The following is a 72089-nucleotide window of genomic DNA, read 5'->3' as shown; positions in this document are numbered from 1 at the left end:
CTTGAAAGCCGAGTTCTCCAACTGCTGAGCTACAGGACTCCTAAATGTAAACAACCTTGAAGTCCATGATGCTCTCTTTATTCTGCAATTGTTGGGTTAATCATGCCACAAAAAAACACAGTACAAATCAGTGTTCAGCAGCAAGATTTAGAAGGGAATTGTCAGGAGCACAGCTACTATTACATAGAATTACATAGAATATACAGCACAGAAACAGGCCATTTGGCCCAACTAATCTATGCCAGCGTTTATGCTCCACATGAGTCTTCTCCTGCCCTTCCTCAACTAAGCCTGTCGGCATAACCTTCTATTCCTTTCTCCCTCATGTACTTATCTAGCTTCCCCTTAAATGCATCTACACTATTCTCCTCAACCTCTCCTTATGGTAGTAAGTTCCACGTTCCCACCATTTCTTCTGACTTCCCTATTTGATTGATGGCCCCTGGTTTTGGTCTCCCTCACAAGTGGAAACATCTTCTCTATGTCTACCCTATCAAAACCTTTCACAATTTTAAAGACCTTTATTAGGTCATCTTTCATCCTTCCCTTTCCAAGAGAAATTACTCGAAGCTTGTTCCCTTTCCTGAGAGGTATAACCTCGCAGTTCCTGTATCATCCTTGTAAATGACTGAGATCATCAAGAGAAGAGACTTTCAGCAATATTTTTTTATGGATGTTCATGGGGCATTACTGTGCAAAGTGGCTGCTGTGCTCACCTTGAAAAAATATACAGTCACTACATTTTACAGTAAAATCCCATGAAGTTCTTTGCGATGTGAGAGGCATCACATATATCAAATCCAAGGAATATTATTACTATGTTGATTACACCATTGTCATACAAAGATAGTTGGTGTAAATTGATTGGACTGGCTCTACATTCCACGACATAAGAACTTTAATTTTTTTTAAGTCAGTAAATTATTATTCTACAATCTTACTGATTTCAGAAATCCACACTTATTAGGGCGAAACCTTAGGCAAGTTTTTTTATTCCACACACCACGCCTCTGATTACCTAGCAGTAAGTAGGAACCCGGTGTCAGTTGATTGGCGGTTCACTTTTCCAGCGATAATCCTTCCCCCCCAAAAAAACAATTTGGTCACTCAATCCATGATTGTTTGTAGGACGCTGCTGTGAGCAATTAGCTGCCGCATTTCACCCACAAAAATGTACAGTCACATTCGCTTTACAGTATATTCTGAAGCGCTTTGAGACGTCACAAAGACGTGATAAGGCACTATATCAAATGCAAGGATTATGATTATTATTCTTGGGAACAATATCGGCTGTTATCTGCATCACAACCCCAGGCTAATGCGATCAAGAATGGGAGGTATAATTTCAGTTTAGTGATCCACGTTGCTCTACCGCTTCACTACCAGCATTATAAGCATGATAAAATAAACAGATAAACAGAAACTGCATTAGAACTATATGAATGTGCCCTGTGCATTATAGGATCACTCAATCTTATATTGCTGTGATGGTGAATCACTGACAATTGTAAATGATCCACAAAAATATACATGAGCGGCATTTTGTAAGCATATAATCAGGTTTTCAAAATATGTTTTATTCATTATTTAATTTTCAGCTTGGGTAACTTTAAAATTCAGGTATGGTATATGGCAATTCAAATATTATTACTTGTTATGCAGAATCCTGCAGTCATGAGGTGCAATAGAAGCAGATATCACGTTCACAGCTTCTTAGATTGACTGAGCCCAAAATGATAGGTTTTACTTAAACTACAGGAATAATGAAGACTCTGATCCACACAAACATTTGCGTTGAAAGCTGTCCAACATATCTCGATGTAAATGAGCCCCTTTGGAAACAGCCCTTTTGGAGGTTGACATCTCAACAGTTGATATGCATATTTGTTTTTGTACCACATATGTGGTTAGAGAGGCAATCATTTATTTATTTCTCTCCTCAGCTTTCATTACTTTCCAAGCCACCACACGGACCATACTGCATCTTACCACACAGGCCATACCAGCTTACTCTAACTCAACAACAACAACAACAACAACACGATTCCATTTATAAAGCGCCTTTCACGTCAGGAGGACGTCCCAAGGCGCTGCACAGTTGGGTCATGACCCGAGCATTGGGGAAATGGTCAGGGTGAGGGGAGGGAAGGGAGGGAGCGAGGAGGGGGAAATGGTCAGGGTGAGGGAAGGGAGGGAGCGAGGAGGGGGAAGAGAGTCGAGAAGGGAGCTGAAGGCTCGGTCAAAGAGAAAGGTTTTGAGACCGGCCTTGAAGGCCTTGAACTCAGTGCTCAAGTTCTACATTCTCACTCTTGTCTGTGTGAAGTAGTTCCTCCTAAATTTTCTTTTACATCCCCTAGTCGCTATCTTATACTCGTCTCCTCTGGTTACAAACTCCCTAACACCCTATTTATGTTAACCTTCCTGAACCCTTTTATAATTTGGAACACCTCTATTAGGTTCCCTGTCTAACTTACCTAGCGAAGAAAAGCCTAACCTATCTAGTCTATCCTGACAGCAGTAACCTGAACCCCCTGGTACATCCCAGTAATCCTATGCTGTGCTCTTTCCATTGCTATATCTGACTGGATTCACCAATAAGCTTAATGGACATCAGCAAAATGGAATGATCTACTTCTGACTGGCATTCATCTAATGAATTGAACACAATTACAAGATCACGAGGGAGGTTTAGATGGAAAAGGTTCTTCAGTCAATTCAATCTCATTCTTCCAGAATTATCCTCCTACCATGTTCTTATTTCAGAGTCAAGCTGTTTCTTAAATGAGAAGGGTATCTTCGCTTCTACAAGCCCCTTGATAACCAAGACCCTCCTCTTCGCCCACTCTCCTACCCTCCCTGCCCTCCACCCTCCCTGATCCCAACCCCCTTGTTCGGGTCCAAATCCCTGACTGTCCAGTGCCTTGGGATGTCCTTCTGACGTAAAAGGCGCTATATAAAAGTAATTTTGTATTGTATTCCGACTATAATCTCCCTCTCTTTAAAGAAATACTTCCCGGGGTCAGTCGTAATGTTGCCCTTCATAACCCTGAATCCGTGCCTTAGTGTATCTGAATATAAATAACTCAATTTTGGCTGATGTACAAAAGATTGTACAATACATATTTGCACAAGAGGATATAATAAGAAGCTAATTTTGTGCACATTTACAAAGTATGGGTGAAAAAAAACACCTTCGGTGTGGATTTTCAGCTTGGCAGTGAGGTTGCTGCATTGTTTTCTAGATACAGTATTTCACTTTGTGGTAGCAATTGCTAGCTGGTAAATCAGTGTTCCTGCTCCCAGTAACAACATACTAGAAAAGGGGTAGAACAAAGTAATTATAGACAATAAGTAGTGTGCTGGGTTTCTTTTTCTAAATGTAGCTGTAATTGGAAGCCCTTTGCTCCACATACCACACCATCATTGTTTACTCAACATTATTGTCCTACCTTGGGATAAAGCTCTCTAGCTGTTGTATCCTTAGGGTTGAAGGGCTCCACCCACTGTATTTGCCATGGGAGAGTGAGAGGGAAAATCAAACAAAAGAAATCATTTGTTGCAGCCCAGCACTGATGAACTACAACTGGTCTGGCAGTACATTTTGGAACATTTATTCCTACAAGCCTTTTTCACTAATTTATTAGATTACAGTAAATCTTCTATGTTAAGCAATCCAACAATGCCAGAAACTTATAAATCTTAGAAATAAAATGACAGACTATAACAGTAATCATGAGCATCTCAGTGCTCGGATTCTACTTCTGTGACTTATGTAAATGAAAGTTGTTGTTTGTTGTAGTGTAAAGTGGTCTTTATTGTAGGTATGCTTTGGCAATAACCCTGCTGGTGCCCATTGAGTGAAAAATCCAGGACACAGCAAAATGTATTTGTTGACAGGTGAGCAGTACATTTTTTCCCAGCATGTATCTGTGCTTCACCCTTGATTGAACTGCCAACTGAGACTGAGAAATAGAATCAGTTGGGCAAGTTTTACCCTCCCAGTCATTTTATGTGTAGTAACTGATACGTAATAAAATCTTGTGCAGTAATTTAAACTCTATCTCTACTCGCTGGGCGCAGATTGATATTTTATGAGCATGCAACCAGACTCCTCCCATACCCAGTCATCACTAAGGTCTCATTCCCAGATAATTTTCCAAGAGCTCCAGTTGTGTCCTGTGTTGACGTGACAGTGCCTATAATTAAGGACTATACTACTGAAATCGTTTTTACTTCATATAATTCTTTAGAAGAAATCTGTCAAAAGCAGAAACGTGTTTGTTTAGAGATTGAGTTTTTGTCTGGATAAAACATTTAGTGGATTGGGAAAATTCCTTTCGAAGGTCAAGGTGACAATGCAGGCCATCAAGATCAATCAATTTACTAATAACCACCCACAAAACACACAGCGACTTTATACTGCATCCTATGAAATGCTTTGAGAAGTCCTCCTGAAGTGAAAGCCACTGTACCAATTGCAAGGATTATTATTATTATTTTAAATGTAGACTCACCCTTGAGGGAGAATACTTTCATATATTTAATATATGCCTAGACAAGAGGGCACAGGTTAAAAGTTGAGAAAGGCAACTTTAGTATAGACAGAAGGGAAGGACATGAGGGAGTATTTATTTCTTTATACAAGGGGTAAGTAAGAGCTGGAAAGAGTTATCACTCAGCAAGGGTGAAAGACGCCTGGAAGGTCGACTATTTAAGAAACAACTTGGCTCAGCCAGTAACACTTTCTTGTGAGTCAGAAGGTTGAGGGTTCAAGACCCACATTAGGAATTTGAGCTCACACAGTGAGCAATGCAATGTAATGCGGGGGGAGCACTGCATTGAACAGAAGCTGTCTTTGGATGAAATGTTTAAACAAGGTCCGTGTTCAGGTCGATGTTGAAAATCCTGTGGCACAATTTTTTAAAAAAATGAAATTTTCTCCTGGTATTATATAATAATAATAATAATCCTTGCATTTGATATAGCGCTTTTCACGTCAGGAGGACGTCCCAAAGTGCTTCACAGAACACACTGTAAAGTGAATTGACTGTATATTTGTGGGCGAACGCGGCAGCCAATTGCGCACAGCAATGTCCCACAAACAGTCGTAGATTGAAAATGACCAATTTATTATTGTTTTTGGTTTTGGAGGGATTATTATTGGGCGTGTGGAGTAAGGAAACTTGCCCAAGGTTTCGCCCTGACTGGAATTGAACTCAGGTCTCTCGCTTGCAAAGCGAGTGCTCTAACCACTGAGCTACAGGACTTCTGGCTGATACTCCCCCAGATTAAAAAAAATCATAAACTTCAAACTAGTTTGGGGAAAATTGCTGTGCACAAATCGGCTGCCGCATTCGCCTACAACTATATAGTCACTAAATTTTACAGAAATCTTTCTAAAGTACTTGGAGATGTTTTAATGTGATAAAGTACTAAATCAATTCCAAGGATTATTATAAATATCACTTCAATCGAAGAGGTTTAGAAACAGTCCAAGGATAAAACTGGCATGTGGTGAAGGTTTATCCGGAATCTAGTGGATTTACTACTTACTTCATTGTTTCTGCCAACATTTTAGTTGATGTAATAATTGCGGCAATTTTAACCCAACAGGTGGCATATTTGTGCAGCATAATAATAAAACACAATATTATCAGTGACAATATACGGTACTCTCCTGGGAGCCAAAGATCAGTGAGTGTCACATGTGAGTTATGTTTTTCATAAAAAGCAGATACATTTTACAGTAAGTAGGGGAAGAAGTGAAAGAAATACAACACATGAGGAACATGTTCAGATTACTGAAGCTGTTCCTTCCTATCAGGGAATACGTGCTCCAAATAAGGCTCTGTGTGGTATAAAACCTGCCTTTTTGCTTTATTCAGAATCAAGTCAGGTAAAAAGAAAAATGAACTTTTTTTAACCTATTATCTCCAAAAGGAGTTAGGTCATGCTAAGATTTGGTTCCATAGACACTCACAGCCACCTTCTGAAGGCAATAAGGCCACGCTAAGGTAGGGCTCCACAAACACTCACAGACTCCTGATATCTTCCCCAAGTAGCTACTCGTTGTGTGTTAACCTGAGTACTGAATATTCTTCGGACAACCACAAGGAGAAACATGAAAACTCCGCCCAATAATATCCTCACCTGCTAACCCTGTAGGAAGAACTACTGCACACAAATACATAAAAGGAAAGGCTCCAGACTGATTGTCCCCTTTGCTAACTCAGAAAACAAAACCTTTCAAAATAGGAACAGAAACACAGTTTTGCTGTGGCTGTCCAATCAGAGCCATCACTTTCCAGATTTTAAATAACTTGAATGTTTAAAACCATCCCACTGGACTCATTTCAAAATCATATTAATGTTATAATGACAGGGTGGGTGTTCTAGAAGGATGAGATCAGCTGGGCCGAAGGACCTTCTTCATCCAAACAAATCTTGTATCCAGTACTGAATGTGGCATTTCACACCAGGATTGGAAAAAGATTTGTAATCACACTCTCCCCTCCTGTCCAGTCAATGCACAGCTTAAACAAGGAGGGGAAAATAATACAAACAATTCCAGAGATAAAGGTTTATAAACTTAAGATAAAATACACAATTGGAAGAAATTTCACACGATTTCCACAATATAGACATCCGGAAAATCCAACAAAATATCAGAGGAAAGTAAAGGTGGTTTGAGGCTAGTACAGTTGACAGGGGCACACTGGATTAAAGTCAAATGTCGTGTTTTAATTGAAGGAGCAATTTTCTGCTGATGCAGAGATTCCAGGAGCACTTTTTGTACAATTGTACTTTTTGCAATTTCAGACATGCCCTGCATTTCAACCACAAAATTCACTTTACATTATATTCTGTGAAGTGCTTTGAGACGTCTTAAAGATGTGATAAGACACTATATCAAATGCCATAATTATTATTGTTATATTTTTACAGATTGTATCCTCTTTCATAAGGTACCATAAGGTATAGAAACATATGAACAGGATAGTAAATATTTACACTTCAAATGTAGCTTTTTGCTTTAGGTTTTGTCTGTCCAGTAAGCCAATAACTGAAGGGAACCATACTTAAAATTGTGACCAAATAATAACAAATATAATAATACTTGCATTTGTTATAGCGCTTTTCACATCTTCGAGATGTCTCAAAGCGCTTCACAGAATATACTGTAAAGTGAATTGACCGTATATTTGTGGGCAAAATGCAGCAGCCAATTGCACACAGCAGTGTCCCACAAACAGTCATGGATTGAAGTGACCAATGTATTACTGTTTTTTTTCTTGAGGGATTATTATTAGGTGTGTGGAGTAAGGAAACTTGCCCAAGGTTTTGCCCTGCCGGGTATCGAACCCAGGTCTCTCGCTTGAGAGGCGAGTGCTCTAACCACTGAGCCACAGTACTCCAAAATGTTAGGCATCACAGCTCTCCTTTATGACATTGACAATAAATCAAAAAAAAGGGGAAGTGTTAGGATGATGTCTTTTGCACAGAATTGGACATCTATTTGAAAAATACACAAACAAATAAAAGAAATGGTGAAAGAATCAGGGAAGTGGGTCTGTGCTGATTCTGAAAATTTCCCAGAGTCAGCAGACACCATGGACTGAATGGTCCTCCTTCTGTGGTGTAAAATTCTAGGATACCTTTCTCCCTTTATCCTCCGATGCAGAATGTCGACCACTAGTCCAGAACTTTTTTGCGTAGAAGTGATTTAGCAGTAAATTGTAATTAGTGCTTAAAATAAAGCAGCAAATATGAAAAGGCATAGAAGTGTTTACTGCTGAAATAGGTACAGCTTCACATCAACCAAATGACCTTTGATCAAATTAAAAAATGTGAGCCACCGAGTCTCGAAAATAAACAGTAGCTTTTTGTAAATGAAAATCACAAGTCCTCTCTCTTCAATCAAACAAAAAAAATCAAACCATCAGTCCAGTTGCCCCAGATTTTTATGTGCACACAAAAGACAGTATATATTTCCGTAATGCTTTTATTCCAGCAATTTGATGTTGTGGACAGTATTGATCACAATGCTTGTATCACACTCCTTCCTGTTATTTTGATGTTGAGGTCACAATGAAAGACTCAACACACAAAATGTTAAGCCATCACAGCTCTCCTTTATGACATTGACAATAAATCAAATTTTGTACCACTGATTTGCATCCAATGATTGACAGATGTCTGGGAGTTGGAGCTAAAATGCACCCCAATCTCAAGATTTAGGCAAGGTTAATAAAGCACTCAATGTACGTTCTCACGAGATGAAAAGTCATTCACAAATGCTATGAAATACAAATAGCTTGACCAGCTGACTCAAGCTCACAACTCAGGGTGTATTGGCCTACAAAATCCACGGTCACTACACTTTAAAGTAAATCCTGTGAAGTGCTTTGAGATGTCCTCCTGACATGAAGGACGCTATATCAAGTGTAAGAATTATTATTATAAATCCCCAGCTTCCAAGATGGCTGGTGCTACAGTTGAAACAAATACACAGTGCATACATCAGTTGTTACAGTCTGGAATGCACTGCCTGAAAGAGTGATGGAAACAGATTCAATAACAACTTTCAAAAGGGAATTGAATAGGTACTTGAAAAGGAAAAACTTGCAAGGACATGGGGAAAGAGCAGGGGAGTGGGACTGATCGGGTAGCTCTTCCAAAGCTGGCAGAGGCACGATGGGCCAAATGGTCTCCTTCTATTCTGTGATATTCTATGTTTCTATGGCGATATTCTTGGAGTCAAATCTCAATTAGTTCTTAGTCATTTGAGCATAATTTATATTACTACCAGAGAAAACAAAACAAAAAAATATGAATGAGTTATTTCAAGGCACAGGCATCAGAAATACAGAGCAGAGAAGCCCAATGAGTGGTTGGAAAACAGTGCAGCCAGAAAGAGAAAACACCTTCCAATAAAAAAGTGATTGAAAAGCAGGGTCAACGTTGACAGAGTGTGAAAAACAACAAAACAATTTTCCAGTGAATGTGTGATCGTAGCTTAAGTAACAGAAAAAGCACAACAAAAAGACACCCCCATGATCGAATGGTTGCAAAGCGCTGTTACCCGATAGAAATTCCTACTAAAAAAAGTGACTGGGTAGAAAACCACAAAATAAATTAACGATTGTCAACTTTTATTTTGGTCAGCTATAGGTGGAAACCATCACCCCACTTAAGAGTCTCCAAACTACTGAGAGTTACACATATGTATGGATTCCATTCTTCTAACATTTGTGACGGTGGTGACGTCATGACCGGGGAGACCTGCCCCTTTAAATGGGTTCTGTGGGATTCCAGCAAGCAGTCTAGATGAGAATGCATGTATGGATCAGGGGCTAACAATTTGGGGGTTTTACTAATGCGGTACTGTTCTGCGAGTTGTTATTGATATGTTGGATTGCTGTGTTTGCTCCCGTTGTATGTCTTGGATTTTTGTGTTCTTTCTATAATAATAATCCTTGAATTTGATATAGCGCTTTTCAAGTCTTCTCGACATCTCAAAGCGCTTCACAGAATAGACTGTATGCAAGGTGACCTAAGGTTGCTAGGTTATAATGAAGAGTAGCACATTGGAAGGCACCTTGAAAGTGCCAGCATTTTATGAGTTACCACTCGGCTTTGGGGTGTTGTAAAAAATATAGCTGTGTATTTAACTTAGTTAATATAACCGGAATACTAGCATTGTCCTCCCAACTCGAGAAGCCCCAACTCTGATCATTGAAGCATTGGGTATCAAATACCAAGCTCCATGACATAGTAGTAATAGTCCTTGCATTTAATATAGTGCATTAACATGTCGTTGAGTTGTCACAAAGCGCTTCACAGAATATACTGTAAAATTAATTGACTGTATATTTTGTGGGCGAAACCCACATTCTTCTGGTTTACAATGTGTACTTTCTCCCTAGAGGAGTGATCGACAACAACACTATGCTTACCTAAGAGTATAGGCACTCTTGTGCTAAGAGCTAACTCAAGAGCTAACTCTTGGAGACCTAGAGCATGGATTGCATAACTCCTGGAGTTTAACTAGCTAAAACCACCAAAGTACTATTGCAAACAATGTAAAGCTTCCTGCAGCATATAACTAGGACTGTGTAACCTGGTTTGCATTATGGCTTTGGTTTGCAGGGTTATTAGGTGCTGAGTGGGAATAATCCTTGCTCCCAGTGTGTGGTCTGCTCCCCCAAGTTCCGGTAATGAGACAGGTTAGCTGTTCTGCCATCAATAGTGCCCTGGAGCACTGAGGATCTGTCTGACTCAAAAGACGGGTCAAAGAGGGTTCATGGAATTCAATGTAAGGCCAAGGTCATAGAGAGAGAGCAATCAATAAGTAAATCATTGTGAGGCAGGATCTTTATAAAGAGGGCAAGCCTTCCCCCCCAAAAAATGAGTGAGTGGACGATATGGTCAATACAGACAAAGTCTGTTTTGTGGAGTCCTGTAGCTCAGTGGTTAGAGCACTCGCTTTGCAAGTGAGAGACCTGAGTTCATTTCCAGGCACAGGGCGAAACCTTGGGCAAGTTTCCTTACTCCACACGCCTAATAATAATCCCTCGAAAAAAACAAAACAATAATAAATTGGTCATTTTCAATCTACGACTGTTTGTGGGACATTGCTGTGCGCAATTGGCTGCCGCGTTCGCCCACAAATATACAGTCAATTCACTTTACAGTGTGTTCTGTGAAGCGCTTTGGGACGTCCTCCTGACGTAAAAAGCGCTATATCAAATGCAAGGATTATTATTATTATTATTATTATTAAAGAGAAGGGAGAAGGAATGCTCCCAACCCCAAAAATGGAATGATTACAAAGAGAGAGAGGAGGAAATCTACTGAGTGAGTCATTGCAAGGGATAGTAAAGACATATCGACCACACATATACAGTACACGCATGCATTTTCATTACACACACACACACATATTCAGTACACACATGTATACAGTACACACATGTATACAGTACACACGCACATATACACGCACACCTGTAGCTCAGTGGTGAGAGCACTCACTTTGCAAGCGAGAGACCTGGGTTCGATTCCCGGCGGGGTGAAACCTTGGGCAAGTTTCCTTACTCCACATGCCTGAAAACAATCCCTCAAAAAAAATAATAATAAATTGGTCATTTCAATCGACGACTGTTTGCGGGACACTGCTGTGCTCAATTGGCCGCCGCGTTTCGCCCACAAAATATACAGCAGATTCTGTGAAGCCTTTGAGACGTCGAGAAGACGTGAAAAGCGCTATATCAAATGCAAGGATTATTATTATTATTATACAGTGCATTCACATATACAGTGCACATATATATACAGTGCACACACACACATATACAGTGCACACACATACACAGTGCACACACACATACACAGTGCACACACATATACAGTGCACACACACATAGTGCACATACACAGTGCACACACACATACACAGTGCACACAGACTGCACAGAGAGAGAGCCTCAGCTCAGTGACTTGAAGTCAGGTTCAATCACAGGCTCCTGCAGCGGCGCATGCGCGGCCAGAGGCGAGCGGAGGAGCGAGGCGGCCGTGGCGGCGCGCGCGGTGCACCCTGGGAGCTCTGCCCGTCCGCGTCCGCTTTTTTTTTTCGTCTCGCGACTCAGACCGATGCGACCTGAGGCGGGCGGACGGTTGGTCAGTCAGCGCGAGAGGAAGCCTCGTCACCTCGCGGCCCGGCCCGGCCCAGCCCGCACCCCAGCCCCAGGCTGTCCCCGGCACACGCCGCTCGTCAGGCCCGAGCCGGACTCGCTCGCTCGCTCCAACTTTTGGTGTAAGAGTCGCGGGTTGTGATATAAAGCGTCTCCTCCTCTACTCCCCCCCTCCCCCTCCCTGCCTTCCCAACCTCCCCCCCCCCCCACCCCGCGCCATGTCCGGAGAAAGGAGCAGGCGATCGCTGGCCTTCCGCACGGCCCCCGCCCCGCCGCCGCCACCACCTCCGCCACCCGCGCTCTCGCCTAACTGCGACCCCGAGGCTTCGCCCCCGGCCTCCGCGTCGGTCACCTGTGACCAGCCGGCCTCCGCTCCTTCCTCGGCGGAGGCCGGCGGGGCGGAGGCCGCGGTAGAGGCCTCGCGCTCGGCCTCGGTGGGGACGGACCAGGACTGGGTGGAGACGGTGGTGGTGGACGACGACTACCCGGAGGAGGTGTCGGTGCGGGTGGTGGACGGCGGCTCCATCAGCAGCAACGAGTCGGAGGAGGAGGAAGAAGAGCAGGAGGAGGAGGAGGAAACGGCGGCCGCGGAGGTGGTGGAGGAGGTCGGGGAAGGGGAGCGGGACGAGGAGTTCGAGGGCAGCGACGGGGGCTGCGGCGGCATGAGGCTGGGGTCAGGTCTGACCCTCCTGGGTCGGCCCCAGTCCTACCTACTGCCTCAGCGCCGCACTTTCCAGAGGTCGTGGCTGCAGGAGTTCCCGTGGCTTCAGTACGACCAGGAGACGGGCCTCATGTACTGCTCGTGGTGCCTGCGGGGCGAGGGGGGCGACCTCCACCACAACAACCGCAACAAGTTCGTGAAGGGAAGCCGCAATTACAGGAGGACCACTTTACTGCGGCACCACCTCTACACCGAGCACCGGGACAACGACCCCTCGCCCCCCTGCATTGAGGTGAGGTGGCGTCTGATGTGTGGGATGAGGGGTGGGGAGCGCCCGTCCGTCCTCAGCTCTGCGGTGGTGGTGGGGGGTTGGGAGGAAAGAGTAGCCATGCTTCTTTCTCTCTGCTTTCTTGTCTCCCATTTACTTGCAGACCGCGAAGCCCTGATTGCATTAGTGTCGGCAGGCAACTGGAGGGTTCGCTAAGACGTTATGTTTTTGATCTGGGTGATTTCCCCCGCTTCTCTCTTAATCCAGTTACACAGTAGATTGAATTCAGTTTGGATCTATTGATCGAAACGGAATTTGATCTTGTACCCTGTTTACATGGCACCGTGTCCCTGGATCAGAACATAACACCAGGGTATCAGATTACTGACCAATACAAGCTCTGTGCTTTGGCGCGGGGGGGGGGGGGGGGGAAAGAGGAAGAGAAAACGGCTGGATGTCTTAAATCAGATCTTGCACATCAGTGGGTTTCAACTTCCTTTGTGGTTTGTTTATAAAATGTTGAGATTCCTTCCGGGTGGGAGCATCTCAACAGACTATTTGCACATTGTATTTGGTTTTATTTGCTTTTTGATAGTATTTTTTACCGGTTGGGCTGTGAATATAGTTTCCCGATTTACGTCTGTAAATCCAACACTGGATCATTTTGAATTATAATAATAATAATCCTTGCATTTGATATGCCGCTCATTGAGACGTCTCAAAGTGCTTCACAGGATATACTGCAAAGTAATTGACTGTATTTTGTGGGTGATGTGGGGCAGCCAATTGTGCACAGCAGTGTCTCACAAACAGTCGTGGATTGAGTGAACAATTTTTTAAATTTTTTTTGAAGGGATTGGAAGGGAGTTTTACTCCTGTCAGGTTAAGATGTTGCAGGATATCCTCACACAATATTAAGTAATTAACTATATCAAGCTAAGCTAAAACAGAATTAACCATAGCGTTTTGAGTAAAAGTAAGATACTTATGACATTTAATATGAATTTGATAGGATTGAAACTTGAATTTTGGTTGCTGAATAAAAATTACAGGTTCTGAAGTTTCAGTAGTTTTATAATATTCATAGTTGGGTAGGTTTACATCATGATGCTTCAATTTCAGAGCAGTTTTGTGACATGGGTACTGAATTGAAAATTGCAAAAAAAAATTATTGATTTGACCAGTAGTTTGAAGACTGTTTTCACACTAAAAGTGACTAAACATGTAGGTTTTGGTATGATTTTGGACATTGCTAATTTCTTGTGGATCTTTGCTGTGACAAAACATGGAAGTGCGCATCTTTCAGATTCATCTCAATTTGTTTACATCAGCTTGATTCGAAAGTGAAATGAGAAGGATAGAAATTTCAATGTAATGAATATTTTAGTTTTTAAAGAAAGTTAATTACAGCGCTTTTTAATTTAGATTTGGATATGCTAAACTAGCTTATTCCTATCTTGAGTAATAATTGACAAGAATTTCCAAAATTTGAGTTTGCACTCGTCTGAAATCTCAAATTATGGCATCCAGATCTTCTAATTAATTTGCCTACTGTGTATTGAAGGTTTTTTTTGTTTTAAATATTATTTTCTAAAGTGTTTGTTCAAACTAAGGCTTGAATTGTAGTTGGTAGTCAGTTGACTTTTTAAAAGTAAAATGAACCTTTGATTTAATGCTCATGATTACTAATGGAGAAATTGCATAGTAATACAACAACAACAACAAGATTCCATTTATAAAGCGCCTTTCACGTCAGGAGGACGTCCCAAGGCGCTGCACAGTTGGGTCATGACCCGAGCAGGGGGGAAATGGTCAGGGTGAGGGGAGGGGAGGGAGCGAGGAGGGGGAAATGGTCAGGGTGAGGGGAGGGGAGGGAGCGAGGAGGGGAGAAATGGTCAGGGTGAGGGGAGGGATGGGAGGGAGCGAGAAGGGGGAAGAGAGTCGAGAGGGGAGCTGAAGGCTCGGTCAAAGAGAAATAATAATAATAATAATCCTTGCATTTGATATAGTGCGTTTCACATCATTTAGACGTCTCAAAGCACTTCACAGAATATACTGTAAAATGAATTGACTGCATATTTGTGAGCGAAACGCGGCAGTCAATTGCGCACAGAAGTGTCCCACAAACAGTTGTGGATTGAAGTGACCAATTTATTTTTTTTTTTTATCTTGAGGGATATAATCAGCCCCGTTGAGTAAGGAACCTTGCCCAAGGTTCACCCTGCCAGGAATCAAACCCAGGTCTCTCTCTTTACGAAGCGTCTCTTGCTATATTATGTCTTTTTATGACTTGCAGAGGCAGCATTATAGAGATGTTCTGCTGTAATTTGAAAAGACACAGCTGCCTTGTGAAAGGTATTGTACAGTCCAGAAGAACAGTTTGTCTCAAATTACTGTAATTGCATCTGTCCCAGATGAACCCACTGTCACTCAATTGCTCGTGTATATGGTCCTTTTTTCTGCTCAATTCCTTTTCTTTTCCACACACACGTGTTCGTTTTTGTAGTAATGCAGATAAGGGATAGTTACTCTAGGATTTCATTGTAAATTGTTACTGTCAGATGCATAGTAGTCAGTCCTGTACGCTATCTGGATCTATTTCATGGTGACGTTTGTCAAGTTGGGATACGAAACAGGACTATGATGCATATAGAATAACAGATTGCTTGGAGTAGATTATAAGATTCTAACAGAATCAATAAACCTTAAGCATGAAATATCTTAATGTCACTTGAACCCTAAGATTTTATGAATGTCTCTTAACCATGTGTTATAATTTATGTTACTGTTTTGGTGGTGTGCAAAGGTTGCTGTTTTCTTCCCTGAATATCGGATGTTATGTTTACATCATGAAAGGGGAAAGGTGCTATTGCAAGCCTTGTGAGAAAAATACTTCAATGTGAGAATGAATGAGTGCTAAAGAATATATTTGCATTTCAATGAATTGAATGTATTGTCACCTGAGAATAGTTGATGAGTATTGCTGACTGAAGATTTTTTCCTTTTCAATCTTAAACTGAGATGTTTGATATTTTAATACAAGAATGCAGGAAAAATCTCTCAGTCCTTATTAAAGAAATAAATTGCATTTACATAGCTTATTCAAGACCATCTCAAGACCCTCAACTTTTACTGTGCTTTTGATCACCTTCCTTCCCCGCCTGCCCTCCCCAATCCCGATCCCCACTTCTGGTCCGAAACACTGACTGACCAGCGCCTTGGGGCGTCCTCCTACGTGAAAGGTGCTTTGCAAATGTAATTTTTTTTTTACGTCAGAAGGTTTATAATAATGAATCTTACATTTGGTGTAGTTTCATGTCGGGAGGATGTACCCTAAAGTGGAGTGACTGTTTCGTGGGTGAATGCAGCAGACAATTTGCGCGCAGCAGTGTTTCACAAACAGCCATAAAGTGAGAGACCAATTTTATTTAATAATAAAAATGATCCTTGCATTTGATATAGTGCTTTTCACATATTTTAGATGTCTCACAGTCCTTCACAGAATACACTGTATAGTGAATTGACTGTATTTTTGTGGGCGAAACTCAGCAGCCAATTGTGCATAGCAGTGTCCCACAAACAGTGGTGGATTGATTGACCAAATTTTTTTTTTAAACAATTTGGGGGATTGTTGGATAGGGCACCTGTAGAAACTCCCATACCCTTTTAGTTGACCAAAGAAAGTTTTTGGTGGGTTTTCTTATCGCATTTTGATTCCGTAGAATGATGATGCCAAGTAAATGTTCTGTTTTGAAAATGTCAGTGGAGTAGGGTCTTGTACCTGGCTCAGTGATGGCACTCTTGCCTCTGAGTCAGATGGTTGTGGGTTCCAGCTGCATTTCGGGACTTGGAATCACATTGTCTAAGATGACACTCCAATGCAGTGCTGGGGTGTCTTACATTGTCAGAGGTGCCATTCTTCGTTTGAGATGTTAAACCGAGGTCCCGTCTGCCTGTTCAGGTGGACGTTAAAGATCCCATGGCACTTTGGAGTCCTGTAGATCAGGGTTAAAGCGTTTGCCTTGCAAGCGAGACACCTGGGTTCAATTCCAGGCAGGCGAAACCTTGGGCAAGTTTCCTTACTCCACACGCCTAATAATCCTCCAAAGCAAACAATAATAAATTGGTCATTTTTAATCCACGACTGTTTGTGGCACATTGCTGTGCGCAACTGGCTCCTGGAGCATTTTGCTCACAAGATAATCAGTTAAATCCATTTAACGGTATATCCTGCGAAGCGCTTTGAGACATTTTGAAGACCTGATAAGGCACTATGTCAAATTCAACGATTATAATCCCTCCAAACTCATCATTGTAGCACAGCCTCCTGACACTGAGGCTGCAATGCTAGGCTCAAGAATACAGCAACTTATCCTTACAACATTTATCAGCAGCTCAAATTTCTGAGATGCTAATTTAATGATCTTGGCTAAAATAACTTTCACAGTCTGAATTTTAAAATTGAAAGATGGTAATATTTAAATTCTGTTTTGTTTCTTGCTTTTCTGTTTTCTTGTAAATACTATTTCTGTTGTGCTATCTTGTCTTCCACCTATTTGTCTTCAGCGAATGTTCCTTTCTTCGTTTATTCTTTCTGTATTTTATTTCTTAATTTGTACTCCAAATTCCATATGTGTGCCAAAGCATTTTTAAAATTGTCTTGCTTACATGCATTCAGTCTGAATTAATGGAAAATGGTATAAATTGTCGTTAGCTGTTTTTCTAAACTTTCTATTTGAGTCCAGAGACTTATGCCAATAATTGTTTTATTCAGAAAAAAATAGATAAGGCTGAACTGATCTGGAAGAGTCAATGTGAGTTTCTGAAATTGTCATGTCATGTTTGACCTAATAGAATTTGGACACAACTTCAGAGCTAGTAGATGGCGGGGGGCTATATTGATATCATTTGCATAAATTTTCAGAAAGGATTTGATGGAAATTTGCTAAAATTAATACACATCTATTTGGAGACAACTTAGTGATAAGGGTACAGAACTGTTTGGGAGGTAGCAGGCAGATGAAAGGAAAGTCTCTGATGGCAGGCAATGACGAGAGTTGTCCTCTAGGTATCTTTGCTGGAGCCCAAGTGTCTCTAGTAATAACCTGGATTTAGATGTAAAAGGGAATGTATCCAAATTCAGAGTTGACACTAACCATGAAAGTATATTTTGTGTGTTTTTTAAAAAGCGAACAGGGGTTCTAGGCAGGTAAAACAAGTACAGTATATGGAACAATGACAGTGAGTTCAAAATAACAAATCAAATGGCTAACGGGATGTTGTCTGGAGTATAATGGTAAGGAAGTTACTAAAGGTACAGTATACTTGTTTTGGAGTATTGTGTTCAGTTTTGGGTGCCCTTTCATAGGAAGGATACACTAGCCTTTCTTTGAGGAAATCCAGCAATGATTCACCAAACCTAGAGTGAAGGGACTCGTCTGCGATGAGAAGCTGAATGCATTTTGGCTGAATTCCATAGAGCTGAAGAGGAAAGGGGTCGAGTGTGTTGACATCCTCCTAACATGAAAGTTGATTATATAAATTGTATATTTATAATTTGACTGAAGTGTTAAAGTAATACACGTAATAGGAATTGACCAGGTAGGTGTGGGGGTGCACTTCCCTCAGGCATACAAGGCAACCTAATCCTAAAATTAGAGCTAAATGGGTTACAAAACAAACATATATATTCACACAAAGATTTTTGAAAATGTGGATTACACAACCTCAGAAATCTATAATGTGTAATTGGATCAGATTTTTTTTTACAAAAATGAATATTTGGAAAGAGAATTAAGAGATGGGGTTAAAAATAAAATTTGCATATCCTTGAATTTGATATAGTGGCTATGGCAAAATATCTCGAGCAGTTCAGTTTTCTGTGAAGTATGGTGGCCATGTATTCGAAGGTAGCTGCCTGGAACTAAAGCAATACAAGCGCCATGTGCCAAAACCCATTCCTGTTTGTATGAAAATTGTGATAAGCTTTAAATGTAGGATGGTGTATTTCTTTTTGCTTTAATCTTGATACGTGATATCTGACTTGCTGATGGTGTTCATTTGATCCAGTCCCTTAAGAATAAGATTTATTTTTAGATGGGCTTTATACACATCACATAATCACATCACTGAAGACTGGGTGCATTGTCTGTTTAGGACAATTACATATCACATGTAATATTTAAAAATGTCCTTTTACATTACTTCTCTTGGATTTTAAGTGTTTCACTGATGTAGACTTCAAAATTAAAGGCAGCTAAATTTGGGAGCTAAATTCTCGCAGCTAAGAAGTACTGCCTCTCACAATTCTGGGAGAGCTAAGTTTAGCTCCTGCTCAGATGTAACTCAAATATGTTGCCATGCTTATTTACTCTCAACACTAATTTCCACTGTTTCATTAACACCCATCTTCCGATGGGAGATCCCATTTTTGAATATCTGAAATCTAAGATTATTGCCCTCAGATTCAAGAAAAGAAGAAAATAATTCAGCTCTAATTATTACTAAAATTTTCTGAACATTTAGCTTATTTTGCCACTCAGTGCTTTTTGTAGCAATACATAAGCACTTTATATCAGGCAGACGTACAAAGAGCTCATAGTTTATTAAAGCTTAGTTTATCTGTTTTAGTAATTGATTTAACTGCACTGGCTTGCTACATGTCCCCTACCCTGCTCGCTCCACCTTTAGGATCAGGCTTTCTGCCCCTTTCCTCTGGGACTCAATTCCTGAGTCCCCTTGACTCTCCAAGATCAGTCTCAAAACCTTCCTCTTTCACCGTGCCTTCAGTCATCACCCTTGCCTCCACCTTTCTTGATTGCAAAGCCCAGCTTGGGTGTAAACTCTTGACAGTCCAGCACCTTGGGATATCCTTCTGACGTGAAAGACACTACATAGTAAAACTTACGAATTGTATCAGTTGGGACCGTAATATTTAGAAACTTGTATAAAGTTCAAGTTACAGGCAAACTGTCGTCTAAAATCCAATTAAATCGATCTACACTGCACATGTGTAATTCAATGCAGCTGGTAAGGGCATTTGCTGTACTTTGTCACTGCAGCCGGTAAGCATGCATGCAGTGACAAGTCAAGACTACATTTTCCGGCAAGCATTGCATTCTCATTGAATTGCAAGCAATGAAGTTCTTCTGCGTACATGGTGACGGATCAGGTCATCATTTAATGCAATTCAATGCAGCCGGTGAGTGTGAGAGCAATGGAAGATAGGGGAGTGGCGTTACGAGTTAAGAGATGATTTATTTATAAAATAAGACTAGTGCAAAGAAATCTGAATGGTTTTGATAGGAAACTGATTGGAACTTGGGTGCATGTATGATTTGGAGGATTATTCGATTAATAAAGATACGATTTATGAGTTTTACTATATAAATACAATTTGTTGTATTTTGTTGGCACCAACTATTGGGGTCTGCTGGTAGACAATATGTTATCTTATAAAATTTATGTTGTGATGATATAGTTGGTGGTATTTGAGTTGGGGTTTATTAAATGGATCAGTATTAATGCATGATGGTTAACAGTGACAAATATGCCGACTGAAATGTTGTACTAGAGAACTATGAAACTGAGGTTAAATTAAAATAATTTGTTAATTATTGTGTCTAGTTTTCTATGTCTTTTGTGAATAACATCCTTACCATAGCTAGAAACGTTCAGTTAATCAGAAGCATTGCCTGCTTCCTGCATAGTCGATCTCTAATTGATCAAAAATTCTATAAAAGTAATGTTTGTTAGTAGGTATATATGGTGTCCAGTTTTCTCCACCTCTAAGGCAGTTGGCAGTACTGCTGCATGAACAGCCACCAGAAGGCATGTCAGAGTGACTTGTCTTCACTGATCTTCCCATTTTTATTTTCCTTCTCCGGTGTGGCAGCCCCTGGCATCCATGTGAATGTGTTGACTGCAATTGGAGAACTCACTCCTTGGATGAATATTGGCTATTAGCTGGCCACTTTGGTGCATTGCTGCTATGGCATTCCTTAGAGCTTTTTAGCTAACATTTTGCTTTGTTCGTGTGCCACTCATCTTCTGATGACATAGTTTGTGGACCTTCATTGAAGATAATCCAGAAGCTGGTGTGAAGCCTCTGCTGGGCTGGCTGCTAAAGAGTTGTTGGGGGGAGGGGAGAGGGATGAGAGAGAACAGTCTGCTGTTTTTCTTCCCACTATGTAAAATGATTGGCTGGATATGCTTGGCACCTTTTGCCGCTGCATGCCTGAGATTGCGATCTTCTGTTTTTGGTTTCAGAATTGTCCATTAAAATAAATAGGATCTGTAGTTGTAAAGAAGTGCAATGAGGTTGCCCACTCTCCAGCTGAAGGTAGGACCATATATGGTCAGCAGTTGGGAAGAAGCAATGGTCTGTGTTTTTAACCCATTACTACCACTGTCCTTTTGTTCCTTTTCGTTCCATAGCTTGTTCCTTTTCGTTCCATATTTGCAGTGTCTGGCATCCTATTGGCACAAGGCAAATAAATGGTGTAATCAGCAGCAGTATAGACAACTGTATGGTATAGCAAATTTCACTAAAGTTAACTGCTGGGTAAATTCATACACTAGGTTAGAATGTTTGAATATCTTTTACAATGAGCCCAGTTATTTGTTGAATTTAATAGGGTTAGCATCTTATCATGTCATTGAAGCATCTCAAAGCACTTCACAGGATTTACTGTAAGGTGGTTTGACTGTTTTGTGGACGAAACGTGGCAGTCAATTGCGCAAAGCAATGTCCCACAAACAGTCATGGAATGAGTGACCAATTTTACTTGGGGCGGATTGTTGGCCAGGACACCGGGGGAAACTTCCTTCTCTTTTCGAATTGTGCCATGAGACCTTTAACATCCACCTGAACAGGTAGATGGGACCTTGGTTTAACGTCTCATTCAAAGAATGGAACCTCCAATAATTCAACACAACCCCAGCATTGCATTGGGAGTGGCACCTTAGACTATGTGATTCCAAGTCCTGATGTGGGGCTTGAACCCACAACCTTTTGACTCAGGTGAGTGTGTTACCACTGAGCCACACTAACAGAACATAATGCACCTTATCTGGGGACAGCCTCAAATGATTCTTTAGTTCTGAAGAAACACTTCAATATTAAGGTTTACCGAACACTGGGCTCACAAAGGCTCATTTTCATATTTCATAAGTTTCTTTGAGGTTGGTGAAGGAAATTGCAAATGGATTTTAACCATCAGGGACCCTATCCAGTATTTTGTGCTAATTTACTGCTGTAACAGCTTAGTGCTCATTTTTACAATCTTATTTAATTAGGCAAATAAAAGTAATTAACGTTATCACACAAATCCATGTTTTGTATTTTGAAGTAGATTGGAGATTTAGCCTTAGGCTATGTGTAATCTGAAAATAACTGCTCAATGGGTTAATTGTTGGGGGCACTTTCTGCAGTGGCTATAAATAAAACGCACAGCTTCTATATCATTGGAGAGGCCGCCTGATTGAAGGCACTGTAGTCTACCCACCACCCAGATAGAAATTCTTGGTGACAGGAAGTTCTACTTGCAGATGCCTGCTGGCTTTTAAAGCGAGCTGGCCAGCATTCTGTCACCATTTTGGATTTTTATTAAGTGAACCTTTGGGTCCACTCTCCAACTGGTTATAAAACTGCCTAGGTTATAATGGAGTTTAACTGTATTGGTTTGAGAACTGGTCACTTGGTGCCTGCACTAAATTGGCTCTTTAATCACAAGAACAGTTGATCTCTTTGACTGCCTGTTCTTGAGATGCATCAATTAGTACTTTATACCCAGTGATATTGCTCTGGTTGTGTCCCACTGATGTGCCTATTGAGATAGTCTTAACGTGAGGAGAGTATCTTTGAACCCTTTTGTTTCAAATTCATAAATGGTACTGATTGCCACTAAGTATCACAGCTAAACCAGACACAGGATATACTTTCAAATCACTGCATTTGAAAAAAAAGTCTTTGTGGCCATCTGCTTCTTTTAAATTGAGTTATTACTTATCAATTTGAATCTGTTTTGTTTGCATCAGATCATGAACAGACTATTTGAAAAGCAAATTTACATCCGCTCTGATCCCTATCACTCATTGTTCCTGCAAATATCTAAAATTTACAAATACCCACTTTTGACTATTATGGTTATAGAACAACAGCACAAAAAAATGGAAGTTATTGGTCAAATTCTCAATTTGAATTTTTTACCTTAGTGAAGGCCAGGTCTGTTCTGTCTCATCTGCATTCAAGTGACTGAGTGAAGAAGCATGAGAGCAAAATACTTGTTTATCACGAAAGACGGTTGATAGCTGCAGAATTGAAAAAAATTGGACTTTACCTCAAACAAAAAATACATTAATTATTAGGAGCCATCCACATTATTTTTAGAAGAGTCCAAGGGGTGGGATTAACACTGGTTATTCTAAGCATTATATAATCATTGCATTGGGGAGTGATCTAGAAAGGTTCTTTGTACTCTTGTGAAATAGATGACAATCTACACTATTTACAAACAAAGGTTAATACAATGTCCTCCACCAAAACTGAGCATTACATTAATCTATGAACAAGAATCACCACTGTAACTTCAGTTTTGGGTGTTTGTGCTAAACTCTGTCCGGTTGATTCTCTACAAGGTGTGTCTACGCATACATGTGTGTGTAACTCACAAACTCTGAATTCTTGTTTCTCAGCCAGATGTTATAACTGTGAATTGAACAATCTATGTACATTCAATAAAACCTATGAGAGATGTCATCTAGCAACAGGGAGTAAGACAATGAGCCTATAAACATTTGGGTACATTGCCTTCTGACCTTTCAGTGTCCATTCTTCATCTGAAATAAGAGAGGGGAAAAAAGCATACTGCTCATCTAAATAGATGGGTATTTAAAATGTATCCTCTTCAATTAAAGCATTTGGTTCACTTATAGTACTGTTGAGCTTCAATTAAATACAGGGTAGGCAGGCCTTTGATTTAGACGGGAGTAAGATTACCTTGCAAGAAAAAACGGGATGATACCACAGGAAGTCGGTGGGAAATTGCAACCCCAGCAATATAGCAATATTGTGGTCATATCATTTAAATTTGCTTCATTTGAATCAAATGCAAGGATCAAATGATATAATCCAACCCTGTAATTTGGATAGATCAAAATACCAATGTCCTAGCCTGACTAAAATTCAGTATTTTATTTGTTCTGATTTTAAACCAGGAATATAAAGAGAATTGAGAGTCAAAATACTCTTTATTTATATTTGGGAATTATCTGTTCTATTTTGGATGTATTATGCTCACTCTCAGGTGCAAAATTGATGGCATTCCTGCCAAACTGTCATCTTACTATATTTGTCGACAGTACAGTGTATTCAAAAAATGTGGCTTGTTGGGTATAAAGTTCAAATTGAAATGTAGTTGCCGCATTGATGAAGGATTTAATCCACTGCTAAATAGGTTTGATCTAATGAATGTGCTAGATTAAATTGCAATTTGATTTAGTAGACTGTTATTCCAACCTTGCTAGAGGTACACATAACACGATAATAATAATAATCCTTGCATTTGATATAGCGTTTTTCACGTCAGGAGGACGTTCCAAAGCGCTTCACAGAACACTGTAAAGTGAATTGACTGTATATTTGTGGGCAAATGCGGCAGCCAATTGCGCACAGCAATGTCCCACAAACAGTCGTAGATTGAAAATGACCAATTTATTATTGTTTTTGGAGGGATTATTATTAGGCTCTGTGTGGAGTAAGGAAACTTGCCCAAGGTTTCGCCCTCTGCCTGGAATTGAACTCGGGTCTCTCGCTTACAAAGCGAGTGCTCTAACCACTGAGCTACAGGACTCCACGATGCGGGTCAAATGATATGAAGAAAAATAATTTAAACTTCTAAAAAGTTATTAAGGCCATAAACTGTTTCATTTTGTCATTGGCCTTTTGTATCAATATGGTCATATCACCTTCAAAGCCCTCCACAGCCCTGCTCCTCCCTACCTCTGTGAGCTCATAACCCCCTACCAACCTGTCCCCTCCGTCCGCTCAGTGGGCTCCGACCTGCTTCACGTCCCCCGCCTTGCCCGTCTCGCCAATGGTGTGCGGGCAGGCCTTCAGCCTCTCTGCCCCCCCCCTTCCTCTGTTCCATCCCCTCCCTTTCCTCCCAAGATTCGTCTCAAGACCCTCCTCCTTCGACCGTGCCTTCAGTCACCCTCCACCCCTCTTGATCCCAACCACCAGCTCGGTTGCAGATCCTAGACAATCCAGTGCCTCGGGATGTCCTCCTGATGTGAAAGGCGCTATACAAATGTAATTTATTGTTGTTTATCAGTGTATAATGAGATATTTACAAACTTGCTAACCCATAAATCCATTCTTTTGTGGACTTGATAAATCTATGTGATGAAACGCCGTAATAAAATAAAGTACTTTCACAGAAATAGAAATGGAAAATAATGCTCGGAATGAAACTTAATGTTCGCCCGATAGCTTATGGTAGAAATTAAAATGTGTCAATAGTTGATCATGAAGAAATGTTTTGGGGTTTATACAGTCCTTTAAAGAATTATTCAACACTGTTTGTGTGTGATAACAGTATACGATAGATGAGAAAATAGTGTGCATAATTGTTCATCATACAAAATACAAATTGGCTGGGGCACCAACTCAAATTTTGGAGTGTTGCAAAGGCATGATGGGACCGAGTAGCAGACTCCTCGTCCACTGATACTGCAGTAAATTGGCAGGGGAACATGATGCGGCTTGATATGTTGCTGAGCAGAGAGAGTGGCCAGGACAGTATAGCCGTAAGAGGTCACAGAAGTAGTCACAGAAGTAGTTTAGGATGAGTCCATGGGAAGATTTAAAAGTGAAGAAAAGGATATTCTATTTATCCACTGGGGGATTGGAGCCAATACTTGGGAGTACAGGGTTTATGGGCTGGTGTGGGAGAGGGCACTGGCTGAATCTGGATAATCTGCAGGAGTGGAAATAAACATCATCTGATGTGAAGACAGTGCATGGTGTTTGAGTTTGTCTTTACTTATAAGGGAACAACCAAACAACTGTTTGGAAACCCAGCAAACCCAAATAAATATTGAATAGTGACTGAATTATAACAAAGTTGACATTGAAGACGAGAGGCTGATTGAAAGAGTTGTTCTACATTAAACTGTCTTATTTTTAATTCCCTGCTTTTTAATTGGAATATTGTGCTATCAATGTTCTAATGTAAACAGCTTAATGTTTTTATAAAGTTCGACTGGTATTGATTTTAGCTCAGGAAATTGGTGAGTATTTGGACTTCCGAAAGAAATACTGGTAACCTTGATGGTTATGTATCTGTATTAGAAATGACAACCCATTTGTATAAGAAATAATGGCGCTGTATGTCATCTGCTTATGCCCACCTTGGCAGTCTGACAGCTGTAGTGCTTGCACCTGGACCTTATGGTGTCTTATATCCACATTGATTGATTCAATCAGCATGATTGGAGGATGGTTGGTCTCCTTGTTGGGAATAGTGTTATCAGTGAAGGGAAAGGTGCAGCTATTGAAATTGCGTAGGTGAATGAAGCGCAACCGAAAATTACAAATGTGGCACAACAGAATTACAAATGTAGCATCAGCAGCAAGCTGTTTTGTGAAATCCTTTTTTAAATTCATTGTCTACTTTAGATCATTTTTATTGAAAGAAATGCAATAAATTTAGCTTAATTGTGACAATGTACATTTGACGAGGTTGAATTAGTGAATTGTCTTGCTTTTACTATGGGTCTGGGTAAGAATTCCGGATCCCCGGAATTCTGTGTGTTTTGGGGGGGGTTACTGTGTTGAAATTTTAACTACTTTGCAATTAATGTAAGTGTGCTAGCTTGTTTTTTTTCCTTGTAGGCCCTCAGTTTTGTCTACTTCAATTTTTTCCAGTTTACTCGGAAAATTTTCAATTCTTTTCAATTTATTGAATGTAAGATGCTTTGTGTATTTGAGATTGTCTTTTTCGATAGTCTGTACAGACATTCTTTGCTGTGTTAAGCATTAACTTAATCCGGCTTTCCGTAACTTTTATGGTTCTGATTTATTGCTGCTGTTTCTTTAACAGCCCATATTGGCAAAATTGCCGTAGGTTTATGCAGGTTTGAAATCGTAATCTTTGGCATTACAAAATAAGTTATTTCTACTACTCCCACTTCCCTTAAAGAGGAAGTCCACAAAACTAGCCAAAAGCAATATCTCTTGTAATCTTCTGGCTTTGTGTATAGTAAACAATTTCTACTTTTCTTTTTACTGGAGTACCCTAAGGATTGTTTTACTGTATAATAATCTTAGTATAGTGTATAATCTTGTTCAGCAGTGTCTAAATTCTTAACCGTATAAATCCACAGATGCATGTGCTAAGCTCATTTGGGTCATCATTTGACACAACTAATCACAATTCTTTTTAATTTAGAAAACAAATTGCACTTCTGCTACAAGTATAAAATTGGGCATCAGATTTCAGTAAATCTATTGTTACTTTCCTGTAATCTGAGGGAAGTGGGAGTTGGAGGTCACAATGTTGGATGTGGTATTCAGCTGTCTTTTATTTTAAGAACTGAAGATGGCTTAGGTCAGTGGTGGCCAACCGTTTTGGTCTGCTAACAAAATAATTTTTTTGATTGAATATTTCTTGATTTATGTCATAAATCATGAAATATTCAATCAAGAAAAAACTGAAGAAACACAATTGATCAAACACAGACTTACCTAGACTTGTGCGAATGTTTGGTAAGGCTACTTCCTGACGACTCAGTGGGACACAGGTTGGTCACCATTGACTTACGTGATGGTGCAAGAAATCTGTTAAAGACCTGTGCAGATTTTTAAACTTCCTTGTTTCATAGTTTGCTTTACTTCTGCTTTGTGGTGTTACTTCAGTTTGATGAATACCTACTACAGTAATTACCTTTTTTTTCTCTCCAGATAACAACCTTTAGTCAATAGTCTGTGTGGGTGGGTGGGTGCGTGCGTCATGTGACATTGCTAAGTGCATATTGCTGCTGTGTTCTACAAAATACAGTGAACTCCTGATAATACATGGCTTATACCATGCAAAATGTAAATAAGGGACCCCTTTTACTTCATCACTTGCTTATAACGTATAATGTCGCATTTTGTGCATCCTACTAAGTAAAATATCGCATATATTATTGGACTGAACTCACCTGCACTACTCAGCCAGGATGAACAGCCTTGTGCGAGGATACATTGCCAGGCCGCTGAGCAAACTCGTGATGAGCAGCCTGGTACCGCGGGAAAGGTTGCCTTCAGCCATCCGCGTGGTATGTTGTTTTGACTGTTGTGGCAATACTCAGAGAAGAAATTTTAGATCTTGTCTTCTGTGAGGTTCTGCCTGATCGTTAAAGTCCGAGTGAGCAAAATGAACAAAAAGTTTTTTAAAGACACATACGCATATACATAAACTTGTGCTCCTACTGTACTTAATGCTCCAGAGGACTCGTGCTTATATTATATACACTCAACCTCACTAAGCCAGTCAGGAACCTGTTGTCTTGTTTGACCTGAACTGTCCTTTCTCCCCCACATCTGCGTCATGACCGGCACTGCCTACCACCACCTGCGCAATATTGCCAGACTCCGCCACTGCCTCACCTCTCAGGCTGCCGAAACCCTCACCCATGCATTCGTCACCTCAAGGCTCGATTAGGAACTCCCTCCTCATCGGCCTTCCCAACTCTTCCCTTCACAAGCTGCAGATCATCCAAAACTCGGCAGCTCGTGTACTGTCACGCACCAGGCTCTGTGACCCCATCACTCCCACCCTCGCCCGAATCCACTGGCTCTCCATCCCCCAGTTCAAGATCCTCGTCCTCACCTTTAAGGCCATCCATGGCCTTGCCCCCTCCTACCTCTCTGACCTGCTGAATCCCTACCAACCTGCCCGCTCCCTCCGCTCATCAGGCTCCAGCCTGCTCCATGTCTCCCACCCGACCCACCCTACCATCGGTGGCTGGGCTTTCAGCCTCTCTACCCCCACACTCTGGAACTCCATCCCACGGTCCCTTCACCTCGCTTCCTCCCTTGGCTCCTTCAAGGCCGGTCTCAAGGCCCTTCTCTTCGCCCGTGCCTTTGGTCTCCCTCCCACCTCTCTGCGTTCCCTCACCCCTACACCACTTCTCCCCCCTGCTTGGGCCCTGACATCTGACTGTTCAGCGCTTTGGGACATCCTCCCGACGTGAAAGGTGCTCTATAAATGTCATTTTGTTGTTGTTGTTGTTGTTACCCTGGATCTACAATCACTGAGCCCTTTTTTCCTTGAAGTGACGATATAGCGGTTTACTGTAGTTATTACAGTTTATAATCTATCCTGTGAAACGCTTTGAGACATCCTTCTGACATGAAAGATGCTATATCAAATTTAAATCTTATTTTATAGTCAATGCCAGACTTTTATTTAAAAAAAATTAACGCATACAGACACTAAAATTAAAACAAACACAAATATCAGAATAATATCTCTAATCTCATGAGTCATTTCTTTAAAACCTTCTTTAATTTGAAAAACTTAATTTCCCACCCTGTTATTTTACTTTTGTTTCTTACATATTCTGTTCTAATTTTAAGTTCAAAATACCGCATACATTTTTTTTCCTGCCTTTCATGCCTTCCCACTCAATTGGAGAGGAGTTACATTAAATTAGCTGCCTCCAAATTCAAAACATTCTAACAACTGACAACCACAAGTCTGAAGAATAGCACAGTGTCATGATCAGACCAATTTCTGATCAGTGCTACCACTGGAGGAGTTCTCAACAGTTCTGACAAGCTTGGTCATGTCTGGATGTGGTAACCCATTTGCAAAAAACCTTTGGGACTTTTTTAAAAAGAAATTTTAAAAAATTGTTTGAACAGTGATTCAGAGATGTAGCTTCGAAGAGTGAGTCGAAGAATGAGGAAGCTGTCGTAAACAATTGATGCTGAAGCACACTTGGGATTAATAAATCCACTGCAGCCTATGTCCTCCTGGGACGTCCTCCCGACGTGAAAGGTGCTCTATAAATGTAATTTTGTTGTTGTTGATGATGATCACTCCTTCTCACTGAACCTCAGAACTTGTTCAAGCTATTGCACCTTATGGATTCCATTAATCTTGGATAAATAAAACTATCAGTCAGCAGAAATAGAGGGAACTTAAATGATCACATTATTGATGGTCTTAAAACAATCTGATAATTTAAAAAAAGGTGCTTTTGTTTGAAAATACAGTACAGTAAATCCTTTATTGCTTTGAAAGAGTATTGCAACCATTTTTTCCAGACCCTTCAATTATAAGTCTTTTACTACTTCAATGCATTTAAAGAACTTGTGCTGTATTTGTACATTTATCTTGTGGCGGGGTAAAGAATGGAATTCGGGCCCACTTAGACAGTTTTGCAATTGATTTCAACCGATCTCCTTGCCACACATATGTATTGCAGATGGCCTCAATTTGGGGTGGGATTAAGAATAGAATTGGGGCCCTATTTAGAAAAATTGGGAACTGATTTTTCAATCTCGTGGCATACGTCTTGTTTTGCAACTAATTTCAACCGATCTCCTTGCCACATGTCCGGCATTGCAGATGGTCTCAACTGATCATGCACTTTGAAAGAAAATCATAAGGTATGGACATATTTGACCTGCTATGATGTGTATCTATGGGATTGGACAACCACAAATCCTGCATGATGTATCATTAGCAAGCCTAATCAATAAATATTGAGCGTTTGAGACAAGCAGAACTCTTAATTGAACTTTTTGACTCTTCCGTATTCACTCTTTAATGCAAATGAATACTGGTTTTGTCGTCCTTACTCGAAGATCCCTGACTCTAGTCACTGGCAGGCTAGGTAATAATACCACCTCCATGACAATCTGTACTTTATCAATGGATATATATCCTCCATTTGTGTGTTCCTACAATTCTACTCATAGGGATTCAGATGGTGGTGCATTCCGTTGCATAGTTGTGCCAAATTTCTGCTCTCAGTTGCTATATTGGCAAAAAGAACTATGATTAGACAGATACTCAGGAGAGTGTTCAATAGTATTGTCTTATATAATATTCCTTTTTGGGGTTTGATTTTGTACATTTTCCTTATTAAGCTTTCTTGTCAGGATGATAGTCAATGGAGACCAGTATGTGAGTTTGATGGCTGTACGTTTTGACAACTTTTTAGACTAGTTTGTTTTACAGTGCTGTTACAATAACAAGGATACATCTCTCTCCCCCTCCCCCTATTGTTAAGGACGTTTCTCCCATTTGTCACAGCATAAATTCTCTAGCTAGCCAAAGTTACCCCCATTTTTTAAATTAATTGGCCTCTCTTTTGTTCGTAGGAAGTGCCTGACACAAATTAGCTGGTGCACCCTACGAACAATATGAGAAGCCAATTAACTTACATAAATAACATTCATTCACTTCATTTCAAATTAATCTCAGTTGTAGAGTGCTTCAAACCCCTTCCTTTACATGGAAGGTGCTATATAAATACAAGTGGTTAACTTTGTCAAGAACAGCAGAGTATAGGGAAACGCTGGTTACTGTTTGAGTGGGAGAATAATACACCTGGAATTGAAGTATGTTTTTGGCAGATTGTCTCAGTGCAATCTGTAGAACATTAGAGTGGAGCTGTCCAACCTTGTTTATAGAGGCTTCCCTCTAATCCACTAATGGCTTCAGATGGTTGTTTTCAAGCACGAGTCAGCTGTGCAGCTATAGCTCACACCCCACCCCCACCTTGGACAAAAGTGCATCACACAACAGAACACTACAGTAACAGTGAACATAAACCCAGAAAAGAGAAACTATAGTTTAAAATCAAGATGGAAATGAGGCCTATAGAACAAAATGCAGTGACCTATTTATAAATAAAAATTCTAAATTAGAAAGGTGAGGTTAAAAATCAAGACTGCATATGCAAAATCTGATTGCCATTTTAAAATATAAGTGAGTAAATTAAATTATTTGAAAATAATTTACCCAATCGCACTTTGAACAGGAATACAGCTGAATCTATTCAAAAAAAATCATAATACAATTATCCTTGCATTTGATATAGCCCCTTGTCACATTGTCAAGACTTCTCAAGCTCTTGAGTACTGTAAAGTGGATTGACTGTATTTTGTGGGCAAAGCACACTGCAGTTTTGTGCACAGCAATGTCACAAATAGCTATGGAATGAGTGACCAATTTTATTTGGGGGATTGTTGGGATTGAGCGACTCGTTTCTCTTTTTGAATAGTTTCATGAGATCTTTTAAGAATTGTAGTGCTTGGGGACCAGTTTCTCAGTAAATTATTTTTGATTTAATTTTTCACGTTTTGTTCACTGTTATGTGAAAGATCTGCATAGAAGTGGGAGGTTTTGTAATACACTTGCATGTACACCAATTTTCTTGAATATCATACACTTTTTTTAATGGTTCTATAGTTCCAAGAGTACCCCTTATAAATACACTTTGGTAGGTGGTTTAGCTGGAGCAATACACTTAGCTGACTGCAAAGCAATGAGCAGTTGGATATATCTGTGTGTGTGTGTGTGTGTTCAGTGTTCAGCAAAGCTGTTTAAGTGGCATGCTATTTTATAGTGAGGCACTTAACATTTGGGTATTAGGAATTGGTTGGGTACACTGCGGCCTAGTCCACTCTACTTGATAAGCACCTGTCGGCTAGTCATGGATGGGGTTAGTGGCATTTAAATCCTAACATGTCAGTATCTCACAGAAAACTGAGTGAGGTGGGGAAACAGTCCCTAGTGTAGTTTAACTAATTATTTAAAGTACTGTAACTTGGATAATATGTCAAGCTCAAGTGGAATTTGGGGGCCTTTTTTTTCATAGCTTTTTCAAGTTGGTAATAGATTGTAAACAAACATAAGCAATACATTGGTGCCTGCATCCACAAATGTCATCTCAAGTCTACAACAACAACTTAGATTTATATAGGGCCCTCCACACCAGACGGCGTTTCAGAGCACTTTATAGTTTAGGATCCCAGGACCGAGCCAGGGGGAGGGGGGGGAAGGTGACCAAAGGCGCGGTCAAAAAGAAAGGTCTTCAGCAGAGACCTGAAAATGGGAAAGGAGAGAGCGAGACGAAGGGAGTGAGGTAGGCAGTTCCAGAGCCTCGGGGCATAGTGGCTGAAGGCACGGCCGCCAAGGGTTGAGCGGAGGACTCAGGGAACAAGGAGGAGGCCAGATCCGGAGGAACGAAGGCAACGGGTACTGTTTTGAGGAGAGAGGAGGTCAGAGAGCTAGGGGGGTGCAGAGAAATACAGGACTTGAATATGAGGGTGAGGTACTTGAAAATCGATCCTCTCTGGGATAGGCAGCCAGTGCAGTCTGGCAAGGACTGGGGTGATCGGGGAGCGGAGTTTCGTGCAGGTGAGAATGCGGGCGGGAGAGTTCTGAATGAGTTGGATTTTATGGATGGTAGTGGATGGGAGACCGGCGAGGAGGGCGTTTGAATAGTCCAACAGGGAGGTGACAAAGGCATGGTCTAGTTAGATACCATTTAGCTGAATATTTCAGGATTTTACCTTCTTTGGTTGAAGTAAGATTACTGAATTAGATGAAACTGGCATGAAAACTGATACATGGAGTAATAAAATGTTTGTTTGGTGGATGTTTTGGGATAAATGGTAAGAAATTAAGCTAGTTTCTATCTTCCTTTGCTGTGCAATCTTCTTACTTGACTCAGCTGATAGCACGCTTGCCTGTGAGTCGGATGGTAATGGTTCAAGCTCAACATTGGAACTTGTCTAAATTGACCCTCCAATGCAATACTGAGGAGTGCTATGTTGTCAGAGGATGAGACGTTAAACCGAGGGCCTATCTACTTGTTTCAAGTAGATTTTAAAGATCCCACAGCACTATTCAAAGTGGAGTGACTTTCTCCCAAAATTCTGGCCAACAATACTATAAATTAGTCATTCACGTCATGGCTGTTTGTGGGATGTTGTTGTGCACAAATTTGTTGCCACGTTTGTCTACACATATGCTGTCATTACATCTGCAGGTGTTATATCAAATGCATGAATTATGGTTTATTATCACCATTTTTCCTTTTGTTTATTTCCCCAGCTCAATCACTTTGTTGCAGTGAGCTGTGGTTATAAAATAGTGAATTTTAGGAGGAATCGGGAAGAAATGGCTGTAATATTGAATTAATACACTAACCTTCCTCTTTTGGGCACTCTTGATTTTAATCTAGCTAAGATTTATTGGGATGACAGCAATTCTTCTATCTGAATTGGTTCAGAAAGTCTTGAGCCAATTCTTGATTGGCTTCAAATATATAATACAAGTCATAATCTGGCTGGTGAGGAAAATCCCTCTGAAAGGCAACAAGGATGGCTTGAAAAATAGAGTAATATTGATCTGGTGGAGTGCAGTTTTGTTGGAGATGGGATGTATTTTGGGTGTGGAATGAGCTCACTCAATTCAGCATGTAAACCATATATTATCCGATCTTGAGAGGTGTGCTGGTGGAAAATTGACAAGTGTTCCATTGTCATTTGCATGCTCAGACTGATTTGGAGAAAAATAAATGTGGGAGAGTAGTACATGATACTTAAATTTATGTTTATCTAATACTTTATGGTATTATTTTGCAGGAGTCTGATGGCACATCCAGATCCATAGATGAGATATACACCGAGTACAAAAGTGATAGAAATGAGAATTCCTATTGCTATCAACTGCTTCAGGAGCTGAATGAGCAGCGGCAGCAAGGCATTCTGTGCGATGTCAACATAGTGGTGAAAGGACAGGTTTTCAAAGCCCACAAAAACATATTGGTTGCAGGCAGCCGTTACTTTAAGACTCTGTATTGCTGTACTCCAAATGAAAGCTGTGACCAGGTCACAGTTACACACCTCGATGTAGTTGCGGTGCAAGGTTTCACAGTCATTCTTGATTTCATGTACTCTGGGCACCTGGTTTTAACTAGCCAGAATGTAATTGAGGTTATGTCTGTTGCAAGCTACCTACAAATGACAGAGATTGTTCAGGGTTGCCGTGGTTTCATAAAGGATGCGTTAAACATCAGTACAAAATCTAATGCGGCAGAGAAATTAATCGTACAACATGAGAAGGTAAAGGCCTCCAACAGGACCTACAGAAATGACAAAGCAGCCACACTGAAGGCAGAGCCCAGTAGTCTTTGGGTAATCAAGTCATCAGGTTCAATGAATAACTCTGCCATAGGAGGCCTGCACGAAGAAAGAAACAAATATGAAATGGAGGGCTACAGTCTGGATATGGGTTCACTAATGGACCAAAATGAGTGCTACCAGACGAATGATTCGACCTGGAATCAAGATAACTTTTCGGAGTATGTTGGAAAAGATATACAGCTAGGACTACCTCAAGATCAGAATCCAGCTTTCTCGTGGGGTAATTTGGGGAAATTGATGATGCAGCAGACTGCGCCTCGAAGCGGACGAAGGAAAAACCACATAACCAGAAGAGTTGTGTATAATGTTGCACCAAAGTCTGAGGAGGGCATTGAGGATGGCCTGATGATCCAGCCTCCTATGGCATTCTCTGAGGAGGGGTTGCATGAAATTCCGATTGATTCTGCAACATATACAGGTATGTTACCTGTCCTGGTTAAGAAATGCATGCAAAGTAGATAACACAAGAAATGATGGTGTAAATTGTTTATTAGTTTTCCATCATTCCTCTTTTGAAACTTGTGCAGATTTACAATTTTTACCCAGGTAGATGCTCTTCGTGTGTCAGTGAGGTCAGTGAGTGTCGCCATTCTGTTTGAATGTTGGAGTCATCACAACTGAGCCTAATTCTGATCCTGGCCTCCCCCTGGCATCCGGACACCGTTTCTGGCAGGGATCACTGGAGAGATAGGAGTTTTAGCTTGTCTAGCCAGGGGTCGTGTCTTTTGGTGCTCCAAACAAAGGACTGAATCTGGATATCTTAATATATGATTCTGCATTGCATTACACATATCAGATATACCCACAATGCCATTGATGGAGCCTAGATTACTTTCTTCTGCCTCTCCCTCCATCAGATATTATTTTGGTCTAGCATAGAACATCATGTCAAAACAACAAAGTTGGTTTTCGGCATATCGCATATTAGTTGTCCCAGCACCTTGGGACATCTTCCCGATGAGAAAGGCCCTTTACAAATGTAATTTTATATTGTTATACCGTTTCTTTGATTTCTGTAAACTATGTTGTGGCTGATCCCAGAAGACGATCGTTTTTTAAAAAAACTTAAGCAAAATGATTTTTTTAATGGAAGCAAACAAGTACAAGTATTTGAACTCTCTCTCTCCCTCCCACCCTGGCCCAGGCATCATATGGAAAATATGTTTAGAAAGTGGTGTTTTGTTCAGTGCTTAGGGACCATTAGCAAAATGCAGAGGAATTTAACTTAGCCCCATGATCATAAAATCTGCCCCTTTTCATAATGTGCAATTTTGGGGGGAGAAGCACTATGCAGACTTAAGTCTCTGAATTTTTATAATTCCTACTTTTTGAAAACAAAAGTACAGATCTTCAACATGCAAATTAGCCTTAAATGTATTTGCTGAAATCTATATCCTTTCTTTCCTCACGTGATTGAGACACAGCCTCCAGTGGATCATTTCAAGTTGAATTGTTTGTCTGAATGCTGTTACCCAGTTTAAGGATTTGCAAAAAATTACTTGGGTCCTTCTTGATAATCAAAGCTCTCAAAAGTTTTGCTTCATCTGCTCATAGCTTTTGAGATCATAGTTTCTAGGGGTTTGAAACCTACTTCCAACCTTAGAAATACAGCCTATTGTGAATGTCTGATTACTCTGAGGCAATCCTCCTGACGAGCATAGACCTCTATGCAAGGATATTGAAATCTGGTGCATGTGGCAAACCTCCAGTTTAGCACTGCGCCCAGTATCCAGTAATTCCTGCAATTGTGTATGTACACAATGCAATAAAATAACCAATTCCTCTCGGGAACATCATCCTAATGGATTTAGTGGCTCACTTTGTATTTCCTTGGATGAATCTTCCAAGGTATGAAAGGCTCCATTGGAACAAGTGGGTTAAATTCAGGGATCTGGGCTAAATTCCTGAAAGCAAAGTTTCCTAAATCATTGCCACTATGGTTCAAACCCTCTGTGTTAGTCAGTTAACTGTGGGGCAGACTTGGCTCATATTATCCAAATAGCTAAATTGTTACAGCATTTTACAATTGACACAAAATATACAAGAGCCAGATCTTTTATATTAGTCAGCTTTTATTCTTTGCAGACACATTTAGGCTGAAAGTTATCAGTTTTTCATGTGAACCTGATGAAAAAATTCTTAAACGTCCATATACTGGGAAAGTCCTATTTGCTGATAAAAAAATTACTTTAGAAGACTTTCAGAATTGTCACAAACTTACGGTTATTTTGAGCTTATCTCTGCCTCCTCCTCAGGCTGTAACATTCAAGTATCCAGTGCCATGATTAACTTTAATGCTTTACAAGGCAGATTGAGCTGCTTTGTGCCATAGCAGACTTTATTCCAACTGTATTTGAAAATGTTCAATATAAATGACCTTGAACAAGTAGCCTCAACTATTATCTGCGTTCTCACTTCACAACGACTCTCAGTTGAAGCATTCATCGTACTGAAGAACATCATACTGAATTAAAGAATTTTGCAGACAAGTAAAAGCTCTCATCAATGTCTACATGAGGCAGACTACTGATGTGCTGTGCTCTTTATGTGGGTTCCAACAACATTTGAAGGATGTTCTCAGGACTGCATATTTGATGCACAACTGGTTGGCTATTTTAAGTTATTGCTTTTCTGGGCTGCAGCACAGTAATCTTCGGTTTGGAAAATTCAGGGTTTACCACCCTGAATAGCATTTTTGAAAGATTTCAAGGTGTTTTGGAACTCAACATCATTCTTAAAAGGAAATGTTCATGGTTGTAATATTCTTGTTAATAATTCAGTATTGCTTCTCAGAGAACAGTAGCTGTAGAATTCAGGATGTGTACTTTCACATTAGGATTGAAGAGCCCTGCAGAATTTACTGGAGGTTCAATTTATTCTGTTCCCACAGCATATAAATCAGTGTTGAATTGCATCCAGCTGGCTGTTCAAACAATAGGTCTGGAGCAAATATGGACAACTACAGCAGAGGGTCCAGCTGGATTGACTCTGCATCAGAGCTAGTCTTTGACAATAGATACCTAAAAGTTATTAGAGTAAAAAGGTTAAGAAAATGTTCCGCTAGAGGAGCCAGAGCAGTTAACCAATAGCTTTTGATGTGCAATTGTAAGTTCATGTGTAGTTTCTGTGCATTTAATGATATTGTCTTCCTACTGATGAGTTGCATCCATATTTTGGACTGCGTCATTCTGAGCACTGCTCCACTTCTTGTTCCTGGATTGACGGGACTTTCTGTTGCAGATGGTATGCTAGATATGACACTCCCAAGGCCTTCCTTTTCATAGCTTGGTGCGTGAGAGCCCTGGTTGACTTCACTTCCTTCACTGATACAAATTTTCAGCATTTGTAACAGTCCCCTTCTTGAAAGCCCCTATTGCTGAGTCGAACAAATATTTTCTTATTGATCCCAAGATGTGCCATCCTTGCTGCCCTGTTTGTATCTATGGCCCCTACTGAAGCAGCTGTCTCTCACCTCACTGATGGTTGTCTGCCTTTTGAGGGGAAATTGATTTGGTGACTATCGTATTTTGGTTTAATGTATGAAGAAGACTTGTTTAATCAAACAGTAGGTTTGACACTCAATACACTTGTATGATTTTGACTGTTGGTATTGTACAAGTTTATATCTGATTTGTTTTGAATCTTCAGGTTCTTGTATTCTTAAAATTCCTTGTGCTTAAATCTCTCACCCTGCAACAAAGCAGGATTAGAGAATGTTATACATTGATTGATGCACTTTATCTTTGATGCATGAATAAGGGAGTTTTAAAACTAAATCCTTTATGATTAAATTACATTTGAATTTCACATATTTCAAGAAATTATGCCACTTTTATTTTATCTGTTCCACAATTATTAAAAGAAATACTTAATGTGAACTAAGCATGGTAGATATGTAAACTGGCTGTGTGCAAATCTATGCATCTATTTCCTATGGAAATACAAGATCAGGTAAATCTGGCACAAAATGGGACCTTGATTTGGATTACCGAATATGTATCCTTAATCCCTGCCTGGTCAGGAGCCATAAGGGAACATGAGAATCTATTTTGACATTGCTATATCACCTCATGGGGCAATAAATGGAGGGTTTGCCTTGATGTAATTCTCACGGCAGCTACCTGGAGCAACTTACATGCTTTCACTTAGTATTATTGTCTCCTGCTGATGGCTTCAGAAGATAAATGTTTTGGCATAGCTGTGCCTCAAGCTGATTTTAGCATATAGGTCAGAGAATCCCTTCTCCAATTGTTGGTACTGCTTTTGTGGAAATCATTTCTTAGTCTAGTGTGAAATAACGAGCAAGAATATTTGTCATGTTCCCTACTGTTTTTATGATCTTCCTCCATGTATAAATTTGCATTTCTTCTCCTTTTTTTGTCTTAATTTTCCTGAAAGTTCTTTGTAAAGTTATATGTTGCATCATACAATAAGCAAACCCTAAGCCTTGACTTAGATGTGACTTAAAATAAGATATTATTAGACAGTTAAGGATGGGAGGGGGAAGAGAGCAGAGAACGAACACTTGACCATGACCTGAAGCTTAAAAGGTCATTAGTTGTATCCTCTCTCTGCTTGGTGTGCACTCGCCTGTCCTCCGTTCTGCCTGTCCCACCATTGGCAGTCTGGTCTTTGGCCTTTTTGCTTCCATCTCGGAATCCCTTTGTGTCGCCCCATCCCTTGCCTCCTTCAAGGCTTGTCTCAACACCTTCCTCTTTGATTGTGCCTTCAGTCATTCTCCCACTGTCCTTGCCCTTCATCCTTCTTGATTCCAAACCCCCAACTCAGGTGCAAACCTTTGGCTGTCCAGCGCCTTGGGTTATCCTCCCGATGTGAAAGGTGCTATATAAATGCAATTTGTTGTTGTATGCAACATTTGTTGCTTAACCTTGTGTAAGAAAACGAGGAATGCTAAACAACTGAGTAAACTGGTAAACAAACGTTTGTTGCCTAAGTATTTCTGATGCAACACAAACCAAATGTAATTGAACCATGAAACTCCATTTGTTCCTAATATTATAATAATATAATAATCCTTGAATTTGATATCGCGTTTTTCACGTCTTCTAGACGTCTCAAAGCGCTTCATAGAATATACTGTAAAGTGAATTGACTGTATATTTTGTGGGCGAAACGCGGCAGCCAATTGCAAACAGCAGTGTCCCACAAACAGTCGTGGATTGAAGTGACCAATTTATTACTGTTTTTTTTTCTTGAGGGGTTATTATTAGGCGTGTGGAGTAAGGAAACTTGCCCAAGGTTTCACCCTGCTGGGTATTGAACCCAGGTGTCTCACTTGCAAAGTGAGTGCTTTAACCACTGAGCTGCAGGACTCCAGCCCATTGATCACTTTATGCCCATTGATCACTTTTTTGAATGGGTTGTACCAGGAATGTCTATGGCACAGTGTAGTGCAATTAATTCCCATGGAAGCATGGTCATATCTAGATTTATAGAATCTTTAATTTTGGTTAGCCGGGTGCCTGACACATGCAAAAACCAATCACCGTGCCTAAGAGTATCCAAACCAAACAGAGATCTATGCATCCCACCTAAGATCTTAGAATTCTGGACTGTTCTACCGCAGTAACAGTCCATTTGTTCCATTAAGTCTTTGTTGGCATTTTTCTCCATTTGAGCTAATCCAACTCTTCTGCTTGCTTTCAGTTTCCTTTCATATTCCTAATCAAGCATCTAATTAAAAGAATTTATGGACTTTGATTTGTAGCAGCGAGTTGCATCTTTCAACCACTTTTTTTGTGACCTCCCCTTTTTTCCTTTTGTGATTATCTTAGATTTGAGTGCTCTTGTTACCGACTGTCTAACCTGTAGAATAATCAGTTACTATTTATTCTTCTAAGGCTATAATCTTGAAGAACTCTATGAGGTTGGTCCTTAACCTCTGTTCTAATGGGTAGGGAGGGGGGAGATGGAGGGAAGAAGTACAATGAAACCTATATGTTGAAACAAAACAATTGTGGAAAAGGGGAGCAATGAGTGCCAAAATATTGTGGTTATCAATACTGTATTCTACTTCCAATTGAATGACCTCTGTAATTTGTAGGAAGTGATACTGTAACCTATTCTAACCGGCAGCTCCAAAACCTGCACTTCAATATTGTTGTGATTAAAGAGTCTGAATAATTGGAAAAGTATGATTTTTTTTGCAAATCAAATGGCAACACATGAAAGAGTATTACCAGTGCCAACCAAATTTAATTAAACCATGAAACTCTGCAGAGCTGGAAAATTATTCCCAGCAGCATCCAAAGAATGAGTTTCAGCCTTCAAGTAATTGTAGGCCCAACATCTGGAGTCTATATTCATTGTATGTGCTTAGTTCTAACTCATAGTTTGGGTCAATCAGGGTATTGGTGAACTGTATGTTAACAATGGATTTGGTGAACTTGAGAAATAAAAGTGCAAGATCTTTAAATTGTACGTATGGAAGTTATCTAATAAAGATCTCATATTGTTGTTTACAGCAGGGACTTCAGACCAGTACAGATTTGGGCTGTTACATGAAGCACACAATAGAGAAGCCTGGTTAAACGGTGGGTATTATAATTTTATCTTGTGAAATTTGAACCATATACTGCTATATAAAGTTACAGCATTACAGTGGGAGTGCTGCTTCAATGATTGTGGTATATGTACAGTGCAACCTGTTATACATAGCGTGGATTTAGTTCTAACATGGTTAGAATGTGGATCCCATTCACTGCGCATGCACGCAGCTGGCCTGCTTGCTTCCCATGCGCTGGCTTTCTCTTGAATTAAAATGGATATTTTCCAGGTCTCTTAAGTCATCACCACATGTGCAGTGCACTGGATGTGACGTGGGTGGATATCTGTTCCAGTACAATTTACATTGATTTACATTTTTATCTGGTGATCCGAAAGCTGGCTTTTTTTTATAAAGCTTCCCACAAGGTAAATACAGCCAACGTTCTGGTCATCAAATCATCACTGATATCAATTCCTGCTTTGCACGTGTGCCGCACTCAGGAAGAAATGTTGGTATATCCTGGGGACCCGGAAGTAGGCTTTTTTTTATTTTAAGTGCAGGAACTGGCCACCGCATGCATTCGTAGTGAAACCTCATTGTAGCATGGGTCAGAACCTATGGATCCCAACTATTGAGTTATAATGGGGCTCCATTGTTGTACTTTTAGTGTCCCTGTTATAAATCAATATTTTTAATGCAAAATTGAAAGGAAATGTGTACAATATGACCATGGTATGCACTATATACCGCATAGCCTCAATTGTATCTTTTACTCATTTGTAATTCAGAAGCTTTCATAGCCTTTGAATATTGTCATTGTCACATTGGAGTACAGTTTTGCTCTACAAGTATTGCATGTTGGGAAACATAAAAGTTGGGTATCCAAACTGCAAAAACTGATAAATCTTAGCAGTCTCTGTGAAACAAATCTCATTTCTGTAGCATTTTCCACCTTGAGTTCTTTCAAATAAAAGTCCACAGGCATATTTAAATTGCTGAATAATTAAATCATTCTCTGGATAATAATAACAATAATAATAACATTTAGAAGTTAGGAGGATATTTCAAAGCACTCTACTAGGGTTCACTGTAAAGTGTTGCGATTGTATGTTGTAGATAAACTCAGCAGCTACCTTGTGCACAGCAATGTCCCATGAAGTGAGTGACCAGTTTTATTTGGAGGATTGGTGGCCTGGACACCAGCAGAATCTCCCTTCTGGTTTTGGTTGCTATCATTTTGTGATCTGCTTGTGATTGTTCTGTCCACAACCAGGCTACCCAAAAGATTTGAGCCTTGGCTAATATTCTCTCAATAGCCATGCATCAAAAGTAGGGTTAATAGCAGTGATGATGTCTCTTAATTCTTTCTCAATATGAAAAAAGTTTCTTGTTTTTGTGTCAATATGGTTTCTGTACACCAAGATACATTTTCAGCTGGAGGCTACTGTTTAATGTGTTGTTCCTACATATTATGTAGGAAGACATTATGCTAAGGGAGCCCTCAGGCACATATTTGCCTGCTGAAATGTTTCTGTTGGTTGTTTTCAATTTAGACAGTTATGATGTTTAGTGCCTCTAAAGTTAATTCCTCCTTCTCAACTTCCAAATTCCTAAATCAGAATTAAACAACATAATATGTGTGGGGCAGTTGCAGAGATTCTTCCCAGTAGTTTTACTGGGAGATGTAAAATGGTACGGGCAGTTGCTTCTATTTCTTTCCCTGCATGTGGATCTGCCACAAAGGTAGAAATTCATTTCTCCACTAAATTTTATGATTTTCAATCATATTTACTTTCGAGGAGGTGCATATAATAATATTTGAATGGCAAAAACAGAGAATGGGGCTGCTGTTTTCTTCTGATTAATGCTTGTTTATTCGCTCGGTGGTAAGCGTTTTCCAGCTGAAGTTTTTAGTTGCACTGGTCCAATTTTTAAACCACTCCTCTAAGGAAAAAATATCTTTTGCTGCTTGTTTTTTTAACCTGTCTTTGTGGTTTGTTTAAAGGTTTGTATTTATTCTAAGAATTATTTTGTTTTAATTTCCATTAGAGAGTATATATTCCTATATGAGCATTGAATATGCTTTCAGGAATTAGTTTTTCTAATTCTATTTTGTTACTAGTTGATCCAGAATTTGCAAAAAGATTAACAGATTTAGGGTACCAGTTTTTATTCTCAAACAAGTGGAAAAAATTAACCTTTGTCCGTTAAAATAACAGAACTATTATAAAGCAGTTGTGAAAATGCTGCAAGTCAAAATTAAACCATAAATATTAATGTATTTGTATGATCTGTCGCATGAGAATGATACTGTACTTAATATTACTCTCTCTTTATCAGATTACACAGTGAATACAGTACAAGTAGATTGAAAATTAATCTTAAAACCATACCAGAAAAAATGTACTTGAGGTATAAGTGTTCGGAATTAATCCAATAAACAGGGTAATTAATAGATAGCTAACGCATTTTGAATAACCCAAATTGCTTTGAAGTACAATGGTGGATGGAATGAAATGCCATACTGGAGGGGCCTGATGAATGGTCTTTGGCCATCCATGACTTATTAATATTATTATTACTGTTATTAATGATAGTATTATTAATAATAATTTTGTTATTATTAATAATAATTCTAGTATTTCATATAGTGCCTTGTCACATTGTTGAGACGTCTCAAAGCGATTCACAGAATGTATTGTATACTTTGTGGGCGAAATATAGCATATGCGTCATATAGCAAATGAAAACTTTGTTATAAAAGCATGTATTCTGTCTGCCAGGTGACGCCTTGGCTGGTAGTCAAAACAAATTCAAGTGCCCTCATTGTAATTACATCGCCAAGTACCGCCGCACACTGAAGAGGCACCAGCTGATACACACTGGAGTCCGCTCTTTTGCTTGTGATATCTGTGGAAAGTTGTTCACACGAAGAGAACATGTAAAAAGGCATTCCTTAGTAAGTATGTTGCCGTTTCCCAGCATATTTCTCAGGATGAAGATTTTTTTGGAAATTACTTCACAATTGTATTTGAATCTGAGTTGCTTTATAACAACAGCAACTTGCATTTATATAGCGACTCATGTGGTGTAGCATTTTATAACTGAAATGGCTTTGTTATGTGCCTCACATGATTACAATTTCAGCTTTGCTTCTATTTTTTTGAATCTGCAGCTCTCCCCTTTTAGTTAAGCTGTTTTCGATAGAACTGGTGGGCATCATGTCATGGTGGGAATGGCAATAAATACTTCTAACTACTGGCTTATCAATCAGAAACAGCAGCTTTTCATTGTTAAAGAACGCATTGCAAGTTTATTTTCTGTTTTGATAGAAATGTATTTCATGATAATTAACGGCTTGTTTATTTTTGTTCTTACTCAGGTACACAAGAAGGATAAAAAGTACAAGTGTATGGTGTGTAAAAAGTTCTTCACTTTAGCAGCAAGTGTGGGAATTAGACACGGGTCTCGTCGTTATGGCGTGTGTTTGGATTGTTCTGGGGGTGAGAGACAACCAAAAGTCGAGCAGGATAGCATGGACTTGATGGTTGATCCAGAATTTTTTAAGGAAGAACCAGAGGAACTGGAAGAACAAGAAGAATCCGGAGGACAAGAACAGGAAGAAGAGAGAATGATAGATGAAGATGTTGCAGATGAAGATGGAGGGCTAGTTGATAGAGATGAGTGGGAAGATGCTGGGGCTAGTGAGACATACGTCATATTAGACAATGACTAGCTGATGGATGTGCTCTTGTATTATAAAATTGCAAAGTGTAACTGTGGTGGTTCAGCACTGTATAGACAGACCCTATGAATTTTATCTGAATTGCAATGATTATGGATTGGTAACAAAACACTAAATTTTCCATATTTTGCTGGTAGCTATGAACATTGGTGGATGATAATTGATGCTTTGGTGATTGTAGTAAGAACTGCTAAATGGCAGTTCCATATATGTAATGAAGAAAGTGTATTAGAGTCAGTGGTGGGCAATTCCCTGTAACAAGTGGGATTAAAATTATAATTTTTTTCTGTTGACGATTAAGGTAGTTAACTACTGTACAAAATACAGTAAAATAACCGAGACCTGGCACGAGAGCGGGGGAGCAGATGATTTGCATCCCACTGACTGGTGGAATAGAGGTTTGGTTTGAGGGAATTTTGGGATTTGAACTATTTCAAAGAATCGGGTCTGAATCTTCAGAGATTTTTTTTTTCTATGCATTTTCAAGTCTCAACCTTCCAGAGAGGGAAACCTATCTGTTGACTATATTCTGTAGGTGCTAGTAACTAAGATCTTTTTTAAAATTTTAAGTTATTTTTGTGCTCTGTAAATTTGCATAATGCCAACATACAACCTTATTAAGGCTCATGGGGAAGTAAATTGAAAAATGAATGGCATCTTAAGGAAATATTTGCTAATTGTAGAGTTGAAACAAAACAAATTCATTGTGTGGAATTGTTAACAGACCAAGCTATAAACTCAGTTTGTGAAAACTGAGAAACAGTTGGACATGTACTTCTAAATGGTAATTTACTTGTTATGCAGCAAGTCTTGGTCTTACTGAATAAATTAGTCACCAATGTTTAACTGAAGTCGGCTTCCACAAAGCAATGAATATATTTTTCTTTCCAAAGAAGCCAGGGGTGGAATGAACAAATTTGTAGGATTATCTGTTTAATTGAGTGAAATCCTGGAGGGAAATTGAGATTACCATCCTTTTTAAAAATGACCCATTTTGTGCAAATTGCACACTCCTCCCCCTGGATTCGGGATCTGATTCTCTTTACACACACTACATTGCAAGAATGCATCTAGCTATGGTGGTTTTGCAAATGAAAGTTTGCAAGTTTGGTCTGTCTGAATATCGGGATTAGGTTTTGTAATGACAGATAATTTTGTATGTGCCTGGGACTCCAATTTACTACTTGCATATTTTTATTTAAAAAAAATTCTAATTCAGTTTTTTTCCAGATTATCCAGATTATCCAAAAATAATGGCATAAGAAATTTTGAAGATGGAAAGGGGAAAAATAAAGCCAGTAAAGGTGTATTTGACCAAATATAGTAGCAAGCCAAGTTGTACAGGTACCCAATCAATTGAAATACAAAATGGACCCAGATGATTTGCAGATAACTAGCTAATGGAATTGATCCTAAATGATACAATTGTCTTGTAACAGGGTTTCTGCTCTGTAGACTTTAAGGAGGTGAGCTCTGCTAATTAATTAACGGTGCTTATAATTTTGGGGTGTGAAAGGTAGGGATTGAAAAACATTTTATTTTTATAAAGTCACAAAGTAGGATGTTTATTTCAACAAAGTGTCTGCATCTACAGCTGCTCAGTGCTGTTGTATTCCTTAGCTAACATCTGTATGCTAGAGAGCCTGCTGGGATAAAATTATAATTTCTGTTTCACAGTATGCTGTGGATATGCACATAATTTTACAAGCTTCTAAATTGTTGAACCCGCAGGGATATTTTATTTCCTGATTTTATGGGTGACAAAGAAACATAATTGTTTTCTTTCTCTCGTTTCTTTCCATTTGGAAAATTTCCTAGGCCTAAAGCGGCTCAGATAGAAAGCTGTGATTTGCAAACTGGAGGTGAACAATTCCTTTATAACAATAGGGTAACATCTTTCTTCTCTCTTCGCCACACTTTAAAAAGTCAAAATTTAAATAGGGAATCCAATAGATTTGTAACAGTGTAACCATTTGTAATTTGTAACCAGCTAGAGTGTTGTATCTCAGCAAATTATTACAGAAAGAAAACTGACTTCTCACTCACCTTGGAACAGCCAGGTTCTCTTGAAAGCTTCTGGTCACTTTGAATGGAATACATGTCACCTTAGTTGAATAAACTACGTTGCCTTGGTATGGAGCTGAAGTAGTTTATTCACTTTAATAAATCTCTCAAATATGACATTTATATGCTGAATAGTAGAAACTCTAATTCAGGCATTGTATGCTTAGCTGCTTGATTGGATAGAGGGATACCTTCGGTGTAATAATCTTATTATTGACAGTAGCATGGCAAGGAGGGAAAAGGAATTAGTATTTTAAGGCAATGTTTGTAAACACTAAATTGCTCTATAATCATAAAGTGAAATAAAGGAAATCTTTGCACTCCGTAGCATTTCTCAGTCCCCTCTTGTTGCTCTATGCTTACAGAGTCATTGTGAGAGAGGACATTTTTTTTGTGGCTTCCTTACGTTTTGCCTACGGATGCCATGAACTGGGTCAGGGATCCGTGGCTAAATTTGAATTGTTGGTCAGTAGAACATCATGATGCCACAAGAGGAATTTTGGCACAAAACAAACCAGTGGTTCTAAAATGTAAGCAGAGCAACAAGAGATGTTAATTGGTACAGAGAGATTTGTTTGTTATTCGTAGTATTATGGGGCACTGCAGAAAAATGCGTGAATAGTAGAAACTCTCAATCCCTGAACTAGAGTTTCTACTATTCCTCTTTCTTCTGGACACATGTTGGGGTTGGTGACAACTTGCCACTAAGAAGAAACCTTAAACATGTTATGAATTCCTTAAAAGAACCATTGTAAGCAATCTTGTCTGAATATTACCAATCCAGTTGTTTTTATGGGAGTGTTGTAAATGGATTTCACTATTGGTGTTATTACATTGCCAATTCTTGATATAGTAAATTATTTAAGCTTGATTTTAACAATTATCACAAAACTCAACGTTGTGAACATTTGGGCCGCTTTTAATCTTCAGTTAAAACAACTCTTATTTAAAATTCTTCCTCTACAATCCATTTTTTAATATGCTGCACACAGAACATATTGAACTTGTACAACCCAACTGCAATAATTTTGAAGATAATTTAAAGCAAGTTGTATCCTCTCCATTTTATTTATAGCTATCCACCTTCCGGTTTATCTCTCTCAGTCTCTCTCTCCCCTCCCACCACTCAATTTACTAACTCCCCAAGAGCTATACTATACTTGCACAACCATGGTGATTTATCCTCACTGTTAAACATCTACCACCCAAACCAATCAGAAACTTTTGTATAGTGGATCTCCTACCATCGTGCAGGTTATTGATTTACCAAAATGCTGTGGCATTGGCATACAAGGGAATTGCTACTGTATGTGTTGGTTCTCCTTTTAACTCAATGATATAATAGGTCAGTTGAGTAAGTCCTATGACTGGTCATATGTCTAACCTCAGCTCTAAATTTTCAAAAGTTTTAGCATATTTTGATCAGTGTGTAAATTAGTGGGTTCAATTAAATATGGATAACTGTAAGTTTCTTATGACTGTTAAATCTAGTAGCACAGTAATTCAGTCTACTGCTGATCAAGGTAAAACTTTCCATTCAAATGGCAGGCAGTGATCTTCCTTCAATGTTAGATGTATCGTGACCATAAAGTACCAAAGAAACCTGTGATGATGGCGTGTTTACAGCAGTTTGAGTGAATGACTTTAACTTGCCCCAATGTGCACATAATGGCAATTTCTCAAGTGCAAACTGCAAAATGCTTGATTGCATCACCTACTGATGTTTTTCCCAGTTATTTCTGTTTGTTTATTGAAACAGGTTTAACTTTTTTTTCTTTGAATGGTAATAACGGCAAATTGTTTTTAAATATTTAAACATGAGAATGAAATATTTAAGCATATAAATTAGGATCAACAGAATTAGTGTATGAATTGTGATTTATTTTGTGAAGACATTTTGTTATGTGATACTGTCTGTACCTATAATTTTACATTTGACGTTAAATGTTTTTAGTTTGAATTTGAGCTAATTTACAGTGAGCCAGAAATGCCAAATGGTGTTTTCTGTCATATCATCATAATGTGTAATTGAGATTGGATCTCTTGTCTGTAATATGAAAAATGGTTGGGATAGGATTTAGGAATGCCATAATGCCAAGGATTGGGACGTGAGGATTTGCCCACCACTGGTTACAGTGGAACAGTTATGTTAAGGCAGTTCGGTGTCTAATCCCATAAACAAAGTTTTTATTGTATATTGTGAGCAGCAAGTCTGACTGTTTGTAACACTGCAATTTTGTTCTTTATCCATAAGGCAAATTAATAAGCTGTGCTTTTGAAAAGTATTTTTTTCAAAGCTTTTAAACATAGTAATTGTTAGCCCCTATACCTGTTTCTATCAGTTATTCCTCAAACACAAAGAACTTCCACTGTATAGATTGCTGTGTACAATAAATATCTGTAGTTTATAGTGACAGCATAAAACAGGTGATGATTTATGTATCATATATTGTACGGGGGAAATGAGAGATGACTCAGTGAGCTGGACAAGGGGATTGTCCTACATCTGCAGGTTTAAGTTCAAATTCAATAGAAACACTATGGAAAGGAAATGATGGTTTCCTGCAAGTTGTGAATAGTCTTAAATCAAATTGTGGCATTCTTATGAACTTTGAATTACATTTACCTCAAATGTAAGAGTTGTTGCATACTCGACGTTGGTGTGACTTGTTCAGTGTGTTATCGCTCAACCTGGAGCAGGAGCATGTGTAGTGAACCTAGAAATCCTCAGTTCATTGTCCAGCAATTCTAAAGTTTTTGAGTTTTTGACTTCCTCTGTACCAAAATATTGCCTGTTGGTATATAATTTTATATTTGAGCTGTTTTAAAAAGAAAAGTTGAGACTTATCTTCTGAGTTAAATGCATCATTAAACCTCATTCAGCTAATGTAGGGTAATATAATTTAAAAAATGAACTTAAAACTTTATACAGGGACTCTCTTCAATTTAGAGTTAATTCAAAAACTTTGTATGATTTCTTACTCTTACAAAGGCTTAATAGGAATCACATTTGCGATTGACATTACAACACTAAACAGTGTGAATGAATAGTTAGGGTCATGGAGTCTTCTAATCAAAGTCCAAAACCTCATTATTTCCACACCTGAGAACTAATCTTTGAAATTGTACCTGATAACATTACCAATTCCTTACAGTAGGTCAGTAATAAAAAAAATGGACAAAGTGATATGAAGACTGGAAACCTAGGATTCTCTTTGTCCTTTCATAGTTGAATCACATGGGGTATGATAAAAAAAATTAAATTTCCAAGTGGACATAGTACAAAATGTCTATTGGCCATTGGCAGTAATAAGGGCAGTATTTCAGTCCACATTAAAAAAAATAGAAAAATAATGAAAATTAAATATTCATTTCAAAATTTAGATTTTTTTATTCCACGGTTTTGCATTATCCTGAAGTGGATACAGCGTCTATAAAGTATTATTTAACTGGCTTAAAGACCCATTTATAGGTAATGCATCCAATTAAAGAATCCATGGAAGAACAGTGCAGAGAGAAATCCGGTTAAGAAGTTGAAATGCCTGGCAATATGTCAGTCACAGAGTGCGGTGAGGAATCAGGCATTCACCTTTGCCCTTGTCAGAAATGGACAGCAACTGAGTGAACTCAGGGTCCTATTCTATGGCTCTTACACCTAACCCAGCAGATCCCTAGCAATTTAAATAAGTTCACATTAATAATGAAAGTACAATAATAAGCTTAAAATGAATGAGACTGTAATACCATGGTTGACCACCGCTTCATTCACCTATATGTAGCTGTGCTTTCTGCTCTGAATTTATTTTAACAAACACAGACTTTTGCTGAATTTAGCAAATTCCAGAGAACCCATGTAGTTGTGCAAAACCCAACAGCCCTAACAAGATTTGTTAACCTGATTATGGCAGGAGTTACAAAGCTGAAGTATTTATTGCACACGCATATGTAAAATTCGAGTGAATTTGTATTTTCCGGTTTGCAAAGAATATATGTTTAGCATTTTTAAAAAAAAGTTAAACTCCAAACTTCTTGTGTTTAATACACTGAACTTTCATCCCCTATCTGGTTCTTGTAAAACTTTTATTTAATACGCCTTTTACTGTTGTTTCAATTTATTAGGTTTTATTTATGTTGAAGCATTTTTTTGCCACTGATCAAACCCAAATGGTATTTGGTTTTGATAAGATCATGAAGGTGGAACAGACCAAGCAGAATGTTTTTTAAAAAAAAGTTACTTTCATGAGCTGTCAATGGGTTTGTTGTGCAAATAAGAACTAAACACATGCACAGCACACTCATAAGGCACAAGATTTCTAATTTAGCCAGGAGCAATAAGCCTGGCGTGACAAAAAAAAGACTGCTGGTGATCTTGACGTACAGAATACCTACCTTCAGATAGGAAAAAATATCCAGGTTAAAATGTTTTTATGCTAAATATAGGTTACTCCTCCATTGTTTGTTAAATAAGTGGTATAGAGCCACAAAGCTTTTTTTTTTAGAAGCTGCAATGAACATTTTGACCATTTAGCAATCGCCTTCCCCAAGACTGTTTCAATCTCCTTTAAAGAAACTATATCCAGGATCATATTTTCAGCTTTCATGAAAAATACTCCAGTCTTACATTCTTCCATCAATACCACAATTTTCATTATTAACACAAATGTATTGGCATTAATTTAAATGATCCCTGTAAATTGATACATGATCAATTATGCAATTTGTAGATTGTATACAGTAAACTGTAAAATTCTTTTTGTACAACAACTTAATGGTGATAGTTTTGCTTCTCTAAACTGGTGCTATGCTTGTGCTAAACTCAATACAAATGTTGGAACAATTCATTCATGATGTCTTGGACCTTTAGTCCAGTTTTTCACTTGATTCATTGTTGAATAAGAACTATGTCATTTTAACAGACAGATGTGTTGAATTTGTGATTTCCATCTTTTAACTTTGATAGCTGCTGGTATTATGATGGTGATTGATGTACACAGCACATCCCAGAACCAGATTTTTTTTTAAAAAATGGCAGAGTTGTTGAGAGACTGCAGTTACTTGCTTTTTTAAAAAAAATAGACTCTTCAGTTCACTTATTTCTATTTTTATATATCTGTAGATTATCACCTTTGTTCTTTCTGGGAACACCCACTTATTTTCCGAAAAACTTCAACCAAAACTTTTTTTTCCCACAAAAGTTGCATTTTACAGGTGTTCTGTCATGTCAGTCATTTAATTCCAGAAACCCAACATGCTGAACCTGAGAAAATCAGTACTTATGAAAAGTGAGGTGAGGGAAAATTCTGAAGAAATGAATTAAACATTTTGTGAATTAACAAAAGTTTGTTCTGAAAACGTATTCAATGTTCAATAGAGATGATTGCTGTAATGCATGTGCAACCAATTTACTCCCCCCCCCCCCCCCCCCCCCCCCCCCCCCCCCCCCCCCCCCCCCCCCCCCCCCCCCCCCCCCTCAGCATAGCTGTGTATAAACATTACTGACCTTGCACAATATTGTGCACCATAAATTGGGTGTCCTACAGAAATTAAAATATTTATTGCTCAGAGCGAAGTGTACTTCATGCACTTGAGGTTAAATTGAATTGTAGTAAATATTTGTTTTTGTGTTTCATTTTGAAGACCTGGCTAGGCACTTGGAAATGTGCTTCATTTTACTCCAGTTTAATAAGATCCCCTTGCGCCCCCAAAGGTTATGTTCTATTTTATTCACAGATTTATAGATTTATTCATTGTATTGGCAATACTAGAAAATTCTACATCTTGGTGACCAAAGTGAACAAACTCTATCTAGAGCTGAGACTTCAGGCTTTCCAGCTCTTGAGATCCTATGTGGATGCATCCCTTTGTGTAAAGAATGCTCTTTCTAAGAGATCTGTATTTAATAATGTGATAGAGGATAAAGTGGTTTAAGAAGACAAATGAGAATCCTCACCCTCTTATTACAAATCATTTTACGGCCTAGCACCTCCCTACGTTTGTGATCTTAAACTGTTCTGCTTATCCCTTCATCTAACTCGAACCTGCAGCATGTCTCTCACCATCCTTCAGGGTCAAACTAGTGGCTTAAAAACCTTCCTCTCTTATCATGACTGGAATTCTGCCTTTTCTACTATGCTTGTGGTCAACTTCCCCCTTCTCCCTTGTTCAGCATCCTACCCTACCCTTGTGAACTGCTCCAAGATGTTTCCTATATGAAGGGTGTTATTTACATGCAAGTTGTTATTCAACTTCCTCAAAAATATATTAGTTTCAAAACTTTAATTTGGTTATAAAGTGTAACATGGAAATTTCTGCATGTTTTATCTGTGAAAAGGGGAGCGGTGAATAAGGTGAGTCCCATCACGTAATTTCCTTTGCAGCTGCTTACTGAACATCATTGACTAAAATGTGCAAAGTAATCTACCGTTTTGGCTGAGTACAGATGGGGAAAGATGTACAGAAGAACAAAAGAAAATCATCAACATGTTTGGAGCACAATTACACTCATACATATTTGGTTATAAACCAGCATTGTGCTTTATTAGTCTGTTTAAAAATATTGAACAAAAGTTCAACATTTTTACACCAAGTGTTATGGGATGATATGAAAATATCTAGAATAAAATGCTGGTATAAAATATATTAATGTTACAGCACTCAATTAGCACCTCAGGAATCTGGTTTGCTTTGAAACCTATTGGAATGCTTTATAATAATCATTGCATTTGATACAGCGCCTTATATCTTCAAGACTTTTCACATTGGGAGGATGTCTCGCATGATTTTCTGTAAAATGAGTGAACTCAGCAACTGAGCCATAATACACAAAATTTAGATCAATAAAGTGTGCCATATCAGATATCTTTATGTAACTCAAGAGATGTGTTAAACCAGGCTGGCTTTCTCTGTAACTGGATATTTTCGAGTTTTAACATCAGAATCTGATTTGTCCAATTTATCAGCTGGTTCTGAAGTGATAATCCATTCAGTTCTGCAGAACTTTCTTTCCTCTCCACTGTGTGGCTGTGGGGAAGGAAATCAACTGCATTTATGAAGATTGTCTATATTTCACTCTGCCAGCCATTTTTGAAGTCCATTATCTCAGGCTCCCTGTAGCACATACACTATTGTGTAATGGAAGATTGAGGATAATCCACAAGAGGAGCAGGGTCTCGCTGTGGGGGAATCATGAGGGGAGCGACCACTCTGGTACAATATATTAATGTAACAGGATGAGTATTTTCAAACATGTCTTGAGTAAGCACATACACCTCAGGCAAGTGGCTTTATTCAAGCATTCTGTTCACAGTAAATTTATAAGAAGTATCAGCGAGGACTCCAGGAACTTTCAATGCTTAAAGCAACTGCACTTTGCTCTTGTGTAAGATAATATAGACCACAGTATCCCAGTCTTTGTCTACCCACAAAATTCAGTCACATTACAGTATATCATGTGAAGCAGTTTGGGATGCTTCAATGATGTGATAAGGTGCTATATTAAATGTGAGGATTATTATTAAAAATTGGTTAGTTATTTGCTTTTAATTATAAAAGTCTGGTTGATTAAAGCCCAGCAAACTCCCTGAAAAAAATGTTCACTCATTTCATAGCTGTTTGTGGGACATGGCTGTGTGTTCATTGGCTGCCAGTTTGGACTAGAAAAGACACTAACTACGCTTAAGAGCCTATCCTGAAAAATTTTTTTTGGTCAGCTGGGTGTCTTGACACATGCGGAAACCCATCACCATGCTTAAGAGTATCCTGACAAACTACCTGTCGGATATCAAGTCCTAGATGAGGGCAAACCTCCTACAGTTGAATGTGAACAAGACTGAGGCCCTCCTGATTGGCTCGCGCCAGCACCTCAGCACCTCAGGCTCTGGCAGCATCAACCTCCATGCATCAACTCACCAAGCCAGTCAGGAACCTTGGTGTCTTGTTCGACCCTCAACTGTCTTCCCCACATCCAAGCCATGACCTGCTCTGCCTTCCCTCACCTCTGTAACACCGCCACTACCTCTCCCCTCAGGCCACTGAACCTCTTCATGCCTTCATCACCTCCAGGCTCGACTATGCAAACGCCCTGCTTGTCGGCCTTCCCAACTCCTCCCTCCACAGGCTGCAGATAATCTAGAACCCCAGGCCGTGTCCTCTCCCGCACCAAACTCCGTGACCCCATCTCCATTCTTGCCCAACTCCATTGGCTCCCTATCCTTCACAGGATCCAGTTCAAAATCCTGGTCTTCACTTACAAAGCCCTCAATGGTCTCGCCCCAACTTACCCCTGTGACCTCCTAACCCCCTAACAACCCGCCCGCTCCCTCCCTCCGCTCAGCTGGTTCTGGTCTGCTCCACGTTCCCCCACCCCACCATTGGCGGGAGAGCCTTCAGCCACACTGCCCCCCAACCTCTTGAACTCCATCCCCCAATCACGCTGCCTCGCCCTCTCGTTAGCCTCCTTCAAGTTCCACCTCAAAACCCTCCTCTTCAACCATGCCATTGGTCACCTCCCCTCCCTTCTCCCCCCTGACCCCAGCTCGAGTCTGAAATGCTGTACACTGTCCAGCACCTTGGGACCTCCTCCTGACGTGAAAGGCGCTATACAAATTAATCTTGTATGCAAACCAAGCTGAGATTTCTATGTATCCTACCTACACATGGAAATCCCAGAGATAGATTGTTAGAATGGAATGTGCACTCACCCTAGAGGGATGCATCCTGCTTACCTAATTCCAGAAAGTATTTAGTTCAGGTTGGCAAGAGCCAAGGCTTGGGGACCCCAGATTTTGTATTGGGGTACTGCTGGAGTCTAACCATCCAACACCGCATAGCTTGCCATTGATATTGCTATCTAGCAAGCTTTCCCGCTGCTTGTCCAGCTAGAACCACCCTACACGTTATGACTTTGGCTTGTAGGGTTAATGGGCTGAGTGGTCTCACCTTCTGGGTCCTGAGAAATGCAAATGTGAGGATTATTATTAATGATAATGGCCTGCTGTCTGATCATTTATATTGAATAAATATTAGAAAACCCAAATGATTGGCACAGACTGGTTAGAACAGAAACAGAATGATGGGAATAGATGGATTGACTGATAATAATAATAATAATCCTTACATTTGATATAGCACTTTTCACGTCAGGAGGACGTCCCAAAGCGCTTCACAGAACACACTGTAAAGTGAATTGACTATATTTGTGTGCGAACGCGGCAGCCAATTGCGCACAGCAATGTCCCACAAACAGTTGTAGATTGAAAATGACCAATTTATTATTGTTTGTTTTGGAGGGATTATTATTAGGCTCTGTGTGGAGTAAGGAAACTTGCCCAAGGTTTCTCCCTGACCTGCCTGGAATTGAACTCAGGTCTCTCGCTTGCAAAGCGAGTGCTCTAACCACTGAGCTACAGGACTCCTAGATGGGCACAGAACAGACTGTTGGGTGGACTGACTGGGGGACACACTGATGAGCAGCTTTTCAGAATTGATTATTTAACAAAGTCAATTAGAAATTCTTAAAGCGCAAGCATCCTGTTTGGAACCTGCAGCGTATAGTTATGTAATCCACAACAGTGACTTGTTTTGCCTGATCACTTCTCATAATAGTATAGAAAATGGAATATGAAAATCTTCATTGAACTTTTCAAAGTTAATGCCAGAGCTCAAAAATAAAACGTTTCCACCACCTCAGGCCGACGCAGGCTGGCACGAAGTTAAATATCCAATCCTATACCCTAAATCTGTTACTGAAGATCAAACTTCCACTGCACAGTTATGTTTGATTGCTAATTGGAAGGATATCGTGCAGGGAAAACATGTGCACCAGTGATTAGATTGAGACTACTCTTGTTACTATTTATAGTCATTGGAATTCAAGACATAATAGGTTGGTATAATATATCCAGGCAATTTCCAAGATTCAGTCTGACCTTCAAGACATACCCTCTAAACCAAGTGAACACTGAGCGTATAATCCATTATTTACAGCCAGGGACGGAAGGAAGCAATATTATTTCTTGCCAGAAGTATAAAGGATTCAAACCAGCCCGATGATGCAGAGGAATGTTTCAGGTCATTTCTTAATGTATAATGTTCAATTATCCATATCATCCAGTCCATAATTAAACTCTTATATTAGGGTATGGACAAAGAATGCGAATGGAGTAGGTAGCTCCAATGAAGATACCGGCATCAACTCAGACAAGTTTTCACTTTTTGCCCTCAAAATACCCAGTGACTCCCACTTTACACAGTATCCTGTGAAGTGCTTTGAGGCGCCATGCTGATGTGAAAGCCTCTATCTCAATCGACACAGTGGACCAAGTGGTGGCCACCCATGTTGTAAACCTGTTGCAGGATTATTAATCTAACACATTATTAGTTATGTAAAACTACCTTGTGTCAAGACTGTTGTCTAAAGTAGCTCACGTTCCCTAATAGTGGGTGAACAATCCAAAGCTTGGTGAATTCTGCTTCATAATCTTATAGGAAGAGCTGACATGGAAGGATCAAAAAGCAACGTCGTCGTGAACGCTTGTCCGTATGGAATGACGTTACTTAATTCATGGTATTAAGAGCCTTGTTCTCCTCATCTGATACTCTTATGAAATGTGCCGATTGCAGCCCCAGTAGCACCTTGTGTCTATGCAGAGAAGGACGTTGTTCCAGACTGGGTGAATTTTGCTAATTTTTCTCATCTCCCAGGTCTTACACCTGCAACGTATCAGGGTTTGCTTCCCCTTTTAGAGCTGCAGTCATAAATCTTACAAAGTAAATTTAACAGACTCCTCCGAAAGAACACATCAGGCAGTTAATAATAATGTTTATAAAAACATGAGCATCTATGTTTATTACAAGGATATTCTTCTCAACACTAAGTCCCTACTAAAAATAGGTAATGGATCCTGGATTATAGTAAGGTTCACTGTCAGAGCAGCACTCAACATTGAATTATCATCATATTATTAATGATAGTAAGGGGAGTAGAGCTTTCCTGAGTGATGGGAGGCAACACTTGAGTAATGCTCACATCGCTCGTAACCTTGAGAATTTCTTAGACAAAAAACAACCAAAAGTACAATCAAGAAAAAACAAACATGCACCTTACCTCCTTCAAGGCCCAACTCGAGGCCTTTCTCTTTGATCGTGCTTTTGGCCACCCTCCACACTCTTGATTCCGACCCCCAGCTCGAGTGCAAACCCTTAACCGTGCAGAGCTTTGGGATGTCCTGCCGATGTGAAAGGCACTATTTTGTTGATGTTGGCCTCACAAATCAGACCTCCCATCAAAAGCCCAGACTGTAATACGTGACCTAGATTCTGGAAATAACTATCTCTCACCCCTCCCCACAGCCTCAGTCTCACCCCTCTATGTCTTTAAACCCCACCTTAAAACCTCTTTGACTGCTCTTATGGCCACCTCCAGCTGTCCCTCTCCTGTCCTGTGATTACTTTTGTTCTTTTTAAAAAGTTGTATTTGCCATAATTACTACTGATTAAGCCAGTCTCTAACCTAAGCACTCTTGGACGCTACCTTGTGTGAGGGGCACTATATAAATTGCTGTTGTTGTTGGAGATGAGCACATCCTGTAATATTTTGTAAATTAGCTGGTGATACCACATTACATGGGCACATTAATACCACAAGAATGTTAAATAGTATTAAAGAAGATCTCAGCAACAAGAAGAACAAAATTACATTTGTATAGCACCTTTCACATCAGGAGGGTGTCCCAAGGCACTGGACAATCAGTGTTTCAGACCTGAGCTGGGGATCAGAATCGGGGAGGATGGAGAGCGGGGTGGGGGGGGGGAGGAGGGCGATCAAAGGCACGGTCGAAGAGGAGGGTCTTGAGACGGGTCTTGAAGGAGGCAAGGGAGGGGGTGAGGTTGAGGGACTGTGGGTTGGAGTTCCAAAGGGTGGGGGCAGAGTGGCTGATGGCCCGCCTGCCAATGGTGATGGGCGAGGTGAGGGATGTGAAGCAGGTTGGAGCCTGCTGAGCAGAGGGAGCGGGCAGGTTGGTAGGGGGTTAGAAGGTTGCAGAGGTAGAAGGGAGCAAGACCATGGAGGGCTTTGAAAGTGAGGACCAGGATCTTGAACTGTAACCTCTGTGTGATGGGAAGCCAGTGGTGTCGGGCAAGGATGGGGGGTGATAGGGTCGGGGAGCCTGGTGCGAGAGAGGACAGGTGTTGCAGAGTTATGGATGGTCTGCAATCTATGGACAGGGAGACCGACAAGCAGTGCATTTGCGTAGTGGAGCCAGGATGTTATGAATGTGTGTATGAGCGTCTCAGCGGCCCGCGGTGTGAAACAGTGGCGGAACTGGCTGATGTTACGGAGGTGGTGGAAGGCAGAGCGGGTCATGGCACAAATATGGGGTAGAAAGGATAGTTGAGGGTCAAACAAGATGCCAAGATTCCAGACTGGTGAGGTGGATTCTTGGATGGTGATGCCTGAGATGTGGAGACACTGGTAGAAACCTATCAGGAAGGCCTTGGTCTTGATGATGTTCAACTGTGGAAATTTAGCTCTCATCCAGGACTTGGTGTCAGACAGACATTCTGTCAGGACAACAATGGTCCTGGAGTCGAGGATGGAGGCAGAGAGATAGGGTTCCACATTCGCATACATGTGGAAACTGACCCATTCTCAAACAATCTCAAACAAACAAGCAGTTATGCAGTTAAATGAAGCTAATTCACATCAGAACAATAATAATAATAATCCTTGCATTTGATACAGCACCTTATCACATCTTCAAGACATCTCAAAGCGCTTCACAGAATATACTGTAAAGTGAACTGACTATATTTTGTGGGTGAAATGCAGCAGCCAATTGCGCACAGCAGTGTCCCATAAACAGTCGTGGATTGAGTATTATTCCCAGAAAAGCGATCCATCAATCAACTAACAACCGGATACCTACTTACTGCTAGGTAAACAAAAGTGTGTGGATGGAGTAAAGAAACTTGCCCAACATTTCGCCCTGCCGGGCTTTCTTAGCTATATATAAAAATAATTGTCACTCAAACCACTCAAATGCAAGGATTATTATTATTATCAATCTCCCAAATAAAATTGGACATTCACTTCATGGTTGTTTGTGGGACATTGCTGTGTGCAAACCGACTGCTTCAGTCACACCACTTTACAATATATCCTTGTGAGGTGCTCTGTGACATCTTGATGACACGATAAGACACTATATCAAATATAAGGAATATATTTATATATAATGTATGTGGTATCTGCCTGCTGCTGTAGGAAGTGGTGCTAGTGATGCACTGCCTCAAACTGGTGAAACCTGGGCCATGAATAAACCTTTGCAGCCTGGAGTTCTCAATTTTCGGATCAAGCTTTAAAAAAAATCAGACACTTATTTTTAATCAAAGTGCTTGTTCAATACCTACGGACAGCTTGACATCCTGATATTGGGATAACTTTGGGGGCTGACACTGTAATACAGTACTGGGGGAGCACTGTATTGTTGGAGCTGCTCTTTAGATGAGACGATAAACTGAGACCCCTTTCAAGTTTTCCTCCTGATCTTTGCTAGGTGATAACAGTTGCCGGAACCTGGGATATGTAACCGAAAATCAGGCATTTTTGTTCCCAGCTTTTGGTAATTCCCTTCCTGATGTCTGGTTAACGAAGATCGCAAAGACAATCTAGTGAAGGACCCTCTGTGTACAGTATGACTTTTGTGACGTCATCGTACTGCTCACATCCAAATAAGTGGCCTCAAGATAAGCTTCCTGGTCTGGTGTTTGCATTCCAGATATGGCATTGCTGATATGCTATCACATGATATTACCAAATAACTGCAGTCAGTGATTCTCAATGAAAATCCCCCCAATTGAAATTACCTCCCGAAGTGCATTTAAGAGGAAGCTAGATATACACATGAGGGAGAAAAGAATAGGTTATGGGAGGGAGTAAGGAGTGAGTGGCGCGTCACATGGAATATAAACACTGGCTGATTGGGCCCAGTAGCCTGTTTCCGTGCTGTACAATCTATGGAAATTGTCGCAAAACCTGCAGCTTTACAGAAAGTGAATCAATGAGATAATGACCATTGCAACCATTTTCTTATTTTGAAGGCAGAGAGGGAGATGACGTCGGGGTTTCTACCATTGAGCCTCACTTGGCACTGAAATCTGAAGAAACTGGAAATTAAATGTTTTGCACAAGATTCCTGTTTGCTCACGTACCGTCTTTATTTACCACAGAATGCTTTTCAAAAGTTTGTCTAATCCCTGAATTAAATAGATACAATTCACAAAGAAGTTCATGATCAAAGGTTCTGATAAAGATGGATGCTAATAGACTGTTGTTGTTGGTGAGTCTAAAATGGTGGGGGTTGGGGAGGGGAGGGAGCGTTAATATGATATTAATATATTAATATGTTAATATGATAGCCTAATAAAATAGTAGGAACTTCTTCAGAAAGTGGATGGTGAGAATGTGGAACTGACTCCTGGCAACTGTGGTTGGAGCAAAAAGCATCAATGTATTTAAGAGGAAACTTGATGTATATTTGAGGGAGAAGGGAATAGAGGGGTATAGGAGCGGGGAATAGGAGGGGTGGGGAATCATTTAGAGTATAACCACAGACACAGGGTTGGGCCAAAACGCCTGTTTCCATGCAGAAACATTGTATGAAATCCTGTATAAAACAAAATTTTAAAAAAACACTAAAAACAATCCCATTAGTGAATAATAATAATAATAATCCTTGCATTTGATATAGCACCTTATCACGGCTTCAAGACGTCTCAAAGTGCTTCACAGAATACGCTGCAAAGTGAATTGACTGTATATTTTGTGGACTAAACTAAGTTACTTTTGTGAAGTAAGAAATGTAGAGAGATAGCTTCCAAGTAACTAAGAGTGAGTTCAAATCTGAATGCATTCACATGATCAAGGCCTCCTGATAAAGACGTTAACACTTCCTACTTTTATTTATAAATGGGTTTGCTTCTCGTTCTCTGTGGCTTAGCATTGCCGTACACCTGTACCAGCCAGTCCTGAGGTTTTTGTTGCCTGTCTGAACGGACAATTCATGTCCAGACACAGTTTTAGACAGAGATTTATTACTTTACAACCTGAACAGGATGTTCAGTTGGGCTTTCAAACTGTTGAGCAGAGTAGAACGTCACTCTCTCAATGGCTCGGTGGGCTTGGTTCACAGCTGGGTTTGGTTCAGTGCCAGGACATGTAGAACAGGAGGTTTAGCTTAGCTGAGATAAGAGATCTCAACTGGAGCAGTAGTCGGACACTGATGCCCTTGGGGGTGGGTGGGGGGATAATTAGCTGGAGTTGCCATTCCTGATCACTATCTGGAGGCAGCTGCTGTAGGGTGGTGGGCGTGTGGATTTTAGGGGAGGATTGACTGAGCTTTGCCCTGATGCCCCCTGTATATGAATATTCTGCCAACACTTATCAAAGGTTCGCTCTGGAATCACGGCCGGTTCAGTGCATTGACCTCCCAGTGGAAGGAAACAGAGTCAGGAGAGAGGGTGGTGAAGGGACCAACCAAACCTTGCTTGAATCCATACTTGGATTTCCCCGGAGTGGAATGTTATTGTGAAATGTGGGGAAGGGAGTAACTGCCTAAGAATTTGGGTGTGTCCCATCTCTTCTCTTCCTGCTAAAAGTTACATTTTTCGCCATCGCCAAATTCCGTTTTTAACTTCTCTATACATTTGATTCCTGTATTGTTTTTCTCCCAATACCTCTCCCCCCACCCCACCACATGCTCCCTGAAACAGGCTGTATTCACATATTTCTATTAAATGTGTTGCAGGATCCCAGATGTAGGTGCAGGCAAGGTCTCTGCTGCAGTCAGCCTTGGCTGAAATCAATCAAAAGAAATCTTGTGAACCAGATGGTACACTAAATTGGTTCTTAAGGAAGAGCCTGCTATTTTTACTTGCTTCAGCGATATGCAGACTTGTCTCGGAGGTCTGGAAATCTGCAAATGTTACACCTTGTGAATCCACCAATGACCATTGTAAGGAATCTTTGTCTGATATCTCACATCTGTTATACCTATGGTATTTGAAGACTTTATCAGAGATGGGATATGAAAGCAATTAAAGAAGACCTTCAGCTGAAAATATGACAGTATCTATAAATCACCCACATGATATTCAACCATTGGCTTATGTTTTTTTTGCATATGACCTGGTTAAATGGTTGCATCCTTGTGGATAATTTATTAAGATTCACACTGTTGGTCTGAACTCAACAGGAACTTTCCCTGTGAGCGGCACCCAAAGGGTTAAAACAGCTGCAGTGGTGTATTATAATCTAGTTACCAGTAATGGGCATGGGTAGCTAGAGGAAGAAAATGAGTCCAGCCTTGTTTCAGTTTATGATTAATGCCCCGAATTACATTGCCAAAGTCACAGACGACACAACAGTGTTTGTGAGGTGCATTTGCATTTGTATTTTGCTGTAACCGGAAAACACCATTGACGTACTCTTGCTGCTTAGTTTGAGGCCAGTGGGACGGTGATAAATCCCACAAATAAAATTAAATAACTTCAGTTTCAAATTAAAACGTGTCCGTTCCTGACACACTATCAGCTAATGCATAGATACAGAATGCCTTGCACTGCAAGACTATGAAGCACTTCAATAGCATACGATCTGAAATAGGATTGGAATGTAGGTTTTTACACAGATTGAAATTGCTAAAAAAAAAGACTGTCTTAGCATTAAGGATTTATGGCTCTTTGCTTGGAAGATTCATCCCAGGGTCTGCAGTTTAATCAGTGTGAACCAAAAGAACAGTCACGCAAATTACACATCTATTAATTATCACTGTCTATCTCAAACAATTTAATTTGTATGCCATATGTTTCATTATTTTTACGCAATTACTATCTTTACATTTTACATGGTTTGCTCTACTGTAGTTTATGTTTCGATTTAGAGTCTGACCTTTTGGTAGGCAACATTGCCTTTTTAAGAGTTTTCAATAATACAAATAATTATGTATTTTAGAATACATAAAGGGGCCCAGAATTTCACGTTTTCTTAGACTCAAGTCCTTCGACTTAAAATTCACAATTGCCCGAAATTTTTGAAAACATCTTAAATTCTGTCTTAATTTGGAACCTGATTTGCCGCAGTTTACTTTCGGTCCTCGCACAAATCAGCTTCCAGATTAAGAGTGTTCCACCAAATGTCCGCCAAATCCTCCTTCTACTCCAAGGTTATTTTGGAGGCAAAGACAACCCCCGGCTTCTCTTTTCCACCACAAACCGTCTCCTCTGTCCACCTTGCCACTCCTCGCCCATCCTCTCCTCAAACTCCAACTGTGAGGAGATGCTGGATTTGGCCCGAAACCAAAATCGAGGGGATACATTCAGCCACCTCTGCCCCGTCCACAGCCACCCCCACATCACCACTCCCTCATGATCCACCCTCCACCCATCCCCCCCTATACTCCTTCGACCCTATCTCTCCCTCCTCCCTCGCCGCGATTGTTTGCAAACTGAAACCCACCACCTGCTCACTCGATCCCATCCCCACCTCACTCCTCATCTCCCAGCTCCACCATCAGCCTCTCCTTGTCAACTGGTTCAGTTCCAATTCCCCTAAAAACAGCTGTCATCACCCTCATCCTAAAAAACCTTCCCTGGATCCTACTCTCCAGCTACCGCCCCATCTCTTACCTCCCATTCCTCTCCAAGGTCCTGGAACGAGTCATCGCGTCCCAACACCGCTCCTTTCTCTCTCGCCATTCCCTCTTTGAACCCCTCCAATCCAGCTTCTGCGCTGCCCACAGCACGGAAACAGTCCTGGTCCAAGTCACTAATGACATTCTGAACATCTGTGATCAGGGTTCCCTCTGCCTCCTTGTCTTCCTCGACATCTCTACCGCCTTCGACACTGTCGACCACTCCATCCTCATATACTGCCTCTCCTCCTTACTTAATCTTCACAGATCTGCCCTTGCCCTATCTCTCTCACCGTCTCCACTTTGTTGCTTCTAACGGTTTCTCCTCCAGCCCCCGCACTGTCATGTCTGGGGTCCCAGGGCTCTGTCCTTGGCCCTCTCCTCTTTAATATCTACATGCTCGCCCTTGGTGACATCATCTGCAGACATGGGGGTCAACATCCATATGTATGCGGATGACACCCAATCCTATCTTTCTGTTTCCACCCTACTCCAGGACCACTGCTGTCCTGACATCAAGTCCTGGATGTAATAATAATAATAATCCTTGCATTTGATGAAGCGCTTTTCACGTCTTCTAGACGTCTCAAAGTGCTTCACAGAATAGACTGTAAAGGATGAGGGCAAACTTCCTCCAGTTGAATGTGAACAAGACTGAGGCCCTTCTGATTGCCTCGGACCAGCGCCTCTGCACCTCAGGCAGCATCAACCTCCATGGTTGCACATTTCAACTCACCAAGCCAGTCAGGAACCTAGGTGTCTTGTTCGACCCTCAACTGTCTTTTCTTCCCCACATCCAAGCCATGACCCGCTCTGCCTTCCCTCACCCCCGTAACATCGCCCGACTCCGCCACTACCTCACCCCTCAGGCCGCTGAAACTCTTGTTCATGCCTTCATCACCTCTATGCAAATGCCCTGCTTGTCAGCCTTCCCAACTCCTTCCTCCACAGGCTGCAGATAATCCAGAACTCTGCAGCCTGTGTCCTCTCCCGCACCAAACTCCGTGACCCCATCTCCCCCATTCTCGCCCAACTCCATTGGCTCCCTATCCTTCAGAGGATGTAGTTCAAAATCCTGGTCCTCACCTACAAAGCCCTCCATGGCCTTGCCCCACCCTACCTCTGTGACCTCCTAACCCCCTACCAACCCGCCCGTTCCCTCCGCTCAGCCGACTCCAGCCTGTTCCACGTCCCCCGACCACCCGACCCACCATTGGCAGGAGAGCCTTCAGCCACTCTGCCCCCAACCTCTGGAACTCCATCCCCCAATCACTCCGCCTCGCCCTCTCCTTAGCCTCCTTCAAGTCCTGCCTCAAGACCCTCCTCTTCGACTATGCGATTGTTCACCCCCCCTTCCCCTCCCCTGACCCCAGCTTGAGTCTGAAATGCTGTACACTGTCCAGGGCCTTGGGACATCCTCCCAACATGAAAGGCGCTTTACAAATGTAATCTGTTGTTGTTGTTGTTGTGTTCCACTCATTGATTACACAAAGAGTTATCAACTACCGGAACAGGCTGCCAGGAAAGGTGGTAGAAACTTGGACAACGATCTCATTTAAAAAGCAATCTAAAGCTCTGATGGGAGGGACAGTAGAGTGAGCGTTCAGAAGAGATGTGATCAGATGGGCCAAAGTGTTTTCATCATCCAGACCAATCTTATGACCTTGTGATTTTGTGACTATTTTCTGGATTTCCACTCAACGCTCAATGTTAATCGTCTTAACCCAAGACACCTGAGAAATTTTGGAATCAGGAAAATTTGGACATTTTCAAATATCTGCCTCTTCAGATCTCATAAGGTCCCATAGCACTATTCAAAAAGAGATGGGAGTTTCTCCCGGGTCCCGCCCAACAATCCCTTAAAATCAAATTAGTCGTTCACTTCATGGCTGTTTGCAGGATTTTGCTCTGCGCAGATTGGCTGCTGACAGTCACTCCACTTAACAGTATAGTCTGCAAAGGTCTTTAAAGTATGCTCTGACGTGACCAGCGCTATATCAGATTAAAAGGAATAAAAGAAGGAAGACAGACTCCTATCATTCTTGTTAAACCTGCTTATGTTTCCAGCGAGCATATTTGAGGATCTCCATCTCTGACAGCATCAGTCATCTTCTCCAGCTCTGGCTGTTGCTCACCAGCTCACATTGCTGTGAGTGATGTCCTGATCACCTGATATCTAATTTCAGGATGTGGATTAGAACTGAAAGTTAATTATCACGAGGTCGTTGTTTTCAATGCATGTGTTAATTAGAGACATGGGTGTTAATTAGCACATCACACATTGCAATTTTCACCCCAGAATCCTTAAGGTGGGTTTTTCCTCCTCCATGAATTGATGTTTTAAAAGATAAAAACTAGAAAATGATTTATTGTCGGAGTAGTGGGATAAGATACCTTAATCCTTTTTATTAAAAAATGTGGTTTATTTTCGATAACCTGTTTCTTATATTTAAAATATAATTCTAAATATAATAATAATAATCCTTGCATTTGATATCAAACAATACAAATGTGCATTTATATAGGGTCTTTCACGATCGGAGGACGTTCCAGGGCGCTTAACAGTAATGGTTTGGCATCTTTCACGTCCGGGAGGACGTCTCAAAGCACTTGGGAGGATTTACTGTAAACAATAATAACTTGAATTAACAGTGATGGAGACTGATGCCAAGCCAGAGGGAGGGGAAAGGTGACTGTAGGCATAGTCGAAAGGGAAGGTCTTCAAGCGCGACCTGAAAATGGGGATGGAGGAGGCAAGGCGAAGGGATTGAGGGAGAGAGTTCCACAGCTTTGGGGTGTAGTGGCTGATAGCATGGCCACCGATGGTGGGGCAGAGGGTCTGGGGGACAAGGAGGAGGTCAGAGCCAGTTAAGCAGAGGCAGCGGGTAGTAATGAAGGAGAGAGCAGGTTGGAGAGATAAAGGGGGTGTCAGGTGAAGGGATTTAAATACATGATTTAAATGAGGTTCTTGATATCAATCCGCTCTGTGCCAGGGAGCTAATGGAGTTTGGCAGGGACTGGGGCGATAATAATAATACTAATCCTTGCATTTGATATAGCGCTTTTCATGTCTTCGCGACAGTATAGACTGTCTTCACAGAATAGACTGTAAAGTGAATTGACTGTGTATTTGTGGGCGAAACACAGCAGCCAATTGCGCACAGCAGTGACCCACAAACAGTCGTGGATTGAAAATGACCAATTTATTATTGTTTTGTTTTGGAGGGATTATTATTAGGTGTGTGGAGTAAGGAAACTTGCCCAAGGTTTTGCCCTCTGCCTGGAATTGAACCCAGGTGTCCTGCTTGCAAGGCAAGTGCTCCAACCATTGAGCTACAGGGCTCCTTAATGGAGGTATGGAGTTTGTGCAGGTGAGAATGCAGGCGGCAGAGTTTTTAATTAGTTGAATTTTGTGAATAGTGGAGCAGGGGAGAAGGGCGTTTGAGTAATCAAGGCGGGAAGCGACGAGGGCATGGACGAGAGTTTTGGACTGAGGTACTAACAACAACAACAACAACAAGATTCCATTTATAAAGCGCCTTTCACGTCAGGAGGACGTCCCAAGGCGCTGCACAGTTGGGTCATGACCCGAGCAGGGGGGAAATGGTCAGGGTGAGGGGAGGGAAGGGAGGGAGCGAGAAGGGGGAAGAGAGTCGAGAGGGGAGCTGAAGGCTCGGTCAAAGAGAAAGGTTTTGAGACCGGCCTTGAAGGAGGAGAGGGAGGAAGCGGCGAAGGCACTGGGGGATAGAGTTCCAGAGCCTGGGGGCTGAGAGGCTGAAGGCCCGACCACCGATGGTAGGGCGGTTGGGGCGGGGGACGTGGAGCAGACCGGAGCCGGAGGAACGGAGGGTACGGGCAGGTAGGTAGGGGATAGTAGGTTGGAGAGGTAGGAGGGAGCAAGGCCGTGAATGGCCTTGTAGGTGAGGATGAGGATCTTGAAATCAATCCTCTGGGGATGGGGAGCCAGTGGAGGCGAGCGAGGGTGGGAGTGATGTGGTCCCGAAGCCTGGTGCGGGACAGTACACGAGCTGCAGAGTTCTGAATGACCTGCAGCTTGTGGAGGGAGGTGGCGGGAAGGCCGGCGAGGAGAGAGTTCCCATAGTCCAGCCTTGAGGTGACAAAGGCGTGAACTAGGGTTTCAGCAGCGTGAGGGGTGAGGTAGTGCCGTAGTCTGGTGATGTTCCGGAGGTGATGGTAGGCGGTGCCAGTTGTGGTGCGGATGTGAGGGAGAAAGGACAGCTCAGGGTCGAACAAAACGCCGAGGTTCCTGACTGGCTTTGAGAGGTGGAGAGTGCAGCCTTGGATGCTGATGGTGTCGGCGCCTGAGGTGCGGAGGCGCTGACGTGAGCCAATCAGGAGGGCCTCGGTTTTTCGCACGTTGAGCTGAAGAAAGTTGTCTCTCGTAGGCGGACAATGTGGCGTCGGGTTTCCTCTTAAATGTATTACTGTTGGATGTGAGTGCATGATCTACTGATTAGACTTGACTGCAGCGAAGGCTGGCTTTGCAGCAGTTTCCTTTCCAAGTGTACTGACTGTGAATTTTGTTGCCAAAATCTCCTCAGGAGAGAGGTGTTTGACTACTGTCAACAGTTTTACATTTATTGCTCTTTATTCCAACAAACAACAACAACAAGATTACATTTGTATAGCGCCTTTCACGTCGGGAGGACGTCCCAAGGCGCTGGACAGTGTACAGCATTTCAGATCCGAGCTGGGGTTGGGGGAGTAAGGAAGTAGATTGGCTGATGGCAGGGTCGAAGAGGAGGGTCTTGAGGTGGGACTTGAAGAAGGCGAAGGAGGGAGTGAGGGGGAGTGACTGGGGGAGGGAATTCCAGAGGTTGGGGGCAGAGTGGCTGAAGGCTCTCCCGCCAATGGTGGGGCAGGTGGGGTGGGGGATGTGGAGCAGGCTGGAGCCGGCTGAGTGGAGGGAGCGGGCAGGTTGGTAGGGGGTTAGGAGGTCACAGAGGTAGGGTGGGGCGAGGCCATGGAGGGCTTTGTAAGTGACAACCAGGATCTTGAACTGGATCCTCTGAAGGATAGGGAGCCAATGGAGTCGGGCGAGAATGGGAAGATGGGGTCACGGTGTGGGAGAGGACACGGGCTGCAGAGCTCTGGATTATCTGCAGCCTGTGGAGGGAGGAGTCGGGAAGGCCGACAAGAAGGGCGTTTGCATAGTCGAGCCTGGAAGTGATGAAGGCATAAACAAGAGTTTCAGTGGCCTGAGGGGTGAGGTAGTGGCGGAGTCGGGCGATGTTACGGGGGTGAGAGAGGGCAGAGCGGGTCATGGCTTGAATGTGGGGGAGAAAAGACAGTTGAGGGTCGAACATGACTCCTAGGTTCCTGACTGGCTTGGTGAGTTGTAGTGTGCAACCATGGAGGTTGATGTTGCCAGAGCCTAAGATGCAGAGGCGCTGGTGTGAGCCAATCAGGAGGGCCTCAGTCTTGTTCACATGAAACTGTAGGAAATTTGCCCTCATCCAGGACTTGATGTCTGACAGGCAGTCTGTCGAAGGCGGCAGAGAGGTCAAGGAGGACAAGGAAGCAGAGGGATCCCTGATCACAGATGTTCAGAATGTCATTAGTGACTTTGACCAGGACTGTTTCCGTGCTGTGGGCAGCGCGGAAGCCGGATTGGAGGGGTTCAAAGAGGGAATGGCTGGAGAGAAAGGTGTGGAACTGGGACCCGACGACTCGTTCCAGGACCTTGGAGAGGAATGGGAGGTTAGAGATGGGGTGGTAGCTGGAAAGGAGGGATAGATCCAGGGAAGGTTTTTTCAGGATGGGGGTGATGACGACCGTTTTTAGGGGAACTGAACCGGTGGACAGGGAGAGGTTGATGACATCGGACAGGAGGGGGGCCAGAAGGTGGAGCTGGGAGACAGGAGAGAGGTGGGGATGGGATCGAGGGAGCAGGTGGTGGGTTTGCGTTTGCGGACAGTCGTGGTGAGGGAGGAGGGAGAGATAGGGTCGAAGGAGTATATTGGGGGATGGGTGGGGGGTGGGTCATGAGGGAGAGGGGATGTGGGAGTGGCTGTGGACGGGACTGAGGTGGCTAAAATCAAATCCCCTTGATTTTAGATTCAAGGAAGTCCAGCATCTCCTCACAGTTGGAGTTTGAGGAGAGGATGGGCGAGCTATGGTGGACGGAGGAGACGGTTAGTGGTGGAAAAGAGAAGCCGGGGGCTGTCCTTTGGCTCCATGATAACCTTGGAGTAGAAGGAGGATTTGGCGGAGGCAAGAGCGCAGCGGTAGATCTTGGTGTGGTGAAGCCAAATCTACCGATGGACCGTTAGTTTGGATTTGGTCCCTCACGCTTTCAGCAGCTCACACTTGTGCCTTGAGGGAACGGAGATGGCTGGTGTACCGGGGGATTTACGGGAGTATGAGGCAGTTCGGGAGGTGAGAAGGGCAAGGGAGTCCAGAATGTAGGAAAGGGAGTTGTGGAGAAAGGAGAGTGAGGAGGGGAAATCGGTCAGTGAGGGCCAGAGGTGTAGGAGTTCAAATGACTCCAGGGCAGTGGAGAGGGAGCGAGGAATTTTTTTCCATGGATGGTATGTAATGGTGGAGGGTTGTTGAAGAGGGAAGGGGTACAGAAGTGTTGAGGGAGATGAAGTGATGTTCCGAGATGGCTTTATTGACGATGGTGATGTCTGAGACGGTGAGGCCTCGGGTGATCCCCAGGTCAAGTGGGTGGCCATGGATGTAGGTGGGGGAGTGGATGAGGAGGGAGAGGTTGAGGGAAGAGAGGAGGGAGAAGAAGTCGGCAGAGGTAGAGCAGGAGGGGGTGAAGTGGAGGTTGAAGTCACCTAAGATAATAAGATGTTCAGAGCAGAGGGAGAGGGGAGATAGGAGGGTGGAGATGTCCGAGAGGAAGGTGGGGGAAGGCTTGGGGGGACGGTAAACAAGGAGGATTTTGAAGGAAAGCCTAGAGGGGTGGTAGAGGGTAAGGTGTTCAAAGGAGGGGAAGGTTCCGGAGGAGTAAGGGGAAAGGCCGAGGGGGGACCGGGAAATGAGAGCCATACCGCCGCCACGGCAATTAGGCCGTGGGGTTTGATGAAAGGTGTAACCTGGAGGTGAGGCCTCAACTAGTGGGAAGGTGTCGCCTGAGGTGACCCAGGTTTCGGTGAGGGCGAGGATGTCGATATTTTCCTCAACGGTGAGGTCATGAATTATAAAATGTGTAAAGATCACCATTATGATGATTTAGCATATCTCAGAATTAAACACTTTGGCAAATTAGTGGTATT

The 72089-nt window shown here is 41.1% G+C and overlaps 1 protein-coding gene across 1 annotated transcript; it reads left to right on the top strand.

Moving 5' to 3' along the window:
- Positions 1-11911: 11911 nt before the first annotated feature.
- zbtb10 (zinc finger and BTB domain containing 10) lies at positions 11912-52493 on the top strand. Its single transcript, XM_007896790.2, has 5 exons — positions 11912-12646; positions 34278-35256; positions 41324-41392; positions 44130-44305; positions 44729-52493. Exons 1-5 carry the CDS (start codon positions 11912-11914, stop codon positions 45080-45082), a joined length of 2313 nt encoding a protein of 770 aa, XP_007894981.2. The 3' UTR covers positions 45083-52493.
- The last annotated feature ends 19596 nt before the right edge of the window (positions 52494-72089 follow it).

This window comes from Callorhinchus milii, unplaced genomic scaffold, assembly GCF_018977255.1.
Source record: "Callorhinchus milii isolate IMCB2004 unplaced genomic scaffold, IMCB_Cmil_1.0 Scaffold2, whole genome shotgun sequence".
Lineage (NCBI taxonomy): Eukaryota > Metazoa > Chordata > Chondrichthyes > Chimaeriformes > Callorhinchidae > Callorhinchus > Callorhinchus milii.
Note: the sequence above shows the minus strand (reverse complement) of the source record. Positions and strands in the feature narration are given on the sequence as shown.

What these genes read in the sequence shown, in the direction of transcription:
- zbtb10 (XM_007896790.2), top strand. Translation starts at nt 11,912, where the DNA reads ATGTCCGGAGAAAGGAGCAGGCGATCGCTGGCCTTCCGCACGGCCCCC. An exon ending in CCTCGCCCCCCTGCATTGAG is followed by an intron (nt 12,647 to 34,277) that starts GTGAGGTGGCGT and finishes ATTATTTTGCAG; the next exon opens with GAGTCTGATGGCACATCCAG. An exon ending in ATGTAAAAAGGCATTCCTTA is followed by an intron (nt 44,306 to 44,728) that starts GTAAGTATGTTG and finishes GTTCTTACTCAG; the next exon opens with GTACACAAGAAGGATAAAAA.